Here is a 72089-nt window from a genome sequence, read left to right on the forward strand (position 1 = left end):
TTTCACTATAAAAAAAGTAAAAAATCAAATAAAAGAACTTCTTTTCTAGACTGGAATGGGATCAGTGAAGAGGAACTACTTGCCAATTAGAAACAATTGAAACCTCAAGGGGGTATTCTGTCCACTCCATGTTGCAATTCATGGAAGAGAAGTATCAAGTTGGACATATACTAATATTCCCATAAAAAATTCCTTAAGGGCAGTGGCTCTTTTGGTTTATTTGTTTTACTTAAAGCACCTGTTAAGGTTCTTGGAATATTATAGATGCTTCACAAATATTTAAAACAGATTGATTTTTCCCTTGTGCCCCCAGATTCCACTCAACCCTCTAAAGGGGACCTCCAAACCTATGCCAGGGAAGAGCAAAGCAGCTGATGTGGCACCTCTGGAACAAGGCAGTCTCTTTTTCTTTATGGTCATTTTCCACCTTGACATCCAATTCCTGAGAGAACTAAAGCACACCTTTCCACTTTCATGTCTTGCCTTGACAACTATAATCAAATCAACATTAATATTGCTTCTGGAAAAGGCATCTAAACTGCCTCTTCTATTGTTCCACTCATGAACTTACTGCCCTTCTCAGACCGCAATTCACTTGATGGCCACCACTTCCCATTTTGGGTAGTTTCCTACCTTAGAATGGAACTCTTTAAAGTCAAGAACTCATAGTTTTCTGTGTGTCTACAGTGCCTAGCTTAGGGCTAGGCATGTGCGTAATTAAGACTTTTCATTCAAGATAACAGAAACCACTTCCCCCCTATTCTAGACATTTAACACCGTTCTCCATGTTCCTGCTTTACCCAAGTCTTTGATCAGCAGGTTGCTCTCTTCTTTTCCAAAGTCAAACTCTAACACTTATGTCCATAATTTCATTCTTTTATGGCTCCTTTGGCAACCTGCCTCTGCAATCCCTGTCCCCCATCAATTTTCAATTCCTTCCTATATACAAACGTACCCAAGTTTTCCCAAATTTAATAAAAATCTTCACTTGATCCTACTTCCCTTCAAGATATAATCATATCTTTCCTCTTTTTTTCAACCAAAGTACTGGAGGAGGGAGAGGGAGTCGTCTATAATGATTACTCCCACATCCTTTTATTTCACCCACTTTTTAGTCCTTTGCTATCTGGCTTCCAACTTCATCTGTCAAGTGAAACTACTCTGTCCAAAGCCATATAATATCTCACTGAGGGCCTGATCTCATCCAAGGGGAAAGCCTCTCTCCAAAATCTCCAGGTATGCAAGTTGGAAATCAGAAACACAGAGAGGAGCTGGCTTCCTCTGGATGTCTACTGCTTCAAAATCTTTCTATATGTCACTCCTGAAGAGTGTGTTGTTTCCATTTGAACTGTCTTACAAAGACTCTGAGGATCACCTGGCAGGATAAGGTATCAGACACTGAGGTCCTTGCTCGAACTAAACTGCCAACCATTCAAACTATACTTCAGAGAACATAGCTCCAATGGACTGGTCACGTTGTTAGAACGCAAAATGTATGCTTGCCCAAAAGACTATTTTATGGAAAACTCACATGGGGCAGTTGAGCCATGGTGGTCAGAAGAAACAAAACAAGGCCACTCTCAAGGTCTCCCTTGAGAACTTTGGATTTGATTGGCTGACATGGGAGATATTGGCACAGGACCCCTCAGCATGGGGTGCCCACACCAGAAAGGGTGCTGTGCTCTATGAGCAAAGCAGAATTGAAACAGCACAAAGGAGATGTAAGATGTACAAATTTGGAGTATCCATCCCAAATGTTCACAAGGATTATCTGTGCTGGATCTGTGGTAGAGCATTCTGAGCTCATATCAGTCTGATTACCCACAGTCAGACACACTGAAACTTGACTTTATCATGATGATGTTATTTTGGTCTTCTTTGAAAATGTAGGACAGCAACTAGTACAGGTACAGGTACAATATAGATAATACAAATTCTTTTATTAAGGGGATTTATTCTATGAAGTTTGGATTCAGTCAAAGGGCTGTAGTTGAGGACCTAGAGGACCACATGTTGCCCCAAGGCCTCAGGGTTCCACCCCTAGAATCTATTCAATATTTTTAACTGAATTTCCCAAAGACTTCAAACTCAACACATCTAAAATGGAACTTAGTATATTTTTCCCCAACCCCACCCTTCTTGCTACCTTCCTGAGCTCTACTGAAGGCATAATTATTCTACTAGAAATCCTTAACCCCCCACTCACACTCAATGTACCTTCCCTATCCAATCAGCTTAAAAGTTTTATTGATTCCACCTCAAAAACATTCATCACCACTACTCCCTGCTCTCCATTCACTGGTTTAGCATCCTAGATTGGGCTCTCTTCACCTTTCCCTAGTCTCTCTATCCTATATCATCTTTCCCTTCTCTAATTTATTTTAAAAATCACTGCACAATTGATCACCCAAAGTGATCATGACACTCTCCTGTGCAGAAGACACTTTACCCTGTTGCCTCTAGGATTATACACCAACTCCTCTGTTTGGCATTTAAAGTCTTTCAAATTCTGCTTCCAGACTAGCTTTCTGGGTTTATTGCCCATTAAGCACTCTTACAAATGTTATGTTCTAGTCAAACTGACTTACTTAATATTCTCTGCATATGAAATTCCATCTTCCATGTCTGTCTTTATATGTTTTCCCTAGATAGCAACGAGGTCAAATCAGTCAATACTTAAAGAAATTAATGCAGGCTATACACTTGAAAGGTAAAACACTGAAGCTAAAGCTTAAGTACTTTGATCACATAATGAGAAGATGGAACTTGTTAGAAAAGAACTTGATGTTGGAAAAGATAGAAGGCAAAAGGAAAGGGGAAAGCAAGAGAGGATATAGATAGATACTATTGTGGAAACAACAAACATGAACTTGGACAGACTTTGAGAAATTATAGAGGACAGAAAGACCTGGCATGGTCCATATGGTCGCAAAGAGTTCAACATGATTAAACAACTAAACAACAAAACCCATGCTTAGAATGCACTCTCTCTGCATCCCCAACTCCTAAAACCCTAAAGTGCCACCTCTGAAGGAAGCCTATTCTGATGTCCTAAGTTGTCTCTCTCTCCCACCTTCAGAAATATTTGCTATATGTACCTTTGTCCATATATTTTGCCCCTTTCCTCTATAGAACTTGAACAATTTGAGGTCAAGGACTTTTCCATATTTGTCTTAATTTCCCCAGCATCTAATATGGGACCTGGCACATAGTAGACACTGAGTAAATACTTGTTGAATAAAATGAGTGAATGAATGATTATATCATACAAAAATGCAGCCCTCCTGTTATCTTTTTTAGTTTTAAATAAGATGCATTCTTCCAGATCCTAATTCTAGTCATGATTTATTTCCTACCAAGCTTCAGGAATATATATGGGATTTAAAATGTGTGTCTTTGTTAGTCTGAACAACTTGCAGTGGATGAATGTATTAACACAACAAAATATTATTACCTTGCAACATAATGTAAGAAATTATGAAAGATCATTTCAGAGAATCCTAGATGGAAGGAAAAGACACAGTGACATGAGCAGAACCAGGGAAAAAACTTGTGCAAGGAAAATAACATTAAAAAGAAAGAATAACTTGTGAAGACTTAATAAACTTTGATCAGTGCAGTGACTGACCATGTCTTCAGAGGGTCTATGATGAAGCTTATGACCCAGCTTCTGGAAGAGAAGTAACGGAGATAAGGTCCATAGACTCATGGCCACTGGGTGGATTTGTTTTGCCTGATTTTGTTTATCTGTTACAAAGCTTTTATAACTTTCTCTTGGTTTTTAATTGAGGAGGGAGAAAGGAAGGTTATCGATAGCAATGCCAAAAGATAAAGGGTTCAAGGGTCATCGTAACATTTTTTTTAAAAGCACAGAAGAGAAGTTCAGAAGGAGGCACAAGCAGGATGCTTTCAAAAATCATGTCTAAAACTTCTTACATATATATTAAATATACATATAATTATACATATAATTATATGTATATTATATATATTAAATAGTTTGTATTAAAGTATGGTTCATGACCCCATATAGAATCATCTCTTTCTGTTTCACTATGTGTACGGGCATTCTCTTTTTGTTCAAAAAAAATTAAAAAGCAAATGACAATTAACAACTATGCGACATAAGCCAATTATCTTGTAATGACAGGGAGAATTACCTTTGTTCACCCTTTCAGTTTAGAGATCAAAGGCCTAATAAAGATTCATGTGCCCTACCCAACCTTCTTCCAATCCTCCCCTACATATAAAATGGTAACTCAGATTTATAGAGAAGAAAGAATAAACTTCACAAACCCAAATATTCTAACAAAGACATAAGGCCCTATTTAATAGTATAGCTAATGTATGTGTGTGTATACATGTGTATATACATATATAAACATTTATTCTATAGTGATCAATTTTAGTTCATTCACCTTCCCAAGAGATAAGGATCATGCTGGTGGTTAAAAATTCTAAGCAGCAAAAGCATACCCTTACACATAATAAGCAAATAATAGAACTTCAGAGATCAGACAAAATGGAAAATATTGCAGATTAAATTATTGTTGGCCCTGTTATATCTACCATAGCAAAAGACAGCTTCTCAACTTCCACATAAGGATATTCAGTAAGGGTATATTGATGACATGGCAATGAAAGGAAGGGAATAGCCATGTATATGTACTACCAAGTACAATTATTTTCTATACAAATATTATCTCATTTGATCTTCACAACAACACTTCACATTTGAGGAAACTGAGTCAGTCACAGGTAAAGTGACTTGCCCAGGGACACGCAGCTAGCAAATGTCTGAGACCAAATGTCTGAACTCAGGTCTTCCTGACTCCAGGCCCAGCGCTCCATCCACTGCAATACCAGATGCCTCCTAATTCAAACTTCAACTTGAAGAACTATCAAATACAAGTTACAAGAAGGGCCAGTGCTCTCTAATATTAAATTCCTAGGGACACAAGGATTCTCAATTATCTCACCAACTGTGTTTTCTTCTGTTTATAGGATGCCACGGTGCAGTAGTATTGTAGTCAAGAAGACTGGTTCTGACATTTAACACCTCTGTCTGTGGGCATGTCACACGATATCTCCAAGCTATTATAAAGAGAAAATGATACTTGTACCCTTGGTATTATCTGTTTATAAGGATGGCTTGTTGCAAAGCAAAAACTTTTAAACACTGAAATTCTAAGGAAACAGAAGTATTTAGCCAAAGATCTGTCTGGGTGAAAAGCCAAGACAATTATGTTCTTCAGTTATAGCTCCAGGGAACTTCTGAGCTTTGTCCTCCTCTTCTAACTTCAATTTCTCCATGGGTATGGTTCCCTAAAGGAAATCCTTGGATGTAAAGGTCCAGTTCCCAGTAGTCATCAATCTACAATTATCATCTACAGCTGTCAAGGCCAGAGGATGTCCACACATCAATGACAAAAATGAAGGGCCATATCAATGGGGAATCCAAATGTAGGACCCAAGTTCTTAACACTTTATATGCTATGGGCCCTTCTGGCAATACAATAAAGCCTAGAAATCCTTTCTCATAACAGTGTTTCTTTTAAAATGCATAAAACAAAATTTATGGCATCACAAAGGAAACCATATATTGAAGTAGCTATCAGAATGGTTATTTTAAAAGTTCAAGTACTCCAGATTAAGAACCCCTGAAGTCTACAATGAAGCCTGATCAATCACAGAATGACAGAATTGCTACATTTGAGAGTTGGAATGGACCTCAGTGGTCATCTAGTATAACTCATAAACAAAAGGAGTCTCCATTATAACATACAGGACAAGCAGATGTCCAGCCCACTTGAAGATCTACAAGGAGAAAGAGGCAGCACTTCAGCGTAGTGTTTGGGATGTGTTTGCTAGCTCTCCTTACATGGTATTAAAAATTAATGGAAGAATATTGAAAAAATTCTTTAAGAGTTTATAAAGAGGGAACCATCTAATTATAGTTGCTGTTCATTTTTAGAAAATATTAAACAAAATGAGCAAATTGGATTCACTGGAAAAAAAATCAAGGTTACTGAGAGAAATACACCTTGCTCCAAAATGAGAAGCTTTTATGGGTATGCTTTAAAAGAAAACTCAGGTGTATCATAATAATTATATTAGCTAACATTTATATAGTACCTCACCTATGGCATCTCATTTAAATATATAACAGAGCTAGATGTCAATTGCTACTTTGTACTATAGTTATAGTCTTCACTGAGAAAATCCAAGGTAAAATAATGAGACTGCGGCATATTTGCATAATATGATTATTTAGGAAACATTAGGCAAGTATACGAATCTCTTCTGTGAATCACTCTAAATCTTCCATTGCAAAAGTAAAATGTTTAAATAGGTAGATCTCAGGAAGGTAAGGAAAGGGAAAGAAAATTCTGGATCCAAGAGCAAACACAGCATCCAGTGACATAAGGTTATATATCTGACCCCCCAAACTAACAAACTTCAAAAAAATTGTGATTTCCTTATGGATTACAAAATCTCCTTTTTGCCCTGAGAAATTTATTTTAGAAGGGTCCTGGCAAGGTGGAATGGATTGAGAGAAGAGGAACAAGACAGGGGAAAGAAGGCGAAACCACGTCCTAAAAGTGTCAGTTGAATGAACGAGGGATGTTTAGCCTGGGAAAGGTATGGCTCAGAGGTATTACATTTGTTCTAGGGACCCCAGAGGAACAAGCAACAGCTGGAAATAACTGAAAGGTTGATTTTATTTAAACATAAGAAAGAATTTTCTAAAAATTGCAGTTACCCCCAAAATGGAATGTGCTATCTCAGTAGAGTAATGAATTCTTTGTCACTTGAGGTCTTTCAAATAGAAACTCATTAATTATTTGTTGGGGATACTGTAAATAAAATTCATAATTTGTATAAAGACTGACTTTAATGGCAGGTTGTTGTTCAGGCATTTCAGCCATGCCTGACTCTTTGTGATGCTATTTGGGGTTTTCTTGGCAAAGATACTGGAGTGGCTTTCATTTCCTTCTCCAGTTCATTTTACAAATGAGGAAACTAAGGCAAACAGGATGAAATGACTCACCTAGGGTCACAGGGTGTAAGTGTCTGAGGCTGGATCTGCCTGACTCTGGGGCCAGCTCTCTACTGCACCAACTATCCATCCTAAATGGAAGGAAACATGATCTAGGTGAAAAAAGCTCATAGGATTTGGTGTCAGAGGGCTTAACTTTGAATTCCAAGCTCTGCCATTTACTAGCCTCCTTGGAGGAGACACAGTCATTCTCACTAATTGAGATTAAACTAGATAAACTCAAAACTTTCCTACATCTCTAAATCACGTGATCCTAAGACCTATGAGGTCCTTACTATTTCTACAGTTTTGATTGATTGGCTGAAATATAGGGAAATAAAAAAATCATAGCAGTTTCTGAAGATAACACTCATATCTATGACAGCCTCTAATTCAATGCCTGACTTTTTTTTTTTTAATAAGCTATTATAAGGAAAATCAGATGAAAATGAACACCTCTTGATATGTGTTGGCACAATCAGGAGTTGCTGGAATTAACCTGGATGGAATGAAATGGAAAGGTTTCCTCAGTGATACATGCCCTTGGATATTGTCTGAGGAGGAAAACTCCAGGATCAGCCTGTGACCCCTCTGAAAGGGATCATGAGCATTCAGGCACTAACCTAGAGAAGAACAAAGTTTAAGACAACTGAGGCTTCTCTCTTTTTCTTCCTCTTGTTTCTTCTTCAAAGAGCTTAATTAAAAGTGATTCCATTCCACAAATACATCCTGCTAAATACCAGACATTTGAGGATACGCAGGCAAAAGCAACATAGTCCAGTATGTGCCTCATGGAGTTTACATCCTAATGGAGGCACTTATATTCTCCTAATTGGAATTAAAGGGAAAGGGAAAGGACAATATGCATTCTAACAATTTCACAGAAAACAGACATTTATCCTGAACAGGTTTCTTAGACAAGCCACAGCACTATTTGCTGCAAATTCAATTGGACGATAGGGCAGGGAGATAAGAAAGACAGAAAATTGGAAGAGAAGGGATCAAGATTTGGAATTCAGGTTTTGTTTTGTTTTGTTTTTTTTCATAAATTCAAGTACCAACAAAGAACCATCATGGATATGTATGGGTTAGAGAATATTTTTTGGATAGGGGTGTTGGTGAAGAGGTTATTTCTTGAGTGTTCAGGACTGCTGGTGTAGAAAATCCCCCCAGTTATGATTTCATTATGATAGCTGATTGGAGTGTGAAAATTTCTTCCAAGAATGCTAGTGAGTCATTAAATGGCAGGTTAGTGGGTTGCCCTCCTGGAGACTGAATATTCTATTGATTTGTCCAATATCACACAGCCATAATGTATCAAAGGTAGGACTCAAACCTAACTTTTCCTGATTCCATGACTAGTCCTCTTGCTATTATAACACTTTTCAGAGAGTTAGATACTTTAAATATTGAGGGGGCACTCCATGAATACTGATGAGGCAGCTAGAAGGTACAATAAACTCTGTGATGATTCAGGGAGGTAGATTCAAACCTGACTTTACACAATTACTAGCCATATGAGCCTGGCCAAGCTACTTAACCTTTTTCTGCCTCAGTTTACTCATCTGTAACAGTACCTATCTCCCAAATTTGTTGCAAGGATCAAATGTGATAATACTTGTAAAACACAGCACAGTGTCTGGAATGTAGGAGGCATTTAAATGCTTCTTTCCTTCCTTGCCTCAAATGAGAGACACCCAAAAACAATAGTGGCATTTTTTTAAAACATTCTATACATGGTTACTACATGTAATATACATTTTTAATTTGTTTCCTGCTTTAAATAGTACATTTGCATCAAGATAATTTTAAAAATGTGTGTGCAGGGGTGATTTAAGGTAGCACAATAGATTTGATATTCTGTTCTTAAATCTTTGCTTAGAGAAAACTAAACTATAAACTAAATTCTTTATAAAAGAATTAACCGACATATCTGACTTTTGGAGAAGAAGCAGGTTTCAACTGCAGTGTCCAAAGATCTCATTAGGGTCTTTGGTATTTGTGACTGCCCCATGGAACCATTGGCTTTTATAAAGTTATCTTGTTGACATTTGAAACTTAATTATTTGGGTGGCATTTTAAAACCCTGGGCCTAAAGAAGCAAGCAAAATATGATCAATCAGAACTAATTAAGAAAGTTATACATAGACCAAGTCGCAAGAGGATGAAGTAAAAATGGAAGTCGACATTTTTATTTATTGTACTATTAGAAATAACTTTTGTTTATTCTCATGGTCACAATGAAAAATTTAAAACTGGAACTCACTAAGCATGTTGATTTCATTTCATGTATGAAATAGTCCTGTGATACATCCTCCTTTAGCTCCAAAGTATTGCCCTGTTCCACCCATCCCTTTTGTCTCCTGAGAAAGAGCTCCAGCTGTGGGTCTCTTTTTCAGCAACCTGCATGCTGGATCACCTACTTGCAGAGAACTTCTCAGGGCAATGTCATCTGTTGACTGTGTCCAAAAATTACCCTCATCTCTTTTATCTGGAACCATTATTCACTTTAATGCTAAAGGAGTCAACGTCTACCAGCCCATCCTCTGTTCAGAGTAGTTTTGTTTGGTTTCCCCCATTTTCTCTTTCATAAAACCAAGGAGAGTGAGTGCTTAGAACAAGCTCAAACCTATAGTGGATCGGAAGGCCTTGTTCATACTGCATCTTTCTAGATCTATCAGCATAATCAGGGCTATGCTGTTTCAACAATCTGTTGGTATTCTAAAAATGAGAACAATGACCTTTGTGTTAATTAGTTGATGCCAAGAGCCTACTGAGATGGGGAGTACAAGATTTAATGGGACTTGAGATTATACATTCTAATCATAGCTGTGGCAGTTATACCTAATGTTAATTATGAGATCAAATAAACACAGTTCCACTCTAATATGCTTTTTTAATTCCCCGTCTCTTGCTGAGATATTCACATGCTCGCCACTCAGCTTTCAGTACAACAAATAGCATGGGAGGGTTCCTGTTTGTCCATTCCTAAGGACACAATATGCACACATGATATTATCAGATTACCTGGATATGACTGCAGCCTAGTGAAATAAAATATTGTCTACGAAGTCTGAATCTGACTGCTTGAATTGCCCGGATCTTTTTATTAGAACCATTATTCACATTTAAGTTAAGGGAATAAACGCTTGGCAACACGTCATCTGTCCAGAGATGTTTGTTTGCTCATTTCCCTTTTTCCCTTTAGATGCTGGGATGGTTACTTGTTTGAGGGAGAGAGAGACTATAGTCATATCTTGGCTGAGTTTTTCCATAAAACACATCTGGAATTTTTTCCCATCCAGAAATGAATCATTAAAATTTAACAGCTTCTCTGAAGCAACCAAAAGCATACCAAATTGCTCTCTGGCCTCCACTCCTGACTCCCTAAGTTTCTTTCTCTTTTTTTTACAGTAACAGCAATATTTCTCTACCATTCCCCAGAAGCCATTTCACCCCAAAAGATTTTTCCTCCTCTGTAACTCCTTTGTTTGACTGGTCAATTCCTCTTGTAACCTCCATCTTAAAGAAGGGACCAAGTCAGCCATTTTCTCTTCATCATTCCTTTCTGGCCTCCACTCTCGCACTTCCTAAACTTGTATTTTCTCTCCCCCACACCTACTTTTCTTTTTCTTTTTGAGAGTTGTGTTCCCCTTCTCCCAATGAGAATGTAATATTCTTAAGGGTCTATCTTTTTGCTTGTATTCCAAGCACTTATCACAGTGTCTGGGGCATAAATAAATAAATAAATGCTTGTTGACTTGACCGATTATCCTAAGAAACAGATTGGGTATGGTATCCCAAACATCAGTTGTAACTGCTTTTTACAGAGAAGTCATGGGTCTCAGCATCATCAGGGTCTGATCATCCTGACCTGTAGAAGAGACAACTAAAACCTGTTCTGCCAGGTCCCAAGGCACAGAAATAAAGTTGCAACAGGATAGATTCTGACTGAATATAAGGAAATATAAGAAAAATATGGGGGGCAGAGCCAAGATGGCAGTGTAGAAAGAGGCATATACTCCAGCGCTTCCCCCACAGCCCACAAAATACCTGTAAAAAATGACTCTTAACAAATTTTAGAGGAGCAGAAGCCACAGAACAACAGAGTGAAAGAGGTTTCCAGTCAAAGGTAACCTGGAAGGCTGACAGGAAAGGTCTATCTCACAGGACGCTGAGTGGAACAGAGCCCAGACCTGGCTGCACTCAACACTGGGAAGAACAGGACCTGAACAGACCTTTGGGGCAGAATTTCCAGTGGGGAGGGTCCAGATATCTCAACCCACAAGCAACAAAGAAAGCTCCAAAGGCCAGAGTGGGAGGACTTTCTCAGCTGGGAGAGAGGGGAAAGGAGTTCCCCTAGTACTGACTCCAGGCAGCAACAGAAGTGGGCCAAGGGCAGCTATGGAGAAGCAGCCTAGATCCATTGTCCATGCAGCTCAGCTTAAAGCCTCTGGCAAAATTGAGCAGCTGATCTGAACCTCAGCCCTCAGTGGTGGCTCTGCCCCCACCCAAAGCCCCTGGGGCAGTTGAGCAGCTGATCTGAATCTCAGCCTTGAGCATGGTACTGAGGAGAGGAGGAGCACTAGGACTCTCTTCTTGACAAAAGATGCAGAAGTCAAGTAATTGGCTGGGAAAATGCCAAAAAAGGGGGAAAAAATAAGACCATAGAAGGTTCCTTTCTTGGTGAACAGGTGTCTCCTTCCATCCTTTTGGATGAGGAAGAACAAGGCATACTATCAGAGGAAGTCAAGGCCTCTACCTCCAGTAACTCCAAAATGAATACGAAATGGACTCAGGTCATAGAAGGGCTTGAAAAGCATGTCAGCAGCCTGGTAAAGGAGAATGAATCCAAAAAATGCTGATGAAAATAACACCTTTAAAAATAGGCTAACTCAATTGGAAAAAGAGGTCCAAAAAGCCAATGAGGAGAAGGAGGCTTTAAAAAGCAGAATTAGCTAAATGGAAAAGAAGGCTCCAAAGCTCACTGAACAAAATAGTTCTTTAAAAGAGAGAGTGGTGTTCAGGAAAACTAGTGACTATGAGATAAACCAAGAAGTTAGAAAACAAAACCAAACATTTGAAAAAATAGAAGATAATGTGAAACATCTCATTGGAAAAATAACTGACCTGGAAAATAGATCCAGAGGAGAAAATTTACAAATTATGGGACTACCTGAAAGCCATGGTCAAAAAAAGAGCCTAAACATTATCTTCCTTGAAATTATCAAGGAAAACTGCCCTGATATTCTAGAACCAGAAAGTAAAATAAATACTGAAAGAATCCAGCAATCACCTCCTGAAAGAGATCCAAAAAGAGAAATTCCTATGGTAGCCAAATTTCAGAGTTCCCAGGTCAAGGAGAAAATGCTGTAAGCAGCTAGAAAGAAACAATTGGGGTATTGTGGAAATACAATCAGGATAACACAGGATCTGGCAGTTTCTACATTAAGGGATCAAAGGGCTTGGAATAGGATATTCAAGAAGTCAAAGAAACTGGGATTAAAAACAAGAATCACCTACCCAGTATAATACTTCAAGGGAATAAATGGTCATTCAATGATATAGAGGACTTTCAAGTATTCATGATGAAAAGACCAGAACTGTATAGAAAATTTGACTTTCAAACACAAGAATCAAGAAAAGCATGAAAAGGTAAACAGGAAAGAAAAATCATAAAAGACTTTCTAAAGCTGAACTGTTTACATTCCTACATGGAAAGATAATGTTTGTAACTCTTGAGACTTTTCTCAATATTTGGGTAAGTGGAGGGATTACATACACACACATACACACACACACACATAGACAGAGAGTACAGTTTGAGTTGAATCAGAAGAGATGATATCCATAAAAAATTAAGGGGTGAGGGAGGAAAATACTGGGAGGAGAAAGGGAGAAATAGAACGGGGCAGGCTATAACTCATAAAAGAGATAAGAAAAATCTTGTTCAATGGAGGAGAAAAGGGAGAAGGTGAGAGGGGAAAAGTGAAGCTTACCCTCTTCACATATGGCCTAAGGATGGAATAACATGCTCACTTAATTTGGCATGAAAATTTATCTTACACTACAGGAAAGTAGGGGAGGAAGAGACAAGTGGGGTGAGGGGGATGACAGAAGGGAGGGCAGATGGGAGAAGGGAGTAACTAGAAGTAAACACTTTTGGGAAGGGACAAGGTCAAATGAGAGAATAAAAAAAAGGGGGACAGGGTAGAATAGAGGGCAATACAGTTAGTCTTACACAACATGATTATTATGGAAGTATTTTGCAAAATGACATATATATAGCCTGTATTGAATTACTTGCCTTCTCTGTGGGAATGGGTAGGGAGGGAGGAAGGAAGGGAAGTTGGAATTCAAAGTATTAGAAACAAATGTTGAGAATTATTATTGTATAGAACTGGGAAATAACACAGGTAATGGGGTATAGAAATTTATCTTGCCCTACAAGAAAAGAGAGAAGATGGGGATAAGGGAAGGGTGAGGTGTGATAGAAGGAGGGGTACATTGAGGGAAGGGGTAATCAGAATGCAAGATATCTTGGAGTGGGGGGAGGGGAAAGATGGGGAGAAAAATTGGAACTCAAAATTTTGTGGAACTGAATGTCAAAATCTAAAAATAAATAAATAAATACAATTAAAAAAAGAAAAATGCTGACAATTGGAGCTAAGCATTATGTGTAATTGCATGCTTTACTTTTCTGTTTCTGAACTCTTTTATCGATAAATTTTAGCTTAAAAACAGATACAAGCATTTTAGGATATGAAGAAGAAGAAAACAGGACAAGCAAAATAAAAAGCAACAAAAAATAAAAACTTTTAGATAAAATTAACCATTGATAAGCAAAATAAAACAAAAAATACAATAAAATCCTCCAAACAATTAAGAACAACTTAAAGTCATGATCAGTAGATGCAGCCTCCCCTTATTTCATAGGAGCACAAGACCACAGATTTAGAGTTTTAGGGACCACAGAGGCCATCTCATCCAACCAACTGATTCTATGATTGATGCAACTGAGCCCTAAAGAACTTTAGTGATTTGTCAGTCAGTGAGACAGAAGGTAAGATTTGAACACAGGTCTTCTGACTCCAAATCCATTGCTCATCTCATTATAACGCGGCTAATCCAAAAAACTGCAACCATGGTGGTTCACTTTAAGCAATGCAACATGTTGTTGGTGGTAGAGTTTCATTGTTGTTGATGGTTGAAATATCATCTTGGGGAAGATGGGTCCTAAACTTATATATCTTGTCTTACCCTCTCCCCTGAGCTCTGGTCATATATCTCTAACTGCCTATTAGATATATCAAACTAGGCATCTCAGACTTAATATGTCCGTTATCTTTAGCCCCAAACCCAGCTCTCCTCCATATTTAGCAAGTACTAGTAAAGACACCACAATCTTCCCAGCCACCCAAATTTACAACTTTATATTCCCTTACTTCACGTATTCAATTACTTGCCAAATCTTGTTTCTGTCACTTCCCGTACCAAACATCCCTTACATCCAGAACTTAGGAAGGACTTAATAAATGATTCTTCATTCATCCAAGTATATATACACATAATAAAAATGCATATCCCAAAGTAAGGAATTACCATGATCATAATTTTAATATTAACTCATAAGCCTGCAAACTTACAGCATCTCCATTGTGCTGAAATATATTCTAAGACAACTAAGAGACAAATCTCTCTGGATGTGATATTTGTTTAGTAGATTGCATGTCCCAGGTACTTTCTTAGATTCACAATGGGATGTCAATGATAATTTCCAGGTGCCAGATGTGGTTCCACCCCATGCTGCCAGAGTTTCAGATTTTCTTTGTTACTCTCAGGAACCAAATGTGTTCTTCTTCCAGGTGGGCCAGGAATTCCATTCAAGTCCTACTGACAATAGCAGGGGCTTAAGGCCAGAAGTAGCTGAAGAGTTATTACCTGTTTCTTACAAGTAGACATTAAGCACTTACAGGTGGAAAGAAGAGGATGCTGAGGCAAGAAGAGGAAAGGATTTGAGTCACTGGCTCTTGGTGAAAGAAAAATATCCTACATGTGCAGTAGGAAATCATCCTAGTGGAAAGGGTAATCAAGTGATTAGCTGTTGTTGCTGAAAGGGGAGGAAGTGCGATTGAGACAGAAAGTTCTTCCCTCAACAATCACTCAGAGGAGCCAAATGGATGGAAAAGCCAAGAGAGGGAGAAGGTTCAAATTCTATAGAACTTCCTTTGGTCATCTTACAAGCCTTACTCCTTCTCTATGTGTTTTTCAATACCAGATATATCTCTGGATTGCATTACTGTTCACATCAAAGCAACTCAATGAGAAGATTAATTTGTTTATAAAGTTTATGTCTGAAATAACACCCAAGAAACACCTGGTTCTTTTTGGGAAAACAGTGGAGTGGAACATTTTCATTTTTTTTTACATCAATTATGTTAACGTGGAACTTTGTAGTTTATAAAAGTTAATGCAAGTTATCTCATTTCATCCCTACCACAACCTTATGAGGTAAATAAGGCAGGTATTTATTATCCCCCTTTTATAGATGATAAAACTGAGGCTCAGTATGTTAGGGCTGACCGATTCTCCCTTGTACAAATTGACAGATCTCCCATGCTGTTTGACCATGAGGTTCTTAACCTTTGTGTCATGGACCTCTCTGGCAATCTGGTGATTGAAAGAAACCCTAAATTTCAGTTAGAAGTTAATGGCGATAAAGTTTTAATTTGTTTTGTTTTGGTTTTTTGCCTTCCAAGTTCATGACTCCTTAAAATCGATCCATGGACCCCTTAGTTAAGAATCTCAGATCTAGAGTATGCTCTTTGCCTAGGGCACTTCGGGTCTCCAGGTGCTGTCTTAGGGTTCCTCCCCTCTAACCAATATGCCATCTTGGTTTCTTTCCCACTGATTTTAAAAGAAATCAGTCTTGACATGTCACATTCTCATCTAGGCAGTAAATATTTCTAAATCCAAATAAACTGCTATTGTTAAAGAAATACTAATAACATAGATCATTATCACAAAATTAATTAACATATAAATGTAAATGCTAGCACATTTAGATAGCATCTTATCGTTTGCAAAACTGTTAACATATATTATCTCATCTGATCATGCGACAACGCTGTGAAGCAGGTGCTGTTATTATTCACATTTTACAAATGAGGAAACTGAGCCTGAGAGGACAAATGGCTTATTAAGTGACAAGGAAGCTAAGAGACATAGTATATAGAGTGCTGAACTTGGATTCAGGAAAACTTGGGTTCAAATTCTGACTCAGAGACTTACTAGTTGTGTGACCTTGGGTTAACTCTCAGTCTCAGTTTCCTCTATATGTGTGTATGTATACACACGTACATATACATAGACACATAAAATATATACATATATACATGTGCATGCATATATGTACACATGTGTGCATAGATTATATATGCATGCATACATGTGTATATGCACATGCATATATGTACATATAATGCTTTGCAAAAGTTAAAGTGCTACGTAAATGCTTATTAACACTAGCAATTATTTTCCAGAATCACACAAAACTCTTAGGTGTTTCAGGCAGTAGCTGTACTCAGGTATTCTTGATTCCAAGTCTCATAATGTGCACACTATGCTGCCTAGCTGCCGCAGATCCCTGGTACCCAGACTCCATTTCTGGGTAGAAGAATTTAACATACAGTTATTTCAGTTCAGTAACTTTAGCTCAAGGTAATTGCTAGCCCCTTGCAGTTTGCCCTTTCTTACCTTCCACCCAAAATAGAACTTCACAGTTTTTCCAGACCTGCTTTACTAAGAGAAATATAAATCTTGTGATCTGTCAGGAAACTCTGAAATTACAAGGAACTTCAGAGAAAGAAAGAAAACATATCTATAAGAATACAACCTCAAAAAATAAATTAGAAAGTACCTGCGGTCACATTTTCCAGGTGGTTGAAGAAAAAGCAAGTTACTGAAGAATGCAAACTCTTCTCACAGGTGAAAGATAAATGACTTAAGGCTTCCAGCCCCACCCACTGGTCACTTCTCTCTCTTAGTGCAAGGTCCAGCTGTACCTATTGGGCATTATTTTCCTACAGCATCAGAATAAATAAGGACAAAATGTGATGAGTGTATGTAGTCCCTCTCTTCCCATGGGTTCAATAGTCCTAATACATATTATCCCATTAATCTTCCCAATAGCTGGGGAAAGGGAAGTGACAAGTGTGGGGTTTTCCATTTACAAGCAAAGAAACCAAGGAATAAGAAAGTAGAATGGGTTGGCCTAAAGACATAGTCCGATTAGTAGCAGAGTGGGGACTGGAAATTAGATCACACAAATGATGGTTTTTTCATTGACTTTAAAAGACAATTATAAAGTACAATTGTTGCCAATTAAAGAAAAATATATGTATCTGTAGCTTTCTACTAGTGTGCCTGCTTCAGAAAGGAAAAAAAAAAACAAATGATACTCTCCAAAGCACATAATCATCTTTGTTCTCAATTGAATTCTTAAAAAAATAACTTTTTAAAAAAATTTTATTCATATTTCTTGTTTTTCGTCATTTCTGGATATACTCCCACATCCAGTGAAGGAGCCACAAAAAAGACAAACAAAACCAACAAAGAGGCTCCATTTTCTGACAGTGAATACAATGTTTGGTGCCCTAAACTTCCACTTGGGCAAAGGCATATCCTCCTATCTTCTCTAGATTTAAGATTTAGTAAATATTTAGCTTTTTGACCTTGAATAAGTCACTCAACTTCCCTAGGCCTCACTTTCTTAAGCTGTAAAATGAAGGGGTCTGAATTAAACGTTTTCTGAGGTCCCTTCCATCTCTAGATCCCTAGTCCTAAGAATCCATAATAAGCACCTACTATGTACAAGGCACTGTGAGAGCTGCTGGGGCTATAAAGATGAAAAACTAAACAGTTCCTACCCTTGCAGAACTTGTAGTATGCTATAAGACATATGATATAAATAAGCACAATCAAAGGTGAAATTTGATGGGAAATAACTCAGCTAGTGGGCGGGGTGCAATGAGGATGGAAGTTGCATAGAACAGCTGGCTACTGAAATGCATTGGTTGGGGCATGGTAAGACAACGGAGATGCCCACGAGAGATGAGGCCAAGCAGTTTCTAATCATATGAGGGCTAAAACAGATGGATTATTTTAGGATGGTCAGAGCAGAAGAACTAATGTAATGTTCTAAGCAGCTGATCCTTGGTAACAGCTACCATACAGAGTTTGGAAGACTTTGGGAGCAGAGATCAGCAAAGACTAAAGAAAAGAACTTTACGAATGAATGAAGAAATGAAAAAAAAAATCATCTATTGAGTTACAAAAGTGCCAAGTACCATGATGTACACTAACCATACAGACAGAAAAAACAAAATAGCCCCTGCTTTTAAAGAGCTCATTCTACAGTTGGGGGAAATAACATATATAAGAGTATTTTGTTCCTCCTTCATTTTCAAAGAGGACCAATGACATCATGAGGGTGTTGTCTTGACTTGGATTTATGTAAGGCAGAGTTGGGCAAAGTTGGCAGCCTTCCTCATAAGAGTTTCATTGCAGGGTGAATAGAAAGATGTGGATGTACTCAACAGGGGTGTGGCAAGGCCTGAGTCCTTAGGAGCTGGGCCAAAGGGAAGATGGCGGAGCTGTGGTGGTTCAGTATTATTGTTTGCTTTCTGGTGACAGGATGGGAAAGGAAAACGAAAGGGAGAAAGGAGGAAAGAGAAGAAAAAGAAAGTGAAGAAGAGAGAGAAGGGAGAAGAGGAAAGGGAGGGAAGAGGGGAGAGAGAGACATGCATATACAAAGGGAGGGAACTGTAAGCATCTGTAATGTGCATTTATTCTTTATGTGTCTTGTGTGGTTCTTTGGTGGGTTTCACGTTGTTACAGATAAAGCAGACCAGAGCAGGGATGCTTTGTATGACAACTTCAGCCTGAGAAGGTAATTGAACTTCCTAGATGTGTGCTCACTTCTCTATAGTGGAGAGGGAAGCTGGATGTGGATTCATGACGGTGCTCTCCAAGACTTCCCAGCCTATTTGAAGCTCAGCTAAATTATATTTCACTTATCATAACTCACACATCATCAGTGATAAACAATCCCCCATATGTAGAGAATCGCTACAGTTTTCCATTTTTTACCACAGGGGTTTCCTGATCTTTTTCAGGATGTATTTTCTCAGTGCTTTGACTTAACATTTTTTTTTTAAATCTCTAAAACCTTTGTACTGTACTTTAGATCTTTTGGATGTTTTGTGATCTAATCTTATCTGAAATTTAAAGCAAAGTGTTTTTATTTTCTTTCCTTTTCATGACATATTAAAATATGAACAGTACCTAAGGAGAGGTGATTACAGGCCCCCATTGGAGCTGGGTTACTTTTATTCTCTATTTAAAAAAATTCTCTGCTCCTTTCTTTCCCTTTTATCTAAAAACTGAAAATAGAAAAGTAAAGGTGTAATTCAAAGAGAGTGCAATCTTTAAAAGTTGCTTATAATTACATGGAAAAGAAAATTCTATGGCCTTCCTGTCCCAGTCATACCTCTATGGGGGAAGGTTGCTGTGATCACTGTTTGGAAAGTTGAGTGTTAGCACTTACACAATTCATAAACCATTTTGAGTTTTCAAGGATTTTCTTACCTAGTTTTGGATATAGGTGAACAATAATGCTAATGTCAAAATCAGGTCACAGAGGTAAGCAATAGCTTGATTGGTGAACCTAATTTGCTTTAGAGTTACTCAGAGTATATACCTGCCTATCAAATATGATTTCAGAAGTCAAGAGGAGGAAAAAAAAAACCTAGCCAAAAATTACTTCATACACCTATTCACTAGTAACTCAATTTCCTTATATGAGAGAGAAAGCTTTGCATCACACAATTATTTAGATGAGAAAAACCCTAGCAAAGGTAACATATAGTTCACACTAAACTGTAAATAGGCAGCATCTAGGAGGCAAAATGGATAGAGGACTGGGCCTGAAGTCAGGATGAGTTCTCCTGAACTCATCTTCTTGAGTTCAAATGTGACTTCAGGCACTTACTAGCTATGTGACCCTGGGCAAGTTACTTAATCCTGTTTCCCTCAATTTACTCATCTGTAAAATGAGCCAGAAAAGGAAATGGCAAACCACTCCAGTATCTTTGCCAGGAAAATCCCAAATGGGCATCATGAAGAGTCAGGCGCAACTGAAAAGAATGAACAACAAACTGTAAATGATTGCAATTAGATATTTCCATCAGAATATTTGGTAGGTGGAAAGGCAGCAACACAAAATCTTTTAAAAAGTGCCTTGAATTAAGGAGAGAAGAAAATGACCATAAAGGTAAGAGGCAAGGAATAAAATGTTTCATAGTTGAACAGCTTTGATTGTTTCAGTATCCCTAAAAGTAAGAACACTAAATTAGTATTTCTATGACCCCAATTATAATTCAGGATATTTCAAACTATGCAGGGATTGGTGAGAAAACAGAAATGTCTATGATATTTTTCCTCTAAAAATTAAATATAAAATTTAATGTGTGGCAAAATAAGTATTACATGTAGCATTTTCTTATCATGAACATAGGCTAAATTTACTCTATTTTGGTCCAAACTTCCCTGATTTCTTTTTCATCCTGAGGCTTTTTCGTTTTATCAAGCCATCAAATCCAGATTTCTAAAATCCAGAAGAATTTTGTGACCACGTTGGGGTGGAAAGTGTTCCTTTTATTTCCTTCATAGATTGTCTGTGTGACTTAGGACAGGTCATAAAGGCTCACTTTACCTCTTGTTTCTTCCTATGTAAAATATTGTCATTGCTTCTGTCCCCAAATATTTCCCCAAGCAATTATGATAATCATGTTATCAAATACTTTGAGCTTACTGGAAGCAGTCAATCATCAATTCATACTAATAAAATGGCGTAAGCCGTACACTCAACTGTTTCTATTATCATGTATATTACAATTCATTCAAGCATGGTTTCCTAGTGGACTTTGAAAATAAGGTATTGATATAAGATTGTCAGTAGACTTTAACAACTGAGTGGTTAAATTTTTTGGATTACACCACACTCAAGGGCTCTATTCCAAGTTATTGAGTTGTCTAAATATTGATGAAAAGTATAGCCTTTATTTTTCTTGCATATATTTGCATCCACTTTAAAATCACAGTGGCGCAGGAATATGGATTTAGAACAAGGAGGACTTAAAAGTCATCTAATCCAAGTCTCTCATTTACTCCAGGGGAAACTAGAGGCCATATTTGTTAAGTGACTCATCTAAGGTCACATAGGTAATAAGCATAATGGCTATGATTCAAATATAAGTCCTCTGATTCTGAGCAAGTAGGTAGTGCAGCAGATAGAGCTCCACGCCTAAAGTTAGGAAGAGTCATCTTTCCTCAGCTCAAATCTGGCTTCAGACACTTACTACTTGTGTGACCCTGGACAAATCACTTAACCCTGTTTGCCTCAGATTCCTCACCCATAAAATGAGCTGGGGAAGGAAATGGTAAACCACTCTAGTATCTTTGCCAAGAAAACCCTAAATGGGGTCATGAAGAACCAAGCACAGCTACACAATAACAACCTCTGCATTCTTTCCTTCATACCATGCTTCCTCTTATGACTTGTTGATGCATTTTTGTCTAGTTTCCCCTGAGAAAAATGTTATTGAGGGACGTACTATTCATCATCTCTCCCACAGTTGGTCAATGTCTATTGGGCTCCTTCTGCAGGCAGAACATCATATCAGGAATTATTTATAATGAAGGAGCTAATGTCAGTCAATGTTATCAGCAGTCTAACACTGCGCAGTGAGTAGAATTTGTTTATTTAAGATGCGGGCCACCATCTACTTCTGAAAAGAAGCTGAGCACGTCATGAAATTACTCTCTAGTTTTAGATTAGGCCAGGCAAGTCTAATTTATTTTTTATTTATTATAGAACCAACACACAAAAATCCTCTTCTGGTACTAATCATGGGGTGGAAATGACCCTGAGTTTTCAAAGGCCATGCAGGTAGAGCTCAACGTTTAGCTTGTGGTGGTTCATGGGTTTTTCAGTACTGATTATCTCTTCTTGACCCCATTTGTCGTTTTCTTGGCAAAGATACTGGAGTGGTTCACATTTCCTTCTCTAGCTTGTTTTACAGACGAGGAAACTGAGGCATACAGAGTAAAGAGACTTGTCCAGGATCATACAGATAGTAAATGTCTGAGGCCAGATTTAAACTCAGGTCTTCCTGACTCTAGGATCAGCTCTCTATCCACTGTACCACCTAGCTGCCCCACGCATTAGCATTTCCTACCTAGTTCAAAGCTCTTCCTGGAAAGGCTCATGGCAAACTGCTTTCTATGCCTGAAAAAACAAGGACCAGCAAAATCAGACAGGTTGGCTATGGGTCAATGAATTTTTCAGCCACAGGAAGTCACAAAGGCATAGATGAATTGAAATCTACCTCTGTATTCAGAGGACCTGATGCAGAGCCTTCCTCTTATGCTTACTCCCTGGGTGATTTTCAGCAATTCACTGAACCTCTCTGGGCTTCAGTTTCCTCCTCTGTAAAACAAAAGGGGGGGGGGCATTATGCGAGGTGATCTCGGAGGTCCCTTCCTATGGCTCCATGGACCCTGAGTCTTGAGGGAAATCACAGATTCTTGCTTTGCACTATTAAAGTTGTAGTTGAATAGCTACATAATATTACCTAAATGGAAAAATGATAAATGCTCATTCCATCCAAGGAAGGCTGAAGTCGTTCAGGGGGCAAGACAGAAGGATTTTAGTGAATTACAGTCTCAGTGTGAATCAACAGTGTAATCAAGTTGTCAAAAGTTAATATGATCACTATCTGGGTTAATAAATATATCGTATCTGAAACCAGATGAGTGCCCCACTCTTCACTGTTCATCAAACCATATCCAAGATATCATGTTCTTTTCTTTATATCACATTCAAATAAGGCCAATAGACACCCAGAATGAAGCAAGGGTGAAATGACCATTGGGGGGAGGAGGGAGGGAAGAGCTTAAATCACATTATGTGGCAATCAATTAAAGTAACTGGGACTATTTAAACTAAAGGAAGACTTGGGAGAAATATGACACTAAGATAGGTAGACCAAGCACAGTGTTGGAAACAAATTATGACAGATAGTGTCTACTGTCCAAAGATCAACTTGGGCAAATATGAAGACTTATCACTTAAAGTCTGGTGAATCAGGTCAGGAATATTTTGATCATGGTAAATCATGAAGTATAAAAAAGTTTTGATTCAGTCCTCTAAAACTAGCCCTAGTCTGCTTCTAAGGTGACAGTGGTGAAATCATAGGGGGGAAAAAAGGATAAGGTATAAAGAATCACAAAATCTGAGGTCCTCTACGAATGATAATTTAACTGTTTGTCCTCTTAACCTGAGGTCTTTGTCCAATGGACGAAGAGCTGATTCCTGAGGAACTAAATTGCATCCACAGTGACGCTCTATATATAAAACAGAAGACACCAAAAAGCTATAGATAAATAGAAGGATATGTAGCTCAAAGTTTTTCAAAAGAACAAAAAAGAACTTGATGGGATTTGCTATATGGTGAGCCAAGAGGCATCAAGAAATATTTCCTAGAACACTTGGTATCCTCATCTTGAAGTGCTCACAGTAAGTGTAAGAAAAAAGCAAAAACAAAACAGCAAAAAACATGAATATAATTATAATTGCATCTTGAATGCCAACATGTTTTGGAAAATATGGAGAAATAGAATTCTTGGAAGAAGCTGACAAGAGGTGTTCTTAAGCTTTTTTATATCGTGTACTCCAGCAATCTGATAAAGTTTATGAACCCCTTTCTCAGAATAATTTTAAATGAATAATTTTAAAAATAGGAATATTAGGGAGGCCAATTCTATTGAAATTAAAATGTAATTTTCATCACTCACGATGACACTTTGTGACCCCCATTTGGGGTTTTCTTGGCAAAGATTCTGGAGTAGTTTGCCATTTCCTTCTCCAGCTCATTTTACAGATAAAGAAATTGAAGCAAACAGGGTTAAAGGACTTACCCACCATCACACAGCCAGTAAGTTAAATTTGAACTCAGATGAGTCTTCCAGACTCCAGGTCTGGAACTTTAATCTATTAAGCCTATCCTTTGTATGAAATTAGGGTGAGACTTTTAAGCCAAGGACAATGTCATTTGTCATCATTGTGTTCTCAGATCTAGTATAAAGTCTTGTCTATAAATATCTAATCAATGTTTGTTATATGATAAATTGTTTCTTATGGTCAGAAGCTTTCTATGATTATCTCCACTATTTGATTTATTTGGTCTGGGTTTTAACTGCTCTGAAGAGCATCTCTACTTAGATAAGGCCAGATGCAAAAAGAACCCCAAACTTCTTTGCCATCTTTATGTCTTCGTGCTAGCCCTAACCTTAAATGCTCCACCTATAACTCTCATCCTAATCCTAACCTAACTCTACTTCCCCTCCCCCAACCTGGAATGTACTCCCTCCTCATTTCTGCCTCTCAGAATCCCTGATTCCCTTCAAAACTCACTTAGAGAGTCATCTTTGCTTGCGTTCTTTCCTGGACCCCTCACCTGCTAGTTCCTTCTCTCCAAATTACCATGTATTTATTTAGTATATATTATGTACACACTTATATATGTTGGCTTGTTCCAATAGAATGTAGACTCTTTCAGGTCAAATCAACAAGTACTTACTATGTTGTAAGCCCCAGTAACAGAATTAAGAGCAGAAAGAAGGTCCCTGACTTCAAGGAGGTTATATACTAATGAGAGAAGACAGCACATAAAAGAAAGTTGAAAAGGGTGGAGGGTGGGAGAGATGGAGAAGATTCTAATGGGGCATATGATACAGAAAGTTTGGAGAATCAGAAATAGAGCTCAAAGAGGAATGAAAACAATCCTATCAGGGCCTGATTCATTTTTTTCTTTGTATTTGCAGACATTACACATAGTAGATTTTTAATAAAAGCTCAATGATTATTTTTTTTATCAACTCCAGATGCACTTGAGATATCTAAATGGGCCTTTTTTAACCACTGTTGATGGTGAGTCAGAGAGAACTGTCTTCTAATCCCACCTCAGCACCTGATGCAAAGGGCAATGCCTTCCTAGGCTCTATGACTTCTCTTGTCCTACAAAGGGAATTTGGACCAGAAGCTAAAATGTGAGATCCTTTATTTTCAACTTAGAATACCTCTCCTTTCTACTTCCATTCTCCTCTGTCAGACTAGCTATTTAAGAATTCCTTTGTCCCCACCATGGGCAAATTAATTACACATGTCTACTTCTGCTAGAACCGGCAGGCAAGTGTGCTGCTAATCCTATAGGCAAACTGAAATTCTCCTTGAAGAAAATATTCCAGCTGTTTCTCATAAGCAAACATAACTAAACATACAGGCCTATTTTGAGTAATTAAACTAGGAATTCTTAACCTGGGATCCCTGCTCTCCCATGGATTGATTCCAGGAGGTATAAGATGGAGGGAGAAAATAATTGCACCTTTATTTTGACTGACCATTGACTGAAATTCAGCATTTCCTTCAATTATTTAAAAATATTCTTCTGAGAAGGGATCCATACACTTCAACAGACTGCCAAACCATTCCATCACTCACACTTGTGTACACACACACACACACAACATTGACTTAAATAATCCAGTTTTCTCTATACAAAAATGCCACTGATTTATTTCTCTTAGAGCACGCACAGCACTTTCCTGAAATTGTCACCAGACTATCTCTGACCGCAGGATGGAGAGACTAATTCCAGACGTCTGCCTTCACTGGGTTCAGTGCCTACATGGGAACATCAACACTGTCTGAATACTCCTTTGGCACGTCTTAGCCCCAGAGTGCAGTTAACAGGAACGGACACTTCGAGCTTTAGTTCAATCATGAGAGTGGCATTGTTGAGGCATTGACAGCAATTATTGCAGTGTGGGTGGCGTTTGTGACAGTTGAGTGAAACCCAAGACATCTGACACTCTGTTGGGTAGAACTTTATTCAACTGCTCCCCAGTCGCTAACAACAACTGCTGCCAAAGCTGGGGTTTTCCATTTGGTATTCCAGGATACAATTACTGAAAAAAAAAACCTGGCTTTGGTTATTGCTCATTTCAGCCTATATTTTCTTTTCATTTTCAGTGGCTGATATTTTTCTATCCCTGTTGCTCTTTCTCCTCTCCCTTCATGCATATTTGATCGTCTCTGCTCTCTCTGTTTAAAAAAAAATAGTTCTGTTTCTTTCTGGGATTTTGATTACATCCATAAACACTACAGAGAAGTCTGCAGTGCCACACATCATTTTCTAGGCATGTTAAGTTGGCAATAGAAAAAGCCAAGTTCTCCAGAGTGAGGAAAACTGAATGAAAACATAACTGGAAAAAAGAAGAGGCTAAAAGAAACACATTATTAGATCTAATCTAGACTCCAAGTACAGTGAATAATAGTTTATTTGGAGAAAGAGCTACTACAAGTGAAGTTTTTCCTTTAAAAATTGTTGTGGCTATTGACTTAGTTCTTAAGGGAGATGGGTGAATTGACAAAGTTGTTTTTCCCCCACACAGCAATACTACATTCCGCTAAACAAGACATTTTTCTAATCTAGGTAAATATTCCTCATCCACAATTCAAGGTCATGAAGTAAATGCAAATTAATGCATCTATGAACTAGAAAACTTTCTTGAATCAGGATCAATTCACAGACATTCTATGGGACAGAAAAAAAGTCACTATTTTAGTCATTCCACAAAGAAATTTTAGCACCTGCTTTGGGCAAGTCACTATGTTGAGTTATAGGGTACTTGGAAAGATAAAAGCTAAGGGCCCCATCCTTAAAGCGCTAACAGTCTAATGGAAAATCACAAGATTACAGATTTAAAATTGAAAGAGACTCATAATCCATAGAATCTCCTCATTTTAGAGATGTCAGATACCCGATTTGAGATAAGGTATAACCATCTTCAGTTTTTTTTTAATTAATTTATTTAACTTTTAACATTCATTTTCACAAAATTTTGGGTTCCACATTTTCTCCCCTTTTTTCCCCTCCCCCCACCCCAAAACACCGAGAGTTCTAATTGCCCCTGTCTGCCAATCTGCCCTCCCTCCCTTCCCACCCCTTCCCTTTGGAAGGCAAGGAATTCAATATAGGCCAGATCTGTGCAGTTTTGCAAATGATTTCCATAATAGTAGTGTTGTGTAAGAACTAATTATATTTCCCTCCATCCTATCCTGTCCCCCATTACTTCTGTTCTCTCTTTTGATCCTGACCCTCCCCATGAGTGTTGACCTCAAATTGCGCCCTCCTCCCCGTGCCCTCCCTTCCATCATCCCCCCCACCCTGCTTATCCCCTTCTCCCCCACTTTCCTGTATTGTAAGATAAGTTTTCTTACCAAAATGAGCATGCATTTTATTCCTTCCTTTAGTGGGATGTGATGAGAGTAAACTTCATGTTTTTCTCTCACCTCCCCTCTTTTTCCCTTCACTAAAAAGTCTTTTGCTTGCCTCTTTTATGAGAGAGAATTTGCCCCATTCCATTTCTCCCTTTCTCCTCCCAATATATTTCTCTCTCACTGCTTGATTTCATTTTTTTTTAAGATATGATCCCCTCCTCTTCAGTTCACTCTGTGCACTCTGTCTCTATGTGTGTGTGCGTGTGCATGTGCATGTGTGTGTGTGTTATCCCACCCTGTACCCAGATGCTGAATAGTTTCAAGAGTTACAAATATTGTCTTTCCATGTAGGAATGTAAACAGTTCAACTTTAGTAAGTCCCTTATGACTTCTCTTTGCTATTTACTTTTTCATGCTTCTCTTCATTCTTGTGTTTGAAAGTCAAATTTTCTTTCCAGCTCTGGTCTTTTCATCAAGAATGCTTGAAAGTCCTCTATTTCATTGAAAGACCAATTTTTCCCCTGAAGTATTATATTCAGTTTTGCTGGGTAGGTGATTCTTGGTTTTAGTCCTAGTTCCTTTGACTTCTGGAATATCATATTCCACGCCCTTCAATCCCTTAATGTGGAAGCTGCTAGATCTTGTGTTATCCTGATTGTATTTCCACAATACTTGAATTGATTCTTTCTAGCTGCTTGCACTATTTTCTCCTTGATCTGGGAACTCTGGAATTTGGCCACAATGTTCCTAGGAGTTTCTCTTTTTGAATCTCTTTCAGGTGGTGTTCTGTGGATTCCTTGAATACTTATTTTGCCCTCTGGTTCTAGAATCTCAGGGCAGTTTTCCTTGATAATTTCATGAAAGATGATGTCTAGGCTCTTTTTTTGATCCTGGCTTTCAGGTAGGCCCATAATTTTTAAATTGTCTCTCCTGGATCTATTCTCCAGGTCAGTTGTTTTTCCCAATGAGATATTTCACATTATCTTCCATTTTTTCATTCTCTTGGTTTTGTTTTGTGATTTCTTGGTTTCTCATAAAGTCATTAGCCTCCATCTGTTCCATTCTAATTTTGAAAGAACTATTTTCTTCAGTGAGCTTTTGAATCTCCTTTTCCATTTGGCTAATTCTGCTTTTGAAAGCATTCTTCTCCTCATTGGCTTCTTGAACTTCCTTTGCCAATTGAGCTAGCCTATTTTTCAGGGTGTTATTTTCTTCAGCATTTTTTTGGGTCTCCTTTAGCAGGGAGCTGATCTGCTGTTCCTGCTTTGACTGCATGTCTCTCATTTCTCTTCCCAGCTTTTCTTCCACCTCTCTAACTTGATTTTCTATGAGCTCTTCTATGGCCTGAGCTCATTGAGTGGGCTGGAATATAGAGGCCTTGACTTCCGTGTCTTTGCCTGATGGTAAGCATTGTTCTTCCTCATCAGAAAGGAAGGGAGGAAATGCCTGTTCCCCAAGAAAGTAACCTTCTATAGTCTTATTTCTTTTCCCTTTTCTGGGCATTTTCCCAGCCAGTGATTTGACTTCTGAATATTCTCTTCACACCCGCTTCTCTTCCAGATCCTCCCAGCCAGCGCTTGGGGTTTGAGATTTAAATGCTTCTTCCCAACCTCAGGGCTTTTGGCGGGGGCAGGGCTGCTATTCAGTGTGAGATTAAGTTCAGGTGCTGAGGTCGAGGCAGGGCCACCTCTCAGGCTCAGTTCCCTCAGGGGGCTTATGCAGAGACCTTCCACAATGGATCCAGGCTCCTGCCTGCTTGGGGAGCCCTAGTCTGCTCCTGCCTCCGCTGTTGCCTCCTGAGGGGGCCTGAGTTGTGGGGGCACCCCACTCCCCTCTCGACCCACCAAAGAGACCCTCTCACCGACCCCTGTCACCTGTGGGTGGAGGGACCCGTGTGGCTGCTGGAAATCCCATCCCTGAAGCCTGCTCGGATCTTTTCCTCTCGGGGCCGCGGCCGTGGCAGGGCTGTACTCAGCTCCCAGTCCCGGCGCCCAGTCCGTGGCGCAAAGGACCTTTTGCGAGAGGTTTGCAGGTTTCTCTGGAACAGAAATCTCCCTCGCTCCAATGTTCTGTGGCCTCTGGGTGCAGAATTCGCCATGAGTTACTTTTTTGTAGATGTTCTATGGGTTGTGGGTTCGGAGCTATGTGTATGTGCGTCTTTCTACTCCACCATCTTGGCTCCGCCCTCCCATCTTCAGTTTTTCATGGACTCTCTTCCAAGTTCTAGTCTCATATTTCCAAGTGGACTACTGGCAATATGGGAATGGGAAAAATCTGCTTGAGACCCTTAGGAAAAAGTGATAGCTATGGATGACTCTTTATAGAGCGATGTTAAAGCTCTCACATATGGAACTGACTTGGTTAACTAAGAGGTATGCTGTCTTCCCAGAATGTTTCCAAGATGTGGTAAGAAACTTATCAGCACTCATCATACTTATATTTGAAGATGGAAGATAAATTTGAATAATTATAAGTTATTATGCTAGGTGACAAAATCAAAATTAAAGAAAAATTATTTCAATGAACTGAAATAATGAACTGAAAACAAAAACAAGAAGAGGAAATTTATCCAAGAAAATACAGACTAACATGGTTCAATTACCATTTTATGCATCTGACTACCAAGTCTATCTCTGCTTACTACCTTTCCCCAGTCCCACATCCCTGTCAGACAGCTCAACCTAAATTGAACTCATCACCTTTCCTTCCTCACTTTAAATCTATCTTTTCTTCTAGCTTCCCTGTGTATGCAGGTGCAATCACCATTTTCCCAGCCATACATCTTCAGAATGACTTCATTCTAAATGAAGGATTGTATATTTATCTCCCTTCCTCACACTGCATAATCAGTTAGTTGCCAAAGTCTGTTCATTTTGTTGCTGAAATATCGAGAGATGGTTTTTCCGCCCCTCTGAAAGGGAGAGAAGCTACTGTGCATGAAGGTTTTCTCGACCAGCAAGACAAAAAAAACCGCTCTTACCCTTCCTTAATGAAATAGATAGGGATAATCTAGGGGCAAAAAGAACAACAGTAGTAGAGCTTCTATAGCTCTTGAAGATTTGCAAGGTACTTCACATGTTATCTCATGCAACCCTTACAGCAACCCTGTGAGGGAGATACGGTTATTATATCCATTTTACAGATGAGGAAACTGAGGTAGACTCCCATTAAGTAATTGGCCTAGGGTCACTCAGATCATAATTGTCTGAAGCCATATTTGAACTCAGATACTGGACTCTAGTCCAAAGATCTATTTAGTATAACATCTAGCTGCCTTTGATAGAGAGAAATTTGTTTTGTTTTGTTGATTTTTTTTCCTACCACTAAGATGAAAGGGTGCAGGACAGGTAATAGGTATCTTTCCTATATTATTGGCCATGGGAAAAGACAAGCTAAGACAAAATGGAGCAGCAGCCAAACCAGGACCTCCATGGAGCCAAACGGAGAGAAATGAACCATAGACAGTATACACAGTGAGATGAACAGGTAAATGATACAACTGTCAACACAGCCTTAACCGTGCACTAAAGGCCTTGAGCCATGCTACTCCTTGCCCAGGAGTGTACTTTGTCTACAGTGGAAGACTGAGGCAAAATATGACTTCCCTTGTGAGAGATGTGAGACTTGGAAGGGCTAATATCGCAACTCACCTTTGACAAGGATGAGAGGAGGGGAGGAGGGTGTTAGAAGGACATTTAAGAACTTTAACATTATTTTCTGTTCCTTTTTTTTCCATTTTTGATATAATTATTTTACTATGTCACTCTAAATCTATACACATAATAAGCAAATAAATCCCTAACCCTGAATTAACTTCTTTAAAATTTGATTTATTTTATTTTTAATTTATGAAGTAATCATTTCCACAACACAGTAGTATAATAAAAATATGATTGCACACGAAATTGAAAATCTGTTATGTACAGCTTGCTTTTAAATATATCATAAATTTATCATGTACATTTCTTTTTTTCCCTACACCCACACACACATACTAGAAATGGTTACCATTAGATACAAATATGTATGTGTGTGCGTGTGTGTGTGCGTGTGTGTGTGCGTGTGTGTGTGTGTGTGTAAAATCATTCTATACATACTCCCATTTATCAGTTCTTTCTCTGGATACAGATAGCATCTTCCTTCATGTGCCCTTTGTAGTTATTTGGGTATTTGTAATAGTCAAAATGACTTAGTTGCTCAAAGTTCTTCTTAAAACAATAGCATTCTTGCCGTATACAACATTCTCATGATTCTTGTCATTTTGTTCATTATTTTGTGCAAGTCTACCCATGTTTTTCTGAAATTGTACTACTTGTCATTTCTTACAGTACAATAGTATTCCATCACAATTATATACCGCAACTTGTTCAGCCGTTCCCCAACTGGTGAGCATCCCCACAATATCCAGTTCTTTGCCATCACAAAGACAGATGCTATAAATAATTGACAGTTCTTTTCCTGTTTCCCTAATCATCTTTGGAAACAGACCTAGCAGTGGTATTGCTGGGTCAAACGGTATAGGCAGTTCAATAACACTTTGAGCATAATTCCTGATTGTTCTCCAAAATGGTTCAAAATTCACCAACGGTGAATAAGTATCCCAGTTTTTCCACATCTCCTCCAACATTTTGTTGCTTTCTACTTCAATCATTTTAGCCAATCTTACTGAAAGAGGGAAAGTGAATCAGATATAGTTAAAATGTTGTTAATGTGAATGCAAGTGCAAGAGGGTCTTTGGAGGTGTTTGGATCATAGGCTATATATCTCTTATATTCTGTCTTCTCCTTCCCACTCCCACTGCCATTATTTGAATTAAGTTGCCTTTTTTCCTCTTGTCTAAACTACTGTCTCTCCCTTTCTCAGTCCACCCTGCAAAGAGATGCCAAAGCAATCTTCTTAATCGATTTTTGTTCACATGATTTACCTGCACAATTGATAGCTCCCTTAGCTATAGAATCACAGATTCTTAAGAGCTGAAAGGAACCACAGAGGTTAAAACTAGTTTAACCCAGAGTTGAAAAGGAATACCCTCTCCCATTGCACCTTCTAGTAGCCACTTCTCCTCCACTTGAAAACCTTCAGTGTTAAGGAGCTTGCTACTTCAAATAATTACCCATTCTATCACTGAATAGCTCTAGTTCTTAGGGATGTTTCCTACATGAAAATGAAAACTATGTCTCGTTTGGTTCCACTAAGTACTGATACTTTTTCTGCTTTCGAGGACCAAGCAGAACAAGTTAATTCTCTCTTCCACAGGACAGTTCTCTCTGTTTGAAGATGAGTCAGACTCCTAAAGTTCTTCCCCTTTCCAAGCCAACAATTCTTTACTCTTCTAACCAATCCTTATCTGATCTGGTCTCTAGGCTGTGGAGGAGAAGTGAGGCTGGTGACCTGCACAGTCCTCCCTCACTCAAAACAAAGTCAAGGGCAAGTCATGTCGTCATTTCTCTGATGGCACGGTCTTCTTTGGCAACAAAGGACTAACACAGTCCTAGGACCTGCACCATCCCATTTGCCCTCCTTTGGGCCCACTCTACTTTGTCAAATATAATAGTTTTTTAAAATGTGACACCCAGAGTATACGGTATTCCAGTTTTAATCTGACTAGGGTAGAATATAACATTCAAGAGCAAGCATTTATTAAATAATGAATATGCGCAAGGCAGCCTTATAAGTGCCAAGGATCAAAGACAACTCAGTTCCTGTTTTTAAAGAGCTGATATTATAATAGTGGGTTTGAAAAGTGTCTGCAAAAAATGATTCTTCTCTTAGTGATGCTCTCTAAATAGCATTTCTTCATGAATGATTTTCTAGTTAAATGTCCCCCATCCTATACTTGTACAGTTGACTCTTTGAAGACAATTTGGAACTTTACATGTAAACGTATTAATTTTTGTTTTATTACATTTGACCCAACCTTCTAGATGAGGGGTTCCTAACCTGTACTGCGTCCAAGGTGAATCATCTTAAAGTCTGATGAAGTCTGTGGGTCTCCTTCTCAGAACAAGGTTCTTAAGTGCATAAATAAAATATATAGGATTACAAAGGAAACTAATTATGTTGAAATACAGTTATCAAGTATTTTTTAAAAACAAGTTCATAGAAACTAAGTTATGAACCCCTGGTTCAGACTATCAGTATCTTCTTGGATCCCAGTTTTGGTCATCTAGCACCTGTCTATCTGGGTAAACTCTTTTTTATCCTCTCTTAACTTCTTATCCTGGCCTGCAAGAATCCAGAGTCAGATTCATTGTCCTTTACTACCTTTATTTACAGTTTCTTTTCAAACACTCTTCATTCTAACCAAAATGTAATAGAAGCCATTCCCTGAACTTATTCTGCTTTCTCCTACCTCCACAAATTTGGAGATATGGTCCTTAATGCCTGGAGTGAAATCCCGCCACATCTTAGCCTTTTGAAATCTATTTCCCTCAAGGCCCAGCTAAAGTGTCACCTCCTGCCATTAAAACTGTCCCAATTTTCCCAGCTGGAAGTGATTCCTACATTTCTGTAGTTATGTCTGCCTCCTCCACACCTCTGTCTTTCTCTCTCTCTCTCTCTCTCTCTCTCTCTCACACACACACACACACACACACACACACACACACACATATACACATACTTCTCTCCCTTCTCCACCCCCTCCTCTTCTCTCCCTCTCTCTCTCTCCTCTCTCTTCCTCCTCTCCCCTTCTCTCCCTCTCTATCTCACCACAAAATTACAGATACTCCAATTTGGAAAGGACCTCAGAGGCCACATAGCCCATTGCATACCTAAACAAGAATCCCCCCCTACAACATATCCATCAAATGGCATGTAGACTTTGCTTGAAGAGCTCACTAACTCTTACAAATCATTCCAAGGCTACATAGTTCCACTTACTAGAAACTAGTTTTTGACATAATGCCTAAATTAGTCTCTTTTCAATTTCAGTTCTTTGGTCTTAATTCTTTCCTCTGGAACTAAACAGATCAAAACTAATCCCTATGACAGTTTTCCAAATACTTGAAAATAGTCTTCATGACCACCATCATCCCAAGTCTTCTATTACCTATACTAAATACACCCCCCACCCCCCCAGTTTACATGAACTTGAAACCCTTCACTGTGCTGGCTGTCTCCTTCTGGACAATTTATCAATACCTTCCCTGTCATGTAGTGCCCCAAACTGAACACAGTACTTCAAATGTGGTCTAACAAGGGTACAGCAATATTATTATAGACAGCAAATGGGACTAAGAATCTATTAAGTACCTATCAGGCACATGCTAAACATTTTGCAAATATTTTCTCATTGCATTGTCACAACAACACTGGGAGAAGGACGCTATTATTACCTCCATTTTACAGTGGAGGAAACTGAAGCAGACAGAAGTGAATTGTTCAGGATCACACAACTAGTAAGCATCTGAGACTAGATTTGAATTCAGGAGTTCTTGACTCCAGGACCAGTGTTCTATCCACTGTACCATTTAGTTATCCTAGTCCCAGATCATATGATCCACTTGGTGCAACCTAAAATCATATTAGTTTTTTTGGCTGCCAAAACGCTATTGGTTTATATTGAGCTTGCTGTTCACAAAAATCCTCAGATCTTTGTCAGGGAGCTATGGTCTAGCCATGACTCCCTGATCTTGTACTTTTTTTGAACCTAAGTGTAAGCCTATTTGATCCTTAATAAATTTTGCATTATTCCTTTTACCCCAAAGTTCTAGTCTGTCAAGATCTTTTTGAATTCTGAATGTCATCATGTATGCTAGCTATTCCTTCCTGATTTGTTTCAACTGCATATTTCATGAGCATACCATCTGTGCCTTTTATTCATGTCATTGATAAAAATGGTAAACAGCATTGGATGCAGTGCAGATCTTGGGAGTATTCCATTAGAGACCTATTTAGAAGTTTACTATTAATAACTACTCTTTGGATCTAGCCATCCAACCAGTTCAAAATCTACTTAATTGTTGCATAATTTAGCTTTCTCCATATTTTCTACAAGAATAGATAACAGCAGTTATCAGTTATTTTGCTAAAAACCTCAGTGAACTCTATAGCATTCCTCTGAGCTCTCATTTTAGTAATCCTCTCCAAAAAGGAAACAAAGGTAGTCTAACATAACCCATTCCAAACAAAGCTGGGTTGATTCAATAATAATTGCTTCCTTTTTTCAAATGTTTCCTAACCATTCCTTTAATATGTCAGAGAATTTTACCAAGAAGGAAAGTTAAGTTCACTGGCCTAATGATGCCATCCCTTTTCTCTTTATTTAAATTTGGGGTTATTCATCCATTGGATTCTTGCAGTAACTCTCCTATTCTCCATGATCTTCCAAAGACAATGTACATCGTACCAGACTTCTTTAAATACCCTCTAGGAGGTAGCATATCTAGTGAAAACACATTCTACCTGGTACTGTGAAAATTTGTGTATATTATTATTGCCAGTTAAACAGTCCAGGTTTCATAAGCATACAAGAATGAGGTCAGTACAACAGCTGTATAGACCTTCAGTCTGAAAGTCACTCTAATACTTCTCTTACATATTTTCCTTCAGATCCTCCCAAACACTGTACTAGCTCTGGCAACACAGGAGTCCACCTAATTACAGCGTGTACATATCTGGAAAGTACACTACCAAGGTAAGTAAACTTATCCACAGCATTCAACGCTTCTCCATTTGCTGTAACTGATGGTTCCACGTATGAATGGTGTGGTGGTGACTGATGGAGCACCTATGTTTTCTTGGTGTTAACTGTCAGGCCAAAATTAGCTCAAGCAGCAGAGAATTAACCCATATGTTATTGTACTGACTACCAAACTGAAGGTCTATGGAGCTGTTGTGCTGACCTCATTGTTGTATGCCTGTGAAACCCGGATAGTATATCAGAGTCATGCCATGAAGTTGAATCACTTCCATTTGAATTATCTTAGAAAGATCCTGAACATCACCTGGCAGGATAAGATACCAGATGCTAAAGTGCTTTCTTGAACTAAACTACCAATCATTCAAACTCAGCTTCAGAGGGCCCAACTCTGGTGGGCTGGCCATGTTGTTTGAATATAAAATGTACACTTGCCAAAAAGACTATTTTATGGAGAACTCACGCAGGACAAGCTTTCACACAGTGGTCAGAAGAGATACACAGATGCTCTCAAAGTCTCTCTTATGAACTTTGGAACTTATTGTGGGATATGGGAGACACTGACACAGGAACGCTCAGCATGGTATGCCCACACCAGAGAAGGTCCTGTGCTCTATGAGCGAAGCAAAATTGAAACAGCTAAAACGAAACACAGGATGCACAGATTTAGAGAATCCACCCCAAAAGTTCATGTGGACTATTTGTGCCTGACCTGTGGTAGAGCATTCGAAACTTGCACTGGTCTGATCCTCCACAACTGGACACACTGAAACTTGACTCTAGCATAGTGATGTCATTTTGGTCCTCATCTAGAACAAAGGACAACAAACAACCACGTTTTTTTGCCTTACTTGATCATAAATTCTTTAATAAGAACTAGCATAGTGTTCTGTAAACAAGCACTTAAATTTTGTGGAATTAACTGAAAACTATAGTGTGTCTAAGACAAGGTTGGATATGATAATGGATCCAGAAATCATGTGTTATAATAAATGGTTAAAAAGATTGGAACTATTTAGCTTGGAAAACATAAGAAAGACACATGAGAAGAGACTCAATATTAAAAGTTATTTAATTTTGTTGTTCTGTAGTTTCAGTTATGGCCAACTTTTTTGTGACCCCATTTAGGCTTTTCTTAGCAAAGATACTGGAGCAGCTAGGTGTTGCAGTGCATAGAGCACCAGTGCAGGAGTCAGGAGGACCTGAGTTCAAATCTCACATCAGACACTTGACACTCACTAGCTGTGTGACCTTTGGCTAGTCACTTAACCCCAATTGCCTCATCCTGGGTCATCTTCAGGCATCCTGATCAATATCTGGTCACTGGATTCAGATGGCTCTGGAGGAGAAGTGAGGCTGGTGACCTGCACAGCCCTCCCTCACTCAAAACAAAGTCAAGTGCAAGTCATGTCATTGCTTCTCTGACAGCATGGTCTTCTTGGGCAATGAAAGACGAACACACAGAAAGACACTGGAGTGGTTTTCCATTTCCTTCTCCTCATTTTAGAGATGAGAAACTGAGGCAGACAGAGTGAAGTGATTTACCCAGGGTAATACAACTAGTAAGAATCTGAGGTTGGATTTGAACTCAGGTTTTCCTGACTCCAGGTCAAGCATTTTGTCCACTGTGCCACCGAGCTGCCCCATTTCTTTTACTTAAGTAAATTTTTTGGACACAGCAAGCAAAGTATTTAGGTTGTGACAATATCTTATACAAAGTTGTGTTCGTCCTTCGTTGCCCAAGAAGACCATGCCATCAGAGAAATGATGACATGACTTGCACTTGACTTTGTTTTGAGTGAGGGAGGGCTGTGCAGGTCACCAGCCTCACTTCTCCTTCAGAGCCATCTGAATCCAGTGACCAGATATTCCTCAGGATGACTGGAGAAGGCCCAGGATGCATTGGGAGACCTTGGCCCCTTTAGGCCAAGGTTTATGCAGATATTCCCTTAGGGTGAGATTGAATAGGCCTACTTAAGAAGTAGCCAGGGCACGGCCCCTTTAATGATGCCAAGAAAAAGAAAGATAACAGGCTAGGAGGAAACAGGAACAGTTACTATTGATAATCACTGTAAAGCTAGGAGGGTCCAGAGGAGCCCTTAGGCAGGGGCCCATTGAAGGGGGGGAAGGGAGGGGAGGAGGGGAGTGAAGGGATGGGACTTATTTGTAAAGTACCTTGAAGGCACCAGGTACTTTGCTAAATTCTGGAGAGAAAGAACAAAGCAGAATCCCTCCCTGCCCTCAGGTTTATTTGAGAAATAGCACGTATACATATTTGTTGTTTTTCAGTCACGTCTAACTCTTCATGACTCCATTTGAGTTTTCTTGACTGTTTGTCATTTCGATCACCAGCTCATTTTTAACAGATAACCCTGTGCCCTGGGTCACACAGCTAGTAAGTGTCTGAGGCCAGATTTGAAATCACTAAGAACTCGATCCACTATGCCACCTAGCTGCCTCATGTATACATATGAGTAAATACAACAGAGATATGAAAGAAATACATGGTAATTGGGTAGAGGTGTAAAAGAAAGGAAAGAATTAATTCGAGGTATGGAAGACAGCCTGTACAAAGCCACAGAGAGAAAAGAAGAAATGTTGTATGCGTGGGAGACGTCAAATATGCCAGTATGGCTGGAATATTTATGCTAATAACCCTGTGACTTATATGATGTAAATTTAATTATCTGTACTTTATTAACAAAGAAATTGGAGCTTAGACAAGTATATTTCTTGCTTAAGGTTTGCAGATAATAAGTGACAGTCAAGATTCAAACCCACTTCTCCTCATTCCAGGTCCAGAATTCTTTCTGCTACTTCATACTTCCTCTGAATAACTTACTGTCACAACCAATAGTCCCATCAGTGTTAGTTGGGATGTGCTATGCCCAGAGTATATTTGATGAACATTCCCCAGCATCCTGTGGGATAATCTTATAAGTTAACGCTATACCAACAAAGTATATTTATAATAAGGGGCAGCATCACGAGTCCAGATGAAATAAAGCTTAGTTTTTCGTAAGGGTAATCATGAAGGAAATTGCTTCTGAACTCAGATTAAACTTGAGAACTGTGAATAAATCCATATCACATTCATAGATAAAAAGAGCATAACAAAAATTGAATAATTCTAAAAACCAAGTGGGAATTACTTTTAGGGTTCTGGATTCTTTGTTCTATCTTCTTCTTTCCTCCCTCCTTTCTTCTTTCCTTTTTTCCTGTCGGAAGAATCTTTGGATGCTCAGCAATATTAGTAAATGGATATAATAGGAACCCACCTAACACTGAAATACTACATCAAAACAAAATCAGGATGGAAATGTGACCCAATTTAGAAAGGCTTTCCAAGAAAGATAATTCAGGAAAATGCAATGTTTTTATTTCATTGTGACTTCCTAATACCTCCCAGGGAATGAAAAGTAGCTTTTCTAAGGGCATCCCAAAAGGGAGTATACAAGATTTATTATTCTATGATCCCAATGCCATGTTAAATGAATTTCTATGAATGAAAAAAATGCCTTGTACCCAAACAACTAATTCATCTTTCATTCTGGTAAATTATCTGGTTGGTTCAATCTCTGCTTCCCTTTGTGCTAAGTGCTCACATTCAATGAACAATTCTTTAATTGTTTGAATCAATGGAGACAGGCAGCCTTGATAATTTTACCTCCAGATGCTTCTTTGGGGCCCAAGTTAGTAGATTTTTGAGTTACCCAAATCATTCATCCTGATTGTTTGCATGGAACTAGTTAACTCAATAACTGACAAATTTCAGACTTGCTGTTATGCTGTGTAGATGAAGCTCCTAACACATTCGAGACATACATGCTGTGGAAACAAAGCACAGAGTTGAATGAATACTCACAAAAGTGAGCCCCCCATGAACAACCATGCTGTGATCATTTTGTGACCCTTCAGACACAAACAGGGCTTAGGGTGGACCATGTCCTGCTTCTATGTACACATTACGAAGTGGAGGATGGGGCAGTTTTTGCGATAATGTAAACTGTCATTATGCTCTATTGTTCACAGAACTCCTAAGGATGGTAGTTCTAATCAAAAAGTACTTCTGCCACATCATATAGTTAGCAAACATCTCTTCTTCTTCTTATAATCCCAGTGATATAGAATCACTTATATTAATTGTAACCTTCAGTGGGCAGGGGAAAGAAGGGGAATAAAGAGCAAAGTAAAAAGTGCACAGCACAGAACAAAAGAAAACTTACAAGGAAGCAAAGATGGCAGCTCTAAACACAATGCACAGTATTTATTCTATAGGTTTTCTTGAAATGGATATTTATTGCTATATATTTTGAATCTTTTACTTTTTCTGTACACATGATACTTTTAAAAAAATTGTGTTTAAGTTTATAATGTTTCTTTTCCTTTTCTTATCATGTATTTAAGCTTTAGTAGTAATTAAAAAAAACACAATCACCAACTGCCTAAGGAAAAACCACAATTGGGGGAGTGGAGTCAAGAAGGTATAGTAGAAAGACACACATACTCTAGCTCTTCCCCTACAGCCCATAAAATACCTGGAAAGAAAGACTTTCAACAAATTCTAGAGCAGCAGAAGCCACGGAATGATAGAGTGGAGGAGATTTAAAGCCCAGGGTGACCTGCAAGGCAAACAGTAATGGTTTGTCTGTCACACTGGACACAGAGCAGAATCCAACCCAGCCTTGGCTGCACAGCACCAGGAGGAGCAGGGCCAGAACAGGTTTCAGGGAAAGAATCCCCAGCAGCAGCTTTTTGAAGATCCCTTAATCCACAGGCTCCAAAGATCAGTGAGAAAGCTTTTTCAACCAGAGCAAGAAGGGAACAGGATCCTCCCCTAGCCCTGGCCCCAGGTGGCAGCTGCAGGAGCAGCAGTAGGCAGCAAGCTGCTGCCACGGCAGCACCCAGGGTCCATTGTTGGAGCAAGAAAATCATGAAAAGCTAGTCAACAGCTTGCAAAAGGAGACCCACAAAAATGCTGAAGAAAATAATACCTTTAAAAATAGGCTAACTCAATTGGCAAAAGAGGTCCAAAAAGCCAATGAGAAGAAGAATGATTTAAAAAGCAGAATTAGTCAAGTGGAAAAGGAGCTTCAAAAACTCACTGAAGAAAATACTTCTTTAAAAATTAGAATGAACAGATGGAAGCTAATGACTTTATGAGAAACCAAGAAATTACAAAGCAAAACCAAAAGAATGAAAAAATGGTAGATAATGTGAAATATTTTATTGGAAAAACAACTCACCTGGAAATGGATCCACGAGAGACAATGTAAAAATTATGGGACTGTCTGAAAGCCATGATCCAAAAAAAGAGCCTACACATCATCTTTCATGAAATTATCAAGGAAAACTGCCCTGAGATTCTAGAACCTGAGGGCAAAATAAATATTGAAAGAATCCACCAATCACCTCCTGAAAGAGATTCAAAAAGAAATTCCTAGGAATATTGTAGCCAAATTCCAGAGTTCCCAGGTCAAGGAGAAAATATTGCAAGCAGCTAGAAAGAAACAATTCGAGTATTGTGGAAATACAATCAGGAAAACACAAGATCTAGTAGCTTCTACATTAAAGGATTGAAGGGCATGGAATATGATATTCCAGAAGTCAAAGGAACTAGGATTAAAACCAAGAATCACCTACCCAGCAAAACTGAGTATAATACTTCAGGGGAAAAAATGGTCATTCAGTGAAATAGAGGACTTTCAAGCATTCTTGATGAAAAGACCAGAGCTGAAAAGAAAATTTTACTTTCAAACACAAGAATCAAGAAAAGCATGAAAAGGTAAAAAGGAAAGTGAAATCACAAGGGAGTTACTAAAGTTGAACTGTTTACATTCCTACATGGAAAGATAATATTTGTAACTCTTGAAACTTTTCTCAGTATCTGGGTATTTGGAGGGATTACACACATACCTACATGTGTGTGCGCGTGGGCACACACACACACACACACACACACACAGAAAGAGAGAGACAGAGAAACAGAGCACAGGGTGAGTTGAATAGGAAGTGATGATATCTAAAAAAATAAAATTAAGGGGGTGAAAGAGAAATATATTGGGAGGAGAAAAGGAGAAATGGAATGGGGCAAATTATCTCTTATAGAAAAGGCAGGAAAAAGCTTTTCCAATGGAGGGGAAAAGGGGGAGGTGAGAGGGAAAAAGCAAAACTAACTCATCACATTTGGCTCAAGGAAGGAATAGCATGTACACTCAATTTGGTATGAAAATCTATATTACACTACAGGAAAGCAGGGGAGAATGGGATAAGCAGGGAGTGGGGATGATGGAAGGGAGGGTAAATGGGAGGGGGGAGCAATTAGAGCACTCTTGGGGAGAGACAAGGTCAAAAGAGAAAATAGAAGCAACAGGGGGCAGAATAGGATGGAGGGAAATATAGTTAGTCTTATACAATATGACTATTATGGAAGTCATTTGCAAAACTACACATATATAGCCTATATTGAATTGCTTGCCTTCTCAGTAGGGATGGGTGGAAAGGGAAGAAGGAAGAGAAGGTAAAACTCAAAGTTTTAGGAACAAATGTTGAGAATTGTTTTTGCATACAACTGGGAAATAAGAAATTCAGGTAATGGGGTATAGAAATTTATCTTGCCCTACAGGACAAATGAGAAGATGGGGATAAGGGAAGGGTTAGAAGGGAGGGCACATTGGTGGAAGGGTAATCAGAATGCAAAGTGTTTTGCGGTAGGGGGAGGGGAGAGATGGGGAGAAAATTTGAAACTCATAATTTTATGAAAATGAATGTTGAAAACTTAAAATAAATTTTAAAAAATCTGGATTCAGTCAAAAGGCTGCACCCAAAGACCTAGAAGGCCATTATGTGACCTCCAGGTCACAGGTTCTCCATACCTAGATTCTAAAACTATTGATGGATATGGCTCACATATAGTGTAGTTTCACTATTCTTCCTCTTTTGATTAAATCTAATTTTAGCTGTAACTTTGTCGGAGATCATGATTGCTCTCCCTGCTTTTTTACATAATAAATTCTACTTCTGACATTTAAAAAAAAAGGAAAAACCACACTCCTCCCAAGTTCTCACTCTTCATTCCCTCATCCCCATCTGCCTCCTCTCCTAATTCCCATCAAACCAGAACCCCCTCCTTCAACAGTGCCCTTTGGATATTCCCAATCTACTGTTAAGAAATTTTGTCTTTTTCTAGAATGTTCCCTCTTTTACTCCTGTCTTTTACTACTCATCCCTGCAGAAGACACTGTGTCTCCCTAGCTAATCTCTAGAGTCCTGCTTCGTCTCTCATATGCCCTTCTCCCCTCTCCACAATAAATGAATCCCCCCCAAAATACTGAACCAAGAGAAGGATCAGCTGTACTCTTTGCCCCTTTCTGCCTTTTCTAAAACCTCGCTGTATCATCATGGCTCAGCAGTCATTACCCAGGCTCTGATTTCACTATCATGCCTTCCCCTTCTCTTCAATTATGTCCAACTCTTCAAGACCCCATTTGATGTTTTCATAGCTCAGATACTGCCGTGGTTTGCCATTTCCTTCTCTCCCCTATAGTTAACTTGTTCAACTAATACACTCTGTGTTTCAATATCTTGCTCCCTTTTCCTATCCTCATTCATTAATCTTAATTACCTTAATCTTGCATGACCCTTCCTCTGCTTTTTCCATACTTACCTCCTACTGAATTTTAGTTTGGTAGGGAAATGACACAACCAGGCTTCACTGGGATCACTCCAAGTTCATGCTGTCTTGACCTCACTCCCCAGAGTGGCTGTTCCAAACCTTCCCTACTCTCTTCTGTGCCACAGATGTCACATCATGTCAATTTTGCCCACACAGTAATTGCTAGCATCGATGTAGTAATTCAAGGTATGTGAAGTGCTTTATGACATAATATGTAAATGGTACTTCACAATAGCCCTATGAGGGGGATGCTATCATTTGCCTCATTTTACAAGGGAGGAAACTGCATCTGAGATCAAGAGCCTTGCCCTGTAGCACATAGTAGGAAGCATCTGAGACAAAATTCAAATTCATGACTTTTGGAATCCATTTTTCTTCAGACTCAAGAAGACACATTTTAATGAATTCAAATCCAGCCTCAGACACATACTAGCTGTTTGACCCTGGGCAAGTCACTTCATTCTGCTTATCTGTTTCCTCATCTGTAAAATGTGCTGGAAAAGGAAATGGCAAACCATGCCATTATCTTTGCTAAGAATACCTCTAGCCCTAACCCTAAATGAGGTCATGAAGAGTTGGAGATGACTGAAAATGACTGAAAAAATAAAAACGTCCTACTTCCAAGTCCAGGACCCTTACCCACGGTGCCACCCACTCAGCCTATCTTTCCAAAATTATTGTACATTGTTGTCCTACAAACAGTCAATGTTCTAACCCAGTTGGCTACCTTGCTCTCCTCATACATCACATTCCATCTGCCACCCTGCACTTTCACACAAGCTGTGTAGCTGTGTTTAGAATGTGTCCCCCATATCTCCCTTGCACAACTCAGATTGTGTACCTTCATGCACATAAGACTAGTCCTTATCCCTAGAGTTCCTCGTGTCTTTCCCCAACCTGAAAATTATTATTTATTTATTTGGTAGTTGTCTCGTATTTACTCATTGGTGGAATTGTTGTTTACCCTCATAATTGTGTTGTTGTTGTTGTGTTCTTCCTTCATTGCCAAAGAAGACCATGACATCAGAGAAATGATGACATGACTTGCACTTGACTTTGTTTTGAGTGAGGGAGGGCTGTGCAGGTCACCAGCCTCACTTCTCCTCCTGAGCCATCTGAATCCAGTGACCAGATATTCATCAGGATGACTAAAGATGGCCCAACTCTCATAATATGAGCTATTTGAAGACAGAGACTGGTTTCCCTTTTTTTCTTTTTTATCTTTAGCTTCCAGATTACTGCTAGGCATGCAATAATTCCTTAATAAATGCTAGCTACATGAATAAATAAATCAAGCAAATCATGTCATGTTCATTCCAACACTCTACCAAAATATTTTATGCTAAATACCTTTTCTGACCTAAACTACCTGAAAAACTACAGTGACTGCCCACTTCGCTTAATTTGTGGAGCAAATCCCTCAGTCACATTGGGGAGAGGGACTTTAGATAATAGAAATGTAACTAAACCATACAGGGTGAAGGACTCTTTTCACACAAATCCATATGATGCCAAAGACATGGAGCACAATTCATTTTTCAATAGCTCTTGAAACCATAGAATTTTAGGGCTTCAAGGTGACTTAGAGATTACTAAATCCAGCTCCCTCATTTTTATAAGAGATAACAGAGACCTAGAGAGGTCAAATGTTTTGCCCATGGTTACAAAAATAATAGAGTAGTAGACCAGAACCCGTCTTTTCTGATTCCTGCCCCAATACCCTGTTTCCTACTCTGTGCTATCCTTTAGGTAATTTACTAGTTGGTTATTTGAGAGTTTTACTCTCTCCCAGTGATGGTTGAAAAACAGAGCACATTTAGCTGCCAACTCTGCACTGTTTTCATCTATAGTTTACCTAAAGGGAGCGTATGAAAGGGGAAGCCCCAGTCATTTCGAACCTGACAGTGAAGCAAGTGAGGCCATTTAGTTGCTCTGTCAGGAGGAGCAGAGGCATCCTCTCTGAAGATAGAACACTATTAGGGCTCATCTGCTCCCCTGACAGGTTTTAAAACATTTAATTCTTTAACTGAGGCATCAATACCTAGTGTGTACAGAACACTAAAGCAAAACTTGAAACCAGTGGCTAATCATGGGCCATATGCCTAATGCTTGCCAGTTTGGACTGGGTTGGATTATATCTAATTTCACTGTATTGATGTGGCTAATATCTGCTGAGATGGAACTAGATTGCAAGCATAGAAAACAGGACAAGGGCAATTGTGTCTGAAATAATCTGTCATCATAGTGAATTAAAAATTAACTAAGTCAAATCAGCCTTTCTTCATTTGACTAGGATGGTTGGGACTAAGAAAGGCAGGCCAGAGGCACGGACACAAAGGGACACTATAATATAGCTTTTTCTTTTACAAATGCACACATTTTAATGCCAAGAAACTCTTACCTTCATGGAACATGGCTGCTAATTTTGTATCAAGTCAATTGGTTTATGTTATAGGAAAATCTCAAAAGCTCTAATGGACAATTACACACAAGGGTCTATTTCAGTCCTTACCCAAGATGCACAGTGACTTGTCCTACCTCATTCATGCCTATAACTCAAAAGAGATGTCAATTTGTTAGCTCATTTTCATCAAAATTGTATTCATCAACAAGATTTCATTTAAAGTATTTCTAGGCACTTAAGTATCTGGACATATTGTCTTCATGATGAGGCTACTCATTATGGTCAAAAGTATATGTATAAGCCACTGATTTTCCGGCATCGTTACCACAGTTCTAATGTTACAATTACAATGAACCTCATTGTTCATCTGATCTAATTCCTCCACTTTACTATGAGGAAATTTAGGCCAGAAAGGATGTTGCAGAGTTAATTTGAGGCACAGTTGAGACAAGAGCCCCTGTTTGCTGATTAACAGTCTATTTCTCTTTCCAATGCATCGTTAAATCTTTTCTAAATGACATTATGTATATTTTTGTGGAAACATTCTGAAAAGAAGTTCGATGATACTGAATTCCAGTGCCTAATATAATTCATCACAGCCAGAACTAAAATTCTGTTGCCTAACTGAATTCTTATGTATCTAAATAGTTTCCCTTATTAAAAACAAAAAAAAAAACCTGACTACTTCTACTTTGTCTTCTAAGTTGAAATATATTACTTCATTATGTAGCAAATGTAACTTACTTCCATACTTATTCTGGTTAATCTTATTTATTCATGAAGTCAATGGGCAAATTATTACATATTACCCACCAATGCAGATCACAACTGGTCTAAGACTCAGCTAGTAATTCCTACAAAAAGGCACGCAGTATATAGAAGTTAAAACATTTGTCCAATGTCACTCGGTTAATAAGAGCCAGAGTCAGATGATGAATCTGTATCTTTTTGACACCAAACCTCACGTTCTAACTGGTTTTCTATATTAACAAGAAAAAACAGTTTTAAAGTCCTTTCTGTATTAGCCCTTGGTAGTCTCCTGGAATTCTTTTTTCCCTTTTCAGTTTTCCTTACAGATATATCTCAAGCCCATTGGATGTCTTTTTAGGACAAATGGCTTTAAAATCCCTTTCCTTAGGAGTCTTTTTTCACATTACTCATTCTTCCTCTTAAAAACAATAATACAACCCTAAGTTCTGTCGTGATGTATGTCCTGAACATAGAAGAATGGTAGCAATCTTGAATGCAGGAAGGCTCTTTGGTACCAATAATTCACTTTAAGTAGGACTATAATAGCATTTTAAATCATTGTTGTTGGGGTTTAAGAAATAAAAATACAGGTATTGAAAGAACCTATGAATTTTACTTCTAAATCAAAAGCCATATTTGGGCTTAAGATATAAAGAATCAGTGGAAAAAAATTTTTTCAGTAAATGTTCATTAACTACTCACACATAGTGAAGGGAGCAGAAACACAGTCAGCAATATTTTAATGATGATCAACTTATTCTAATCAAGACAATGGTCCAAGAGAACTCCTAAGGACAAGATTTCAAGAACTGATGAACTTGAATGCAGATGGAAGCATACTTTTTTACTCTCTATTTTCCTTGGGTTTTTTTTTTTTGACCTGTGTTTTCTTTTGCAACATGGCTAATATGGAAATATGACCACAAATATAATTGACATCAAATTGCTTGCCTTCTCAGGGAAGGGAAGGACAGAAGTGATGGAGAGAATTTAGAATTCAAATTTTTAAAAAATTAATGTGAAAAAATTTGCAAGTAATTTGGAAACATTTAATGAAATAAATAAAATGTATTTTCAGTTTTAAAAAGAGAGAAAAACTAAATGCTCATAAATTGATCCTGTAAAGTATTTCTGTTCTGGTGTATAATCCCTATGATCTTAAATCTGAGACTCTCAGAATACAATACCAAGACTGTATGAATAAAGGATTCTTCAACCAAGGAGTTTAATAGGCTTTAAAAGTACCAGTCCTCATGACAGTAATGACTCAGAATTGAATCTTTGGGTGAAAGGAGGATGGGGAACAAAAGAAGGGAGGGATAGTAAGATGTTCAATGATCTGCCTACAGAATCAATCCTTTTAGTGTTCACATAGGATTATATTGCATCCCATATGTAATAGAAAATGCACTGCTTAGCCAGAGATAGAGATATCACTAATGAGGTATACTTTTATAGTGGTTGAATTATACCTTTAAAATGGACAATGGCCAAGACACTCAAGCATTTGAGATCTAATATACAGCACATAAAAGTGAAATGTGGGAGGCAGGCACTTTGTGCTCTGAAATGACTATAAGAAAAAAAAATCAGAATGTCTGCTGATTTGCATGAATGCTTATTCAAAGCATTAAGTATGCAGACCTGCACTCTAAATGGAGGACCAGCATTGGTTCATTTTAAAAATTACAATTTGCTGAGTTATGCCCCATGTAGACACACTTTGCTTTCAGTTTCTTAGAAACCAGATAACGAAGACATACACTGAAGGAACTTCTTGCCTTTAAATGTATATATTCCTTATTTTCCTGTCATCAAAGCTAGTTACAATTTGCCTCATGCATTGTAAATTTCACAAAATTTAGATGACAGTCTAACAAAGGCATGAACCAAATTTGGCCAAATGATAAAGCATGAACCATGATCCAACGATTTAGAGAACTACCCTATTTTTTCTAGGTTATATGGAACAAGAAAGAAAAAAGGAGGAAAAGAAGATTTAGCTATGAACTAAAATCCCAATGCCAGAGGAAACATGAGGCCAGAAAGGATAAGAATGAAGAAAAGTTAGGCAGCTGGGTGACACAATGAAGAAAGCAATGGAGACAGAGTCAAGAAAACCCAAGTTCAAAGTTTCTTAGACTACCTGTGTGACCCTGGGCAAGTCACTTAATCTCTGTTTGTCTTAATTTGATCATCTGTAAAATAGGGATAATAATAGTACCTACCTTGCAAGTAAGATTAGAAGGAAAACAGAAAGCTGAGAAATAATTTTTACAACCAGTATCTCTGATAAAGGTCTCATTTCTCAAATATAGAGAGACATGAGTCAAATTTACAAGAATATGTTATTCCCCAATTGATCAGTGGTCAAAGGATGTGAACAGGTAATTTTCAGATAAAGAAATCAAAGCTATCTATAGTCATAAGAAAAAAATGCTCTAATCAACAGTGATTTAGAATTTGTGAGTTGTGAACTGACCCAAACATTCTGGAGAACATTTTGGAACTATGCCCAAAGGGCAATCAAACTGTGCATTCCCTTTGATCCAGGAAATACCACTCTTGGGTCTGCATTCCAAATACATCATAAAGAAAGGACCTACATGGACAAAAATATTTGCAGCAGCTCTTTTTGTGATAGCAAATAATTGGAAATTGAGGGGATTCCCATCAGTGGACTGAACAAGTTATGGCATATGAATGTAATGGAATACTGTTGCATAGTATATAGAAATGATGAGCAGGCAGATTACAGAAAAACCAGGAGATTGACATGCCAAGTGTGATTAGCAGAACCAGAAGAACATTGTACACTTTAACAGCAACTGTGTAATAATCAGCTATGACTGACTTAGCTTTTCTCAGCAATACAATGATCGAAGACAGTACCAAAAAACTCATGATGAAAAGAATGTTATCCACCTTCAGAGAAAGAACTGTTGGAGTCTGAATGCAGATCAAAGCATACTATTTTCACCATCTTTATTTTGCAAACAATTTTTTTGCAAACTGTTTCTCCTTTTACAACATGACTAATATGGAAATATGTTTTACATGATAGCACATATAACAAATTGCTTACCATCTTGACAGGGGAGGGGAGGAAGGAATGAAGGTAGAAAATTTGGAACTTAAAATTTTATTAAAAATGAATGTTAAAAATTATCTTTGTGTGAAATTGGAAAAAAATAAAATACTATTAAAAATAATGCCTTCCTCCCAGGATTATTGTGAATCAAGTGAAAATAATATTTGGATAGCACTTTTGGAACCAGAGGTTTCCAAACTCATTTGGCCTACTGCCCCCTTGTCAAAAAAAATTACTCAGTGCCCCCCTGGAAATATCTTTTCATATTTTTTTTAATTTGCATGTATTTTTTGAAATGCTGCATCTTACATTTGATCATTTATTGTAAATTTATTTTTTTCCTGCATTGAAATTTTGATGGTGCAATATTGGGTCATGTAACCATATAGGATCATATTGTCAACAATGTTACCTGCACGTATTCCTGCTGATGCATGCTGGACTTGCCAACAATGAATACCTCACTCACCTGCCAACACTTGCTTTTAAGACCTGTTAGTCGACTTGACCACTGATTGGTTATAACTTACATTTTATGTGTTTATTTGGAAAATAACGTAATCTTTACAACTTTAACTTTATTACACAACAGAGAAAACATGTATGAATGGTTTTTCAATATATTCTTAACTTTTCTTCTTTCCTTATGCTTCCACTGTCCCATTATTTTTATTCAATGTCCCCCAAATGTACCCGAGGCTACTACCATCCCCCTGGATCATTCCAGCACCTGCAAGGGATGGTATCGCCCACTTTGGGAACCTATGACTAAATGCTAGTTGTCAGTTGTCATTTTTGCTTTCTCATTTTTGAAGAGGACCATGACATTGGGAAGATGATGCCATGAGTTGCAAGTGGATTGGATTTAAGTGTGGGAGGGCTGTGCTAAGTCCACCAACCTTACTCTTTCCTCCAGAGCCACCTGGGTCCAGGTGCAAAATATAGATCACTTCAAGTGGAGATGGAGAAATTAAAAGGATATAAAGACACTCTCTCTCCACATATAGATGAAAATACAATCCTGAGAATGTCCAGATAATTCAACAAACACCTATCTCAACCTCCTCAAATCAAACTAAAGGATATGAAGAGAACTGATGGCGGAAGAAAAGATTTAGCTTGATTTGTCTAGGTTCTTGGCTACCTTTTTCACTTTGTGAATGTAGACCTAAATTCAGGTGGCTTTTTTTTTGTTAAAAATAAAGGAAAAAACTCAACTTGTCCTTGAAATTTCTCACAGAATTTCAGAGTTGAACAAATCCCAGGGTTCTTCCAGTCTAGTCCATACTCTCTCCCAGACCTCTCCATTATGACTCAGCCTTCTTCTTGCCCTGGAACTTCCCTCAGCACCTGGCACCTTCTCATCCTGAAACTTTCCTCTGCCATGCCAGTCTCTTCTCCCACTGGTGAGTAAGTTCCTTCTTCTACTAGTGAGATCCTTCCAAGGACTCCATTTTGGGAATAAGCCTAGCTCTCCTTTATTCCTCACCCAGATGTGCTTTTTATTTTCTTGGAGTTAATAACCATGCCCTGTTCAGTTTCCTTTCCTCCCTCACCATAGTCACATGCTTTTCAGTTCCCTTTTATTCAGCCTTCCCATTCCCATAGAATGTAGCTCCATAAGACTAAGTACTATCTTTCATTTGTACTGTACACAGTACAAAATAATAGCAAACAAAAGCATTGAATCATGAAGAGATTTTCATTTCGTGTTCATATCCCCAATATTTAATGCAATGTCTGGCACACAGTACATGCCTACCTGTCATACTAAAGTCATTACTAGTACCTATATGACATGTGTTCATCCAGTCTCTCCTTGTAAGTTTTCGTAACATCAATTCTACATTTTCTTCTTTGCAATACCTACCCATTGCTTCTACTTCTTTCCTCTGGCACCAAACAGAATGAATGGACTCTTTCTTCCATATGACTACTCTTCAAATAACTGAAGACAATTATTATGACCCCTGTGCCCATTCTTAAGTCTTTGATAGTTTAAATGTATCCCTTTCTTTCAAACAGTCCTCATGTGACATGGACATAAGTCACTTAACCATCCTTGTTGACCTCCCCTGAATTTTTTCCAGCTTACCAATGTCCTTCTTAAACTGTGGTGCCAAGAAGCAAATACAATATTCCCAATGGAATCTGTTCAGGGCAGAGTACAGAAGGATTATTAACGTAGATTGAGATGAACTTTTCTGTATACCACGTCTCACCGCTGACTCATTGGGCTTGTAGTCCACTAAAACCCCTAAATCTCTTTCAAACTATTATCCAAACCCACCCCTGCAATGGTGAGGCTGACTTTTTGAATACAAGTGAGACTTTGCACTTATCCCTATAAAGTTTTGATATACAAGATTCACTTCAATAATCTAGCCTGTCAAGATTTGTTTTTTGTGAGAAATAGCTTTATAAGGTCATTATTTCTCAATATTTGTAGAAGAAATAAGAAAATTCCTATTTTCAGGTTCCTACCCAAATGAAATAGGTGTGATTATGAAGATTCACTGAATGGTTAAATAATATTGATAATTAGACAAAGACTGATGCTGCATGATAAAAAAACAAAGCAATTCCTTCAGAAGATAATATAGACAAATTGTTCATTTTAAGCTTTTTCTAAATAGGAAAAGACTTATTTTTTCCAGGTTTTCTTCTCAGCTTCAAAAGGTACAGTTGTAAGGAAAATAACATAATAACAATTTGAAAATATTTGCCAATTCGATGCAAAGGATAGTACAAAATCCTAGCAAACAAAAGCACTGAATCATGAAGAGATGGGATCACAAAATCACTTCTAATTCTTGCAAACTACAACTGCTGATGCATTCCCTTTAGAACAATGTAAATTAGTGATGGTAAGACAGTTGTGCTTGGTTTCACATGTAAACTTCTGCAATTTAACCTACATCTTTATCCAAACAATTACCTCAAGAATAGTGACTGTGGAATGACTATACTCTGAAAATCCAACCTCCTAGGATTTTTCAGGCTTAACGTTTGTTTTCATGAGCTTTTTATTAATATTCCATGTAAGTAGATTCCACTCGGCAGATATTTAGGAGGAAGGAAAATCTTCTATTATCTCTCCAGAATAATAATTATTTTGATACACTTGCTCTCATAAGTTGAGGTGACAATGTTATACATCTTACTTATTAGTTCAAATGATGAGTAGTTCTAGCAGTAATTTTTTTTTCTACCAATGCAAACTGTGCTCCCTCCATACCTCAATAGAAGGTCTTCTGGAATTGCCAAAAAATATAAATTGTTCAATGACCCACCTGGTTTTAGGAGACTCAAAGTTGTCCAGCATGGTAAGATCTGACTGTGTTTTGATTGCCTATCCTTAGAGACAACTAATGGCTTAGAGAATTAGGGTGCTGGACCTGGAGTCAAGAAAATCTGAGTTCAAATCTAGTCTCAGGCATTTAATAGCTATTTGATCCTGGACAAATCATTTAAGCTCTATTTACCTCAGTTTCCTCAATTGTAAAATGGGGACAATAAGAGCATCTAATTTTCAGGGTTGTTGTGAGAATCAGATGAGATAATATTTGTAAATTGAAATTTGTAAATATTTGTAAAATTTTTAAATTGGTACATTTAGCACAATGCCTGCCAAATTGTGGGTGCTGTAGAAATGCTTATTCCCTTGCCCCCTCAGAAAACTCAAGGCCAAAACAATCCTTAATCTAAAGGATGTTATGTCCTGTCAAGACAAGGGAAATAATACATACATGTGTGAGGATACTCAGAATAAATATGATAAAAACAAGATAAGGAAGAAAGGCACCCACAATTTAGGAGGGGAGGTCAGGAAAAAGCTTCATGCAGAATGTGGTATTTGAGCTGCATCCTGAAGGAAGAAATGTATTCTATGAGGCAGAGGTGAGAGGTGAATGCTTTCCAAGAACTGGGACTAGCCAGTGCAAAGACATGGATATGGGAGATGGAAAATTGTGTGTGAGGCAAAGAGAGAAAGACAATTGGGCTATATTGTAGATTGCAGAGTATGTAATGTATTATAAAGCTAGAAATATGACTTGGGGACAGGTTGAGAAGATCTTTAAAAGCTAAAGCAGACATTTTTTTATTTCTATCCTAGAGGCAATAGCAAGCTTTTAGAGTTTATTGATAGTCAGATCTGTACTTAAGGTCTGCCAGGTATGCCAAATCACTTCATTAGCTGTGTGAACTGGAGTGAGGAAAAACTGAGGTAGGGAAACGAAGTAACTTAGAGGAGGTTACAATAGTCCATATGATGAAGACCTGAAGGATGGTGGCTGTGTGAACAGAAATGATGGATAGATTAGATAGACAGATAAACAGACAGATAGATTAGATAAAATAGATTAGATAGATCAGATAGATTAGATAGATTAGATAGGTAGATAGGTAGATAGGTAGATAGATGGATAGATAGATAGATAGATAGATAGATAGATAGATAGATAGATAGATAGATAGATAGCGTATTTTGTTCTTTGTTCTCACACAAGGCACTCTCTCAAGCTAACACATGTATGATATTGCAAAGATACAAATAGATTTGGTTTTGCTTATATATTGGGAAGTCATTAAGAAAGAAAGAGGAGCCATGGATAATGCAGGACATTACTAAGTAGACTTACAGTGCCCTCAAAAGAAACAGGAAAGTTCCTTAAAAGTTCATTGAAAGGAATTAGATGGGGCAGGTGGAGAGGAATGAAAAAAATGGAAAGGACTTTGAATATTTTTCCCCCAGACTAAAAAAAAAAAAATTATGTCCTTTACCATGTAGGACATGGTAAAAAAAAAAAAAAAAAGAGGTAAATGGAATTCAGTTCTCCAATTTAGCAAAGAAAAAAATCTAGGGATATTCCATTGATAATAGAGAATCAACGAATTCTTACAGATCCCCATGTGATGTATTGCGTATTGAGTCTGATTAACAATAAAACTGAAAATGTGTTGATTAACCCAAAGGAATATAGGCCCAGGAAGTGTCTGCCAAAGATGGTTAGCACTCCTCTGAAAGAAAAACAAGTCCAGGTAGCGCAACAAATATCAGCCAAGGATATGGATTGTAATAGCAATGACAGTGGCAAGCTTCCACTTCCAGCTCTTGACAAGAATACACACCGGAAGTACAAAAATGAATAAAGGAATTCTTGGACCATGACAAAAAATTGTGGAAGGTGGAACCAAGAAGCAGCAGGGAACAGTTGAAAGATCCAGGACTAAAACAATTAGGAGAATTCTTCCAGCTACAAATGGCCTGGGATCTTCCTTTACCTAGGAGCATGAATTTTCTGGGGATTTGCTGGTAAGGAAACCCTAACTCCTTCATCTGAGTCTGAGAGATACTTGTGCGCTTGTGCAGGGATGCTGTGATATAATCCACTGGGTGATTTTCATCATTACAAAATTTGTCAGCCTATCCCAATTAATTATTTTGCTATTTGATTTATGATCCTTACCTTGTCCGTTCATAGATGTACCTGTGGAAGTCATATATTGTACCTATCTTGAACCTAGTAACTTATGTAAATTCCAAAATGAGTGGATGATGTGGGTTACATATAAACACAGCCACAGTAGCTCAGTAAACAAACTAATGTCATGTCCTTAAGAAATTTTTATTTTAAAAAGAAAAAGATAGCTAATTATAGGTGTTATTATTATTATGAAAAACAGAAAACAACATCTAACCACTCCAGGATCTTTGCCAAAAAAAACCCCAAATGGGGTCATGAAGAGTCAGACACAAAGGCAACAACTGAACAACAAAAATAACATCCTCTATGTCCTGGTGCAACTTCCCATTCTTCCCTTTTGTCTTAAAAAAAAAAAAGTACCCCTCCTGACCAAGGTTAGCCCTTTCTTTTAAGGGGGAAGACACCAGAATACATACTGACAAATAATGAATGTATAAGAGCAGACTTAACAAAGGTCACATATCCATTAATACACTGCAAGCTTCACTCATAAGACTTAAAAAACCTAATGTGACTCAAACAGGCAAGTAATTGTTATCAAAATCAAATATAAAACCTGCTTCTCTCAACTTTCTTACAAAATGCCACTCTCCCATCATGGCCCATCACCCATAACTTTTAACACTAAGAAGACACAAAGTGGTACTTCTGTGGAGTAAGTGTGTGGGTGCAGCATACACTTGAAGTTGTTTAGTTTAACATTTTGCCCAGTGTTGTATTGTTATGTGAGTCATAAAATAATACTTTTCTCTATTTTCTAAGCTTCAAAGGTAATTTAAAATAAATATTTCATAACTTTATGAACTATGATTTTTTCTTTTCATTAGTTTATTGGCAAACATCGCTTTAGAGGCAGAAAATGCTGACTGAAGTTCACTCCTTCACTTGTGCCCTTGATCCCATCCTGTACCACCTCTTCAATGACCTTGCTCTTTTAATCACCAGTCTCTGTCTTTCATCTTCAATCTCTGTCTCCCTAAGGTTCCTTCCCTGCTGTCTACAAATATGCTCAAGGCTCCTGTATTAAGATAAAAAAAAAACCCTTCCTTTGACCCTGTCCCTCAAAGTAGCACCCCTTTTTATTCCTTATGCACCAAAGAGTGGTATAGTGCCACAGCCTCTAATACTTTTCAGTACTAAAAAAAAAAAAAAAAAAGGGAAGGGGAAGCTAGTGTAAAGTGAAAAGCATGTGTGCTTTCAATAATAAAATCTGGTTTTGTCCTGACTTTTTCTAGTCCTACACATAGTTAATATCTTTTCTGCCACTCATTAGTCAACATGTGTACTCATTGTAGTCTACCTATACTCAGCATGCATCTCTCCATTGTCCTTTTAGTAATTAATTCTTCAGATTGTGGCAATTAATGATTTGTAGTAATGCAGTACATTATGTGATCCTGGATAAAAATATAAATCCAGTAGGGCCAAAAAGACAAAAAAAAAAGATTAACCCCAGGCTGCTGCTTCCATCCTGAGACATTTTTAAGATATCTTGTCATATATTCCATAGCTCTGAGAATATATCATATATTTCAACAACATACCCCCTAATGCCACTGTCAGAAACAGAAAATTTATTTGGGTGAACTATAGGTCTAATCACTGGTCATAATGGTCTTATAATGGCTGCTGCTAGCTCTTGACCATCCTCAGCATTCTAATGTCAATCATTCCCAGCACTCCACTGCATGTTTTTCATCTACTTCCATGGCCCTAGTAGGGATCTCCATCCTATGAGGCAGCTAGCGCCCACTAGTAAACAATGAGGTAGCATATAACAGTAACTGATATTTTTATAGCACACAAAAATTTATAAAGTACTTTACACATGTTATCTCATTTGATCATTACATAATCCCATGGTGGTAAGTAGTATCAATCCCATTTTACCAATAAGGAGACAGGTTTAGACAAGTTAAGTGACTTCCCCATGGCAATTGATCTAGTTAGTGGCAGGATAGACTGGGTGATGGGAGACAGTATTTTAATCCAAATCTTCCCCACTCTATGCCATTCCATATATACCTCCTTTTGAAATTAATAAAGGAAATTGTTTTATCTTTCTTGTGTGTGTGTTTGTATGTGTGTATGTGTGCGTATGTGTGTGTGTGTATGTGTGTGTGAAAATGTATAGATCAGAATTGGGAAGGACCTTAAAGTTTACCTATTTCAAGACCTTTCTTTCATAGATGAAAAAAAACTGAGGGCTAAAGAGGGCAGTCCTTTGCCTAACGTGACTCAGCTAATTTGTGACAGAATGGTGACTGGACTCCAGGTCCAGTATTATCTCTTCTACACTCTGATGCTCCACTCTCAGAAAGCCCACATGCTCCCAGCCATAGAACTTTTAAGGACTGTGCATTGATTTCTTCACTTAAACAAATTATTACCACAGCATTCTTCTGGCCTATAGCATTGCCTTCTATTTTGTATTTCAAATATGGAGCTGCTTGGGGAATATCCATTTTAAAACAACCACTCACATCTGTAAATTTGTAATTGTTTCACCTATTCTTTCTCTGACATGAATTACTTCAGGTTCTCAGTGTGGAAGCACTGTGCAAAATAGTCAAAAGCAGGCATCACTGTAATTTAGAACAATCAATGCAGTCTTCCTCCAAAACCTAGTGTTCAAGAACCTAAAATTTTCATTTGTTGGATAAGGAAAACATAATTCCAGATATTATGAGCTATCCAACTAAAATTAGGGGCCCTTATGTTCAGATTACATATCCATCTTAAAAAATCTGTGTTTTTCAGTTACTTGTAGCCACTGTAGAATAATAATTGACAATCTCTTTTCCTGTCCCTGCTCACTGATGTGCCCCAACTGTTGCTATGACTACAAATCCAGCACTCCCAAGAGATGGGCATTTTGAACTCTGAATCCTCTGACCCTCTGAAACCAGTAAAATTGAAAAAGAGCCTCTAAAATCTCCCCAGGAACTCCAGTATATGGGACTTCATGGTCTAGGGTTACTCTTTCCATGATCCTCAAGGTGATTTTGTCCATGAAATCCCTAGTCTTTTAGAAGGGCAAAACATAAATAACCTCCATGTAGTGAATTCTCAAATTATTTTGAGATGATTTTTAGGAAACTGTCCATAATAGGCTATCCCAAGTTCTCTGTGGGTTGGCAATGATTGCTAATATTTTACCTTTGAGACCCCTAGCATTTCATTTCTTTATTGGAAATTTCTTGCACAATAAGTGCCACACCAAAAGCGACTTTATCAAATTAATTTCCATTTCTAAAATCAGTCCTAAAGTGGAAAAAAAGTATGGAAAAGTAGAGGTGGCAGTCCAAATAATATGTATTGAGTTTCTTTGTTCACACATGAAAAGAAAGAGTTCCTCCCTGTGCTGTGAGGTTGGGGAGCAAACTACCACGGGAATGAATTGACAGTGCTCAGCATGTTTCATTTTTTTCCAGTCCTAATAGCGCATTGTCAAACAAGCGTTCTCATTGCACCCAGTTGGATATGATGACTGGGTCATTAAGATGGACAAAATAGCTGGGCACAATCCAAATGAGCATTTGATTTAGTCACATGTATAGAAACATCCTGTGCTTGAATTCCCCCAGTGTTTGCCAATCCCCCCAAGCTCTGGCTAATGGGACTTAAAATAAAAATTTAGAAAGAAAACTCTTTCCTCTCTTCTTGTTGCAGTGCAGTTTTAGAGATTCAGTCAAATCGGTGCTAACAGAAGGCTAACCTCAAGGCACTTTTGATAACTAGTTAAATGTTTTCTGCTATGTAAGGGAGGAGACTGTTCTTTGACAGAGGTAAAATTTATATTTCCCAGTAGAAAACAGATCAGGGACTCTACTTTCTATAGCTATCAGTATTTTCTCAGTAACCAATTAGTTTTTGATGAAGTTAAAATGTGAGGCTAACTTGAATAGCTGAAAGCTCACAACTGATAAATCAGACCTATGTCTATTATAATGGGCTGTCAAGATAGCCAGAAGCCAGTTGTTTCACCATCTAGCAGTTTCCCCATCTAATTGACAAAGCCATAGTAAACAAATTAGAGAAAATGGAACCTTCCACTGTCTCCATCTTTCCAAACAGAATGATTATGTTTATGACATAGTTGGTAAAGAGACAGCCTGAGAGCTAAAAAGACAGTGATTTGATTCCCACATCTGCCACAATACTTCATGACCTTGGACATGTCACTTAAACTCCCATTGCTCTAGAAAACTCTCTAAGACTATAATTTGAAGAGAAGGTACACATAAACTCTGAGGGAGTTTTCTCATCTAGTAGCTTCCTATCCCAAAGAACTCACAGGTCACTTCCCCTAACCCTGTCTTTGAATGGTAGGCCATTCTTTCATCATACTCCAAACCTCATAAAATTGTAATTCTTAGATCACTTTTCAGCATTTCATTCATTGGTTGCTTTGTACTATGAAAGACTGGGCATTAGTATTCAGCCAATGGCATATCAGTTTTCTCCTTTAAAAAAATGCTTGGGGGGTCAGAGTCAAAATGATGGTATAGAAAGAGGGATCTGATAGAGCTCTCCCCCTAGATCCCTCAAAAAACCTGTAAAAATGGACTTTAAACAAATTCAAATTCTAGAGCAGCATAAGTCACAAAAAAGACAGACTGAAGCAAATTTCCAGCCCAAGACAATCTGGAAGATCAACAAGAAGGATCTATCACACAGGGCTGGGAGCAGAGTGCAGTTTGGCTTGGGTCATACCAGGCACAGACGGAGCTGGAGCAGGTCTTAAGGTGACTGAATCACTGGCAGCTGTGGCAGTTTTCAGGCTTCTCAACCCACAAATGCTAAAAATGGCTTTGAAGGTCACTGAGAAGGGTCTCTCACCTGGCCAAATTCCAGAGTTTCCAGGTCAAAGAGCAAATTTTACAAGCAGCCAGAAAAAAACAATTCAAATACTGTGGAAACACAATCAGGATGACATAAGATTTAACAGTTTCTACACTAAAGAATTGGAAGGCTTGGAATATGATATTCCAGAGGTCAAAGGAGCTAGGATTAAACCAAGAATCACCTACCCACAAAAAGTGAGTATCATACTTTAGGGGAAAAAAGGGAACTTCAATGAAATGGAGGACTTCCAAGCATTCTTATTGAGAAGACCCGAGTTGAATAGAAAATCTGACTTACTAATACAAGAATCAAGAGAAGCATGAAAAGGTAAACAGGAAAGAGAAACGATAAGGGACTTATTAAAGTTGAACTGCTTACATTCCTACATGGAAAGATGGTATTTGTAACTCATGAGGATAGTTGGGGGGAATATATAAATATATATGTGTGTATGTAATATATATATACATATATATATGTATATGTTTACGTATGAAGAGAGAGAGAAAGAGGGTGAGCAGAGGGTGAGCCAAATATAAAGACATGATATCTAAAAAAGAAAATTAAATGTTGAGAGGAATGTACTAGAAGAAAGAGAAAGGGAGAGATAAATCATAGTAAATTATCTCACATAAAAAGTAAAAAAGAGCTTTTACAATGAAGGGGAAGAAGGGGAAGATGAGAGGGAATAAGTGAGCCTTCCTTTCATCAAATTTGACTTCAAGAGGGAATAACATACTCATTTGCATATGGAAATTTCTAACACCTTATGAAAAGTGGGGGGAAAGGGATAAGAGAGAGGGGATAATAGAAGGGACAGCAGATTGGGGGAAGAGGTAATCAGAAGCAAACACTTTGATAGAGGGACAGATGAAAGGAGAGAAGAGAATAAATGGAGGACAGGACAGGATGGAGGGAAATACAGTGTCTTTCAAACATAACTATTATTTTCATGACTACACATGTATAGCCTACATGAATTGTTTGCCTTCTCAATGAGGGTGGATGGGAAGGGGGAAACAGAGAGAATGTAGAACTCAAAGCTTTATAAATGAATGTTAAAAATTGTTTTTACATGAAACTAGGAAATAAGATATATAGGCAATGGCATATAGAAATCTAACTTGCCCTACAGGAAAATAGAAGGAAAGGGGATGGGGGTGGGGTGATAGAAGGGAGGGAAGATTGGTGGGAAGGATAATAAGAATACACTCTGTCCTAGGATGGGGGAGGGGGAGATAGGGAGAAAATTTGAAATTCAAAATTTTGTGGAAGTTGAAAACTGAAAATAAATAAATTTAAAAGAAAAAATGTTTATCATGATTTTTAATATCAGCCTTGTGCATTTTACAAATTATTAAATCAAGGCTTCCTAAAAATCATTTTATCCTATAATGATTGCTTCTCTCTTTTGTATATCTACCAAAAAACCATTTTTCAAAAACCATTTAGGCATCAACTTTTCTATTTATCCAGCCTACATTTTTTAAGGTCCCATTAGCTTTATTTTTGGCCCCCATATAGAGACCTCTACTCAGATTCAGAACTACCTACAGGTGTAGTTTCCTCTAAAAGTCAAAGGTTTCATGCTTTTGTACAAGGATGTCATCCACATCTGGAATGGACATCATCTTCTCCTCTTCCTCACAGAATCTCATTTTTCTTCCAAGATATAGCTCAAGGATCACATCAGGCTCCTCCCCATAGTTGTTAGTCAGTCAACACACATTTATTAAGTGCCTGCTATGTACAAAATGCTATGATGAGTGATCAAAGGAAATCAAAAGACAGACCCTGTTCTCAGGGAGCTCACAATTTAATGGGGAAGACAGAAAGCAAACAACTATGTACTAACAAGATATACGTAAGCATATATATATTTTAGAGGAAATCAACAGACAAAAGGCACTAGTATTACAGGGGATCAGGAAGGGTCATTCACTAAAAATGAGATTTTAGCTGGAGTTTGAAGGAAGCTGGGAAGACCAGGAGATTGAGATGAAGAGGGAGAGTTCTAGATACAGGAAATGCCTGGCATCGAGGGATAGAGCTTCTTCTCCTGGGAAGAGCAAGGAGGCCATTAATAGCCTACTGTATTCAGAATGAAGGATACTATTATAGGCAAAGAAAAAGAAACACATCAGGCTGGGAGGGAAACAGCAACAGTTACTACCGATAAAGCCAGGAGGGTCCAGAAGAGAACCCTTAGGGCAGGGGCCCATTGGAGTCTGAGCAGTAGGTTTAAGGTTTTGGGAAAAGAAAGGACAGGACAGTAAAGGAAAAGAAACTATCCAGTAAAACTCAAGTGAACTGGGCATCTTTTGACCTTCAAAATTTACTTTCCTTTGGAGAGGAGAAGGAAGCAGAGGAGGAGGCAGACAGGAGAGAAGGAGCTGAGTTGCCCAGCTAGCTGGATCCCCATTCAGCCAGCTTCGTTTACTCACAGGGTTGTGTTCATCCATTGTCGAAGAAGACCATGCTGTCAGAGAAATGATGACGTGACTTGCACTTCTTTGTTTTGGGTGAGGGAGGGTTGTGCAAGGTCACCAGCCACACTTCTCCTCCAGAGCCATCTGAATCCAATCCTCATTAAAGGGGTCATGCCCTGGCTACTTCTTAAACAAGTCTATTCAATGAATGGGCATTACCTCACCCTAAGCTGCATCCTGGGTCATCTCCAGTCATCCTGATGAATATCTGGTCACTGGATTCAGATCTCTTTATGTTGCAATCCAGACTTCATACCCGCACATTCCTTTCTTCTAATAGTTGTTGGATAGGTCCATTATGCACCCCCTCACTATCTTGGGTTCTCATGGCACTTAGAGGAATTAGGTACTTATCATCTTCCCTGACACTGCATCCTATGAACCAACTGGCTTTACCAATTTCCCTGGCACTACAACTTCTGGCCTACCAGACCTTAGCATCTTCAATGCATTTGAACCCTTTTTTCTGTATTATATTCCCTTTTTGGCTTTTTATTTGTATTTCTAGCCCTTAGCACAGTGTTTAGCACAGAGAAAATAATATATGCTTTTTAAAATTAATTAATTTATTCATTATAAAGGCCTTGAATACTCTTATACCTTATATTATTACATCTTGTATATTTTTATATTATATATTATATAACACATATTATGTAACATAACACTATATTATAGTATAATGCTATATTATGCTATGTTATTATATTACATTACATTATATTATATAGTACTATTATGGCTTAATCTATAAGTCTTTAAAGTTCTTACCTTTTAAGGAGAGAATGGAGGGTTTGACAGAGCAGAGGAGTGAAGATGAATCAGAGCAGTATTATAAACATATAATGTGTGGTCAATAAGAGGAAGGGAGAAAGTTAGGGAGTTCATGACAATAATATAGTCAGCCCCTAGGTTCAGATAGGTGGTGCAGTGGATAGAGCACCAGTGCAGGAGTCAAGAGGACCTGAGTTCAAATCTCACCTCAGACACTTGACACTCACTAGTTGTGTGACTTTGGTCAAGTCACTTAACCCCAATTGCCTCATCCTGGGTCATCTCCAGTCATCCTGATGAATATCTGGTCACTGGATTCAGATGGCTCTGGGGGAGAAGTGAGGCTGGTGACCTGCACAGCCCTCCCTCACTCAAAACAAAGTCAAGTACAAGTCATGTCATTATTTCTCTGATGGCATGGACTTCTTCGGGCAACAAAGGACAAACACACAGTCAACCCAGAACTTGAATTGTAGAGGTCAGTAGGAGTGAAAAACGGGATAGATATGGGAAACACTATGAAAAGTCTATGTCCAAACCAGGGAAACTCTAGCTTCTGGTGCAAGGTTATTTCAGAAGACAGTTGCAGAAGATGTAACTACCCCTTCATCAACTAAGTGAAAGTACAGCTACCAAATTCAAGGCTGAGGTTCTCAGGTCATATAGAATACTCTGTTCCTTTACCTTCTCTCTTCCACTTGCCTTCCCCACCTCGAGGTAGTGTTTGTCTACCTAGATGCTGAAGGAAATGATCATAGGCAAGAGAAGAATGAATGAATGTGTAGAAGGACCAAAGGACAAGAGGTAAACATGGAGGCCAGGCCAAGTCTCCCTTCCTTTCCTCACTGTCAGGTTCTCTTTTCTATACTGCTCTGCCCTCTCATACTCTCCTGCTTTAGGGTTTAGCTACAGCAGCTGCTTTGGCAGGTGGGCCAGTTCAGAAGCAGATAAGGTCACAGACCAGGGAAAGACAAAGCAAACTGACAAGTCTCTCATGTGTCTTGCTTTTATGTGATGAGAACATATGGGACAAATCATATCTGTACAGATGCAAGATCTTCGTACATATTCATTAGGCATGGTTTTTAAAAGAGAACTAAATAGTTTCTATGCTGGGTATCTGTAGCAAAAGCAAGGATCCCTACCTCTTCTCTAATATAAGCTTAGAACAAACATAAATAGTTTGTAGTTCATAGATATTCTTAGAATTCTGAAACATTTGCCTTCTCTTGATCTTCTGGCAATCTTCTCCAATTATCCCAAGTTTCCTGGGCTGACAGCTGTTGAATGTCTGACAACCATTTAATTTCTCTGTTTTATCCCTGTGTTTGAGAATTTATCTTTGTAATTGCATGGATTGGTTTGAGGTCTAATTTTCTTGCATGCTTCTCTAACCCTTTATGTCCTCCCTGCGGTAGTCCTGTGTTAGCATTACAATTCCATTTAGCTGTGCACATTTCTATAACATGCTGTGGATTCATCTTACAGATCATTAGCCTAAATGACAGCAAGTATGGAACTTTTAGCTCAAACTCTGGCCCCACCCCACTGGAAACCCTCCAAGTGCATACTTCGTCATTAATCATGACCCTTTGTTGGAGAGGTTTCCTTCACGTCTCAATTTGTGTGACAAGTGAGTGTGTGAACCTGCGTCTAAACCAGCTTATATTATTTCAGGGAGTAAAATTTTGATAAATGCTCCTGTAAATTGCTTTGGGACCATAGACAACCCTAGAAAGCATGTGTCTTTTAATGACTTTCACCTTGTCTGGTAGTATTCAATTCATCCAGTAGAGTTACTCCTGCCACCTTTAATCACCTTTCATTGAATTGATTATCCAGCCGTGATTCATTCATCTTAACTATATTCCTCACACCATTGTAATATACACAGCATTAACACACACCCCTTTATTCCTTATTAAACTCTCGTAGTCTTTAATTTTACCTTGGTGATGGGGATGGGAGTATTAGAGGTGAACTGGTGATTTCATTAGTTCAAGGAATTCACAGTGAGTAGCATCCTTTTATTAGTGCATATATGCATATGGGTAGGGTTTTTTCATATTTTCAGTTGGGTAGAGTACACAAGGCTTAAGTTGCTTAACAATCATCGTATAACCGTAAGTCAGAGTAAAGACTTGAACCCAAGGCTTTCTGACACTATCCACTATACCACATTGCTTCTCACCTACACCTGGTTATTTAGATGAAAATTTTTTTTGAACTTTAAATATTATTTATTTGGCTGAAAAACCACAAACTGGTTGGGTTGATGGGTTCTCTGGCTGTGGGTATCTAGGGACCCTCAATACTGGCTGAATTAGCTTGGGGAGCAGGGAGGGGTGATAATGACACAGATGAAAATATTTTAATGGAGAAAAAAATACCACAATTCTTATGCTTCAGTTATGGAAAAATCTCTTAAAAATACACCAGTTTTGTCACTTATGTCCTTTATAATTAAATCTCAGATGATTTGGTAAAGCTTCTATAACTGATCCCACCTGACTCTGATGCCTTATGTCAATAATATCATGGACAATTTGGATTTCACTTTGAGTAGGGAAAGGAAGGAGGAGGGAAAAGGGGGGAGAGAAGAGGGAGGAGAGAAGAGGAGGAAAGAGGGGGGACAGAGAGGAGGACAAAGAGGAAAGAAAGCTTACTAAAATGTGTGTGAGAAGGAGGTTGGCAGAGATAGGGAAGGTGAAGATACAGAAACAGAACTTATACTTGACAATTTTGCCAAGGTATTCGTTCAGTTCCCTGTATGCTCACCACAACCTCAGTCAACATTGTTGATGAATAGACAAAGAAAGTTAGTTGTTTTTATCCAGTTTTTATAGTTGGGAGGGATTTGCTAAACATGCTTACTCTTTGAGAGCCTTTAGGCTCATGTTAGACTTATTGAAGTAGGCTCCAAATCATTTCAGTAGTTTGCTTAGCAAAATTTAGATAGTAAATAATTGATATAAAAACACAATTGATCTGAGCCCATTATTTAGTCGTGAACTCTCCATTTCCCTGTCAGTTAATAGTCTGGAAATAAAACAGGTCATGAGGAGACAGTCCCTCTACTGTACTTTCTGTAGTCTCTCTCCATCCTTTAATATGATATAGTTTCTCAGTTTCCCATTCTATCCATAAACGTGTTCAACACCCTGTACTCTAAAATCTGCATGTTCTCTTAAAAGGGAAAAGAAAAGGAAAAGGAAAAACTTTGTAAAATACTGCACTCTGTTGCAATATAAACTTCTTCCGTCCATAACAGCTTAATCTCATTTTTTAATGAGCCAAGTCTATATTTTCCAATGGATCACAATGTTTTCTTGCCAGATGGAAAAACTGAAAGATGGGGAGATAATAACCAGGCAGTTACCAACTCTGTTACTTGTTCCTTATGACAAGGAAGTCTCATTATGAGCACATTGATTCAATCTTTATCCTCACAACTGTTTTTTTTTCTTTCAAATTAGGAAGGTGGTATGTATTATATGATCAAGGCAGCCTTGAAACGCCATCGGGACACTTCAAAACACATCTGCAAAAGTCAGATACTCTGAGATCTTCAAGTTCACTTTCTGCCATTTGAGAATCTGTGGAATGAAATCTACAGCCACAACCAGACCCAAACCTGAAACAGTCCGTGTGTCCCACTGGTAAAATCATACAAATGTAACCTGCTTAAGTAATCTCTGGCTTTGTGTCTCCCATGCTCTAAAGCAGCCTCACCTAAGTAGCCAGAAAGTGGGCCCACAACAAGTCTCTTGACCTTAAAAACTAACTAAAAGGGCTTTGATGTATTAATTTAAGAAACCAAGTGTTTAACAAGAAAACATGGAAGGCATCAAGGATGAAAATTTGGAAAACCACTTAGCTATTCATTAACTCTGTATCTAACATATATCCTAAAAAACATTCTTCTGAGCAAAGAAAAATGACTAGAGCATTTTACCAAACAATATCAGAGTTTAAGCAAATGTTACTTTCCTATCAGTATTTACAGTAATAAGTGGCATTAACTTTTCTTTCAACATTCCTTTTATAATTAGTTTTGATTGGCTTATCCCATGCTTGCATGGTTCTTTCTCTTAATCTTCAAAGTTTCCTTGGCCTCCTTCAATACTCCAATCAAGTCCCACCTCCCTATCTTCTGCAGAAAGTCTTTTTTAGTCCCCCCCTCCCCTTTCCTCTCCCCTCCAAAAGAAAGGAAATTTTAATGACTGAAAGCTGCCTAGTTTACATGGGGTTTACCGGCTAGATTTTTTTTTCTCAAAGACCAAACCTGAACTGAATTCACTCTGGAACTCATAGATTAGACAACAGTTGGTCCCTGCCCAAGCACTACTTAATGGCCATTTTGCAGGTCCTCCAGGCTGAGTGAATGTAAAAAGTAACTGTTTCTCTTTTGGCCAGTAACCCTGAAAGTCTTTCCCCTTTCAGTTTGACATTTTCGTTAATTAGTTACTTAGTTAAAGGGGCTATACCTTGACTGACTTCTTAAAGAGGCTTATTCACTAAGTGGGAATTACCTCACCCAAACTGAGAACCTGAAAAAACCTTAGCCTCAAAGGGTCAGGGTACCCCATTACATCCTGGTCCACCTCCAGTCATCCTGATGAATATCCAGCCACTGAACCCAGATGGCTCTGGAGGAGAAAGTGAGGCTGGTGACCTGCACAGCCCTTCCTCACTCAAATTAAGTCAACTGCAAGTCATGTCATTACCTCCCTGATGTCGTGGTCCTCTTTGAGAACGAAGGATAAGCACAACCTTCCAAGAGATCTTTATATATTCTTTACATGATACTCCCTCATTTGAATGTGAGATCCTTGAGCACAGAATCTTTTTTTGGTCATTCCTTGTATTCCCAGTGCTTAGCATAATAGCTGACACAGAATAGGGGCTATAAAACAAGTTTTTTGACTGATAGAGTAATTGCCTATTAGTAAAGAGTTGAAATAAAAGATGGTCAAATACTCCAGATGTTCCCCTTTGCAAATGGATATTGTGTTGATTTTATCAAATTTCAGGATATTTCAGATTTTACTAAATGAAATACATAGTCATTACAAAAACTTTGGTCTAACCATCAGTAAAGGAAAAATCGAGTGGATAAAGAATGTTTATCATTCAGACTATTACATCCTTGTGATCCAGAATAAGAATGGACAGTCCCTATGACTGAATGATTAATATGTGCAACTCGGGTCATACAAGTAATATAGTAATATACAAGTAATACAAGGTCAGAGGCAGGCTTCCAAACTCACATTTATCCAATCTCAGCACTTTTTGAGTCACACTATGATGCCTCTCAAGTATGCAACTGCAAGTAATTAAAATTAGAAAGAAATGCCAAGATGGAGGATTGGGGAGGAGAGAAAAAGAAGGAAAGGGCCAGGCAAGGAGACATCTAAAGAAATTAGAATGGCTGCATCATTGAACTTTCCTCTTGGTGCATTTGATTACAGCTATCTGAAGCCACAGGTTTTATAGCTAGATTGCTTCTTAAGTTTAGTCTCCTGTGAATTACCAGCCCTATCTGCTGCTTTTCTTATTGCTATGTTGAAACTGCTACTCTAAAGTATCTGGTTTGGCAGATGTATGCGGACAATTTTTCCCTCTACCCTTTTCTTTCAGCGTAAAGCAAGACCCAAGCCCAATAAATGTTTACTAGTTCCTATTAAGTACCTTCTGTTTTCAGCCCAGAGTCCATCATTCCTATTTCCACATCTGCAGTCTCTGAGCTTCAGTAAGCTGTCCAGCATTTATAGATAGTGGATCAGAGATCCTATCACTAAGTTTCTTCAGCATCTTGCAATGTAATTGTTCCAGGCTTTGACACCTGAACTAACTTTAAACTAGGTTTTCCTACTATCTCTTCACACTTTGGGGTAATGGAGTGGTATACTGTGGGAAAGGGTAGTAGATTTGGAATCAGGAGATCTGTACCAGTTGTATGACCATGGACAAATCACCTAACTGCTTTGAGCCTCAGGTTTCTCACCTATAAAATGAGAAGTTAATAATACTTGTAGGACTTGTCTCACAGAGTTGTTGTAAAGATCAAAGGAACAGTGTGTATAAAGTGCATTGGAAAAATTAAACCATTTAATGCCAACAATTATTCCACTGTCTGTTCAACCCATTCTGTTTGAAAAGAATTAAAGAAATAAAACACGTATTGAACAGTTCCATTTTTCTCTGTCATCTGTAAATGTTATATACTCTATTTTCCCAAACTGTTGGTGGTAAATTATAAAAATAATTATAACTGACATTTATGGAATACTTCAAGGTTTACAATATGCTTTACATATACTATGTCATCTGTTCCTCACAACAACCTTGGAATAGGTAATACAGGTATCGTTATACCTTATTTCAAATAAGGAACCAGAGCTCAGAGTAATTATAAAAATATTATATAAACCAAGTGGATAAAGCATATCTATCATCAAGACAATGTTATGCCTGTGATCTAGAATAAAGATGGATAGTCCACATGGTTGAATGATAAATACATGCAACTTGGATAGGTCACACAGCTAAAAAGGGCAGGGGCAGGCTACAAACTCAAATCTCAGATTTCAAATTGACACAAAATTATATCAGGTAAGTGACATGTTTATGGTCATATATCTAAAAGGAGTCATGAGTTGGTAAGCAAAACTAAGTCTACCTGAGTTCAAATCCAGCACTTTATCTACTGCACTACCAAGCATGGCCTGATAGGCATCCAAGGTTTGGAGAGAGGAGATTTCAATGGGTTCAGAAAAAGAGTGATATCAGTCTCATGGCCCCATAACACAGTGAGTTAACTCAGGAAGGGTAAGATACATTTAAGATTGAATCTTTAAAGAGCCAAAGAGAAATGATTCCTGTTTTGAAGAAAAGGAGAAGGTATTTTAAGGACCAATTTAGTTGCACAGGGAACTCACTGACCAACTTAAATATTTAAGAGACATGAACAGAAGATGAAAGCAAGGACAAAAAATAGAGGATGATTACAAAGCAAGGATATGGTCCTACAAGACTAGTCTTAAGAACCCTGAATCATAAAATGAATGGAGTCTGTTATGAATTCTAAAGATAATGGAAAGAAGTTCTTTGTTTGTTATTTTCCTTAAGTTATGTAGATGTTTTATATCAGGATGGATGAAATTGAAAATAGCTGATAGAATGATTTTTATTTTGCTTCTGTCCTCTTTGCCAAACAGAGGGGAGGATGTAATACAGCTAACAGAAAGTCAAAAGTGAAGAAATAACGAAAGCATTTCCCTCAATGAGTTCAAGTTAGCAGGACCACACCTATTCACTAAGGATACAAAGACAATAATGCAACTGTGCCAGCCTTCAAGGACTTTCATTTCCCTTAGGGAGAAAATATGTTCTTTATAAGTATGTAAAAATAAATAAAAGATAATTTTTAGCAGGTGGAGGGGCTAGCAAGTAGGAAGATGAGGAAAGGCCATGATGTGGAGAGAAGATAGTGTTTGAGTTCTTTAAAAAAATCTAAGTGTTCTGAGAAGCAGAGGTGAGCATGCAGTTCATTAGACTTACATCATACGTATATATGATATGTTATATCATAACTTATGATTATCTTGTAAACATAAGATAAGTCATTCCTTTGGATTTATAAGACTTGTGATTGTGTCAGTTTGAAATCTGCTCTGACCTTTTTAGCTGCATGACCTATACAATTTACATGTATTTATCACTCAGCTACATGAATCATTCATATTTTTTCTGGAGACCACTGTTCATTCATAGAAGTTTCTGATGGCATGTGAGAAGGCAAAAAGATGGGAAATGGAGAGTTGTTTTCAAAGAACAGCCAGAAGGCTAGTCTGGCAGGACCATAAACTTTGAGAAGGAACAGTGTGTAATAAGGCTACAAAAAATGGAGACAGAAGATAGGGGGGCGGAGCCAAGATGGCGGAGTAGAAAGACGCACATACACATAGCTCTGAACCCACAACCCATAGAATGGCTACAGGGAAGTAACTCACGGCGAATTCCGCACCCAGAGGCCACGGAACATTGGAGCGAGGGAGATTTCTGTTCCAGAGAGACCTGCAAACCTCTCGCGGGGGGTCCTTCGCGCTGTGGACTGGGCGCCGGGACTGGGAGCTGAGTGCAGCCCTGCCGCGGCCGCGGCACCGAGAGGAAAAGATCCGAGCAGGCTTCACAGACAGGATCTCCAGCGGCCACGCGGGTCCCTCCACCCACAGAGGGATCTGCAAACCTCTCGCAAAAGGTCCATCGCGCTGCAGACACAAAGCCCAGCCCAGACCTGCTGCGGCCACGGCTGCGGCACCGAGAGAAACAGATCCGAGCAGGCTTCAGGGACGGGATCTCCAGCGGCCGCACAAGTCCCTCCACCCACAGGTGACAGGGGTGGGTGAGAGAGTCTCTTTGGCGGGTCGAGAGGGGAGTGGGGTGCCCCCATAATTCAGGCCCCCCCCTGGGAGGTAGA

At 38.4% G+C, this 72089-nt stretch overlaps 1 long non-coding RNA gene across 1 annotated transcript; it reads right to left on the reverse strand.

Annotated features, from left to right (window-relative positions):
- Positions 1 to 4031: 4031 nt before the first annotated feature.
- On the reverse strand, positions 4032 to 43938 carry LOC140512873 (uncharacterized). The gene is made up of 4 exons (XR_011969957.1): positions 43751 to 43938; positions 16959 to 17121; positions 7052 to 7131; positions 4032 to 5094 (listed from the first exon to the last, which is right to left on the reverse strand). It is a non-coding gene; the product is annotated as an uncharacterized lncRNA (long non-coding RNA).
- Positions 43939 to 72089: the final 28151 nt, after the last annotated feature.

This window comes from Notamacropus eugenii, chromosome 6 (genome assembly GCF_028372415.1).
Source record: "Notamacropus eugenii isolate mMacEug1 chromosome 6, mMacEug1.pri_v2, whole genome shotgun sequence".
Lineage (NCBI taxonomy): Eukaryota > Metazoa > Chordata > Mammalia > Diprotodontia > Macropodidae > Notamacropus > Notamacropus eugenii.